This window comes from Bos grunniens, chromosome 2 (assembly GCF_055505025.1).
Source record: "Bos grunniens cultivar Pamir isolate PY7600 chromosome 2, Bosgru_T2T1.0, whole genome shotgun sequence".
NCBI lineage: Eukaryota > Metazoa > Chordata > Mammalia > Artiodactyla > Bovidae > Bos > Bos grunniens.
The window spans coordinates 981,081-1,049,115 of NC_141166.1; the positions used below are offsets into that span (position 1 = coordinate 981,081).

The window sequence follows — 68,035 nt, forward strand, 5'->3', positions numbered from 1 at the left end:
GTTCCTGTCTCTGGGCCTGTCTTCCCCCAGCAGTCGAAGAACTGTGCCTCCCCCATCAGACTGCAGACCTCTTGCAGAGGGTTTTCTCTCTCAGCCGTTGGTGCCAGGGATCAGGGCAGAAGCCCAAGGCCCTGGATCTGGGGAGGTCAGGAGATGCAAGGTCAGGGGTGCATGGGGGACCCCCACCCACGGGATCCCTGTGTGAGGCAAGGGCCTCCCCAGCCAGAACAGATAACGTTCAGGGCCATCTCTTGGGAGGCCTGAGACGGCCCTGGAGGAGGATATAGAACCTGCAGCTGTTCCCCTCCCAGCCCCCCAGGGAACCCAGATGTCAGGCTTGTCTCCCTGCCCCCTGCCCCTCCCACCACCCCGACTCTGGAATATTTCAAGACCCAGAAGAGAAAGCTGAGGCAGGGTGGGTTGGGTCTGGACTCAGGGGAGGAGAGCAGATGATTCAGGAATGGTCCTTAACGATATAGAAGGTTCTGTTCGCAGGAGGTGTTTGCCTGACCTCCAGCTTAGAGGAGAGGCCGAGGAGGCAGCAGGCGAGGTTTTATTCAGAGTAAAGGAGGCTCGGCGAGACGGTCGTTCTAGCTCTGAGTTCTGAGGGGCCTGCTGGGCCAGGGCTCCTGGCTGCGAGCTTTCCAGCGTGGCCTCATTCAATCCCTGCAAGGAGAGGGTATTCCCATTGTATAGATGGAGAAACGGAGCCTCACAGAGAGCCTGGGGCTTGCACCTGGGAAGTGGCGGGGCCGGGATCTGAAACGAGGTATCTGACCCAAACCCCCCAGGAAGCCAGGGCACCCTGAACATCCGTGTAAGGAGACAGGCTGGCCCAGAACCCCTCGAGAGGCCCCTGCCCACCCACAGGTCCACGGAGCCCGGCTTGACGTCACGCGGCATCAGGGAGTGAAGCCAGGGAAGGCTGACCTGGGAGCCTGGGGCCCCGGGCTGGCTCCCCTCCTGCCCAGACCAGCTCTGGTTCCTCCTGCCTGTGGCGGCCTCTCTGACTGCTGCAGCCCACACAGGAGGTCCTGCCCAGGTGCCCGCTGTACCAGCTGGCCTTGCCCACCCCGGGGCTGGGTGTGACTCGGGCTTCCAGTGTCCCATCCCCTCTCAGACTGGCAGCTCCCTGGGGCAGGTCTTCGCCTGTCTGCCCCATCAGAACAGGGGCTCCTGAACATGGATACCATTCCTCTCTTGTCTGGCTCCTGCACACCCTCCTCCTTGGTGTGTGTGTGGTGGGGGTCCAGCTACAGGGTGATGACTGGGGCTGGTGGTCCATGCAGTGGGGTCAGGGTGGCGGCTGGAACAGAGGGGTCTGTCTCTCCAGTGGAGATTCCTGCCTGGCTGGGTCACCCCACCCCAAAGAGGGGCTTCCAGCAGGGCTGCCAGGAAGTCCCCAGCACTGAGGTGAGACGGAGGGACGGTGGGGGTGGGGCTGGGGGGCCCAGAGGCCTGCCGCCCGCCCGCCAGGAAACAGGAGCCCGTGGCTAAATGCAGACACACAGTCATGGTGTGGAGGCCTGAGTCACTGCTCCTGGACGTCAGCTCTCATTACCCACCCCCGCCCCCCGTGCCTCCCCCTCCCCCGTCCCCGAGGCGTCACCCACACAGGCACTGGATCTACTGGCTTCAGAGGCCAGGAGGGACCCTGAAAGGTCATTAAGGGCATTCCTCTGTCTCTGCGCCTGTCTCTCCCTTCAGACCCTAGGGACAGAAGGGGCTTCAGAGATGATGCAGCATCTTCAATCCCAGACCTGCCAGGGCACCTCAGCCTCCTGGAGGAACTTTTAACAAACACAGACTCTTCCCACATGCCCAGAGATTCTGATGGGAAACTGCTCCCGTCAGCTCCCTGCTCAACCAGCCAACAGGCCAATGTTTGGAAACAACTCACGGCTCAGCAGGTAACTGCTGAACAGCTGCTCTGTGCCAGGCATTGTCTGGGTTCTGGGGTACCCGTGACAGTGATGAGCAAGGCAGAGACAGGGCCCTGCCCCATGGCTCTCGCGCTCCCCTCATTGCAAGAAGTGAAGTGTCAGTCGCTCAGTCGTGTCCCACTCTTTGTGAGCCCATGGATTGTAGCTCCGTGGCTCCTCTGTCCCTGGGATTCTCCAGGCGAGAATACTGGTGTGTGGATTGCCATTTCCTCAGGGGATCTTCCCAACCCAGGCATGGAACCTGGGCTTCCTGCGTTGCAGGTGGATTCTTTATAGTCTGAGCCCCCAGGGAAGCCCTCACTGGACAGAAGAGGAAACCGAGGCCCCGAGTGGTGAAGGACCAGTTAGGGGTGAGAGAGCTATCCTGGCATCAAGCCTGCCCTCCGCCCCCATGGCCTGATGCAGAAGCAGGAGACGAGGGGATCTGCAATGCAGGGATTGGCTCTGGGGGGACTCGCCGCAGGCACGGTGTCCACCTGCCACCCTCACCCCAGGTTCCCGATGCTCGCAGGGCTAGGGGATGAGGTGTGGCCGTCTGCTGCTGGCTGGCCAGCTGAGGCTGCCTGAGACCGGAGATGCAGGTTTGGGGTATCAACAGGGCGGCCGGTGACACTGTCACTATACACGGGTTGGAGCAGCCGAGCAACGGTGGGCCCCAGTCTGTGCAGAGCAGTGAGCCCCCACCCCACCCCTCACAGCACACACGCGCTCCTAGCTTGGATTGACTTGGCCTGACGTCTAGGGGCAGAGGGTGGCTCGGGGTCTCAGGAGTTTAAGTCACTGAAGGTCCATCATGATTTTCAGAAAGGGGGCGCTGTCTGGAAGAGGGCAAGAGTTGTCCCAGATCTCTGGCCCAAGTCTTCAAAAAGTGGTATCGGGCAGAGATCCTCTGCTCTCTATGCCTAAACCCTCGTCCTGAATGCCTAAGCCACAGAAACTGCAGGACTCTGGGCAGAGGAAGAGCCATAGCATCTGAGTCTGGGTTCAGCATCTGCTTTGTGATCTTAGACGAGTGAGTGCCCCTCTCCAATGCTCCATTTATTGTTACTGTATCTTTGCCGTGTCCAGGCACTGTGCTCAACCCTCCTCCAAGTCAGTGAGTGCTCAGGGAAACCCAAGCAGGTGAGAGGTGTCAGCCCATTTTAAAGAAACGGAGCCTCGGAGAGGCGAGGGTGCTTGCCCAGGGTCACAGAGGCCGAGGGACAAAGCCCAAAGTTCCACCCTGGTTTGCCTGGCTCCCAAGCCTGGACACCTCTCCAAGATCCTGCCTTGATGACCTGCCTTCACTCAGAGCTGGGGCAGGGGGCCGACAGGCTGGAGCAAGAACAGGGAGTTGGGGCGGGGGGAGGAACTTGGACTAGATCTTCATGTCCAGACCCCCCAGTCTGCGAAACTGCCTCTCCCACCATAGCACCCCAGGGGCAGTGGCTGTGCTTGAGGCTTCCGGGTAAAGGCCACAGACTTTAACCTGCCCCAACCGAGCGTGGGAGCGGGTGCATCAAGCTCCTCCTCCCAGCAGCCCTGTCGGGCAAGGCCAGCATCACCATTTGAGTGGACCCTTCCACTCTCTCCTCTGATCTTCCAAATCCCTCCCGTGCCCAACTCTGAGAGTGTGCAGCCCTGACCTTCGGCCCCTGCAGATGACCCCTACCTGTCCTGTTGCATCACGGGCATCCCCCTCGCAGGCCCTCTGACCAGCCCGTAGCTCAGGTGGGTGCCCCTGCCTCTGCGTGGCTCTGGCAGGTTGGGGAGCCCCCGCCCTGGCCCCTCCTGGCGGCTCTGGCCTGTACTGCTCGGCGGGCCGGGGCAGTTCCAGTCGGTTTGTCAAGGACATTCTTAATGGCCAGGGTAAACCCCGGCGGGGAGGGGCGGGGAGGACGGGGGCCAGGTGTTGATTGGTGGAATGCACACCTGTCCAGGTGCACCTGAGTTGCAAGCAAAGGAGTCTCTGTCAGAGGCGTGCTGGCTGGGGCCACAGCGGAGCAGACTGACCGAGGTGAGAGGCCGCGGGGTACAGCGCCAGGATGGACTCGGACGAAACCTGCCCGGGCCAGCGCAGGGCGGGAATGGGAGGCTGGGGACAGGGAGCCAGCACCGCCTTTTGACCCTCAGGGGCTCTCCCTCTGGACCTGGGGTTTTCTTGACTCAAGCCTCAGCTGCGGGGGCGGGGGGGCTCAGGGATGGGGGCTTAGGGGGCTCAGGGGGCTCACTGATGGACCCCACAGTGAGACGGTGACTCCACTGGGCGAGGAGGCTACCCCGAGCAGCGTTAACAGTCAAGCGTCCTGGGAAGGTGGAGTAACGGCTCCCAGAAAGCCGGGGGCCAGGCCTCGGTCAACCAGCTGCTAGACATGGAAGGGGCCACTCTAAACCCCCAGCCCCACCCCGAATGTTAACGCGTGCAGCCTCGGGGTACCCCCTCAGGAAGGAAGGCACATCAGAGCTGTGTCTGCTCCTGAAAACGTCTCCTTTCCTTCCTATTGGGGAAGCAGAGATGGGAAGGGCCCAGTGCCAGGGAGGGGAAGGGCTTTGCAGCCGCCCACCAGGGCCCGTCTACTCCCTCAGGGGCCCGATGGAGGAGCTGGTGGGGCTTCGTGAGGGCTCCTCGGGGAACCCTGTGACTCTCCAGGAGCTCTGGGGCCCATGTCCCCGCGTCCGCCGAGGCATCCGAGGTGAGAGCTGGGCTCCATACCCCTGACCCCATCACAAGGTGGGAGTCCCCTCATGACAGCACCCTGCCCAGCCCGCCTCCCCACTCTCCTTGGAGCCTGGGAGCAGCCCCTCCTTCCCCAGGTCCAGTGTTTCCTGGGTGACAGGATGGAGGGAGGGGGTCTGTCCGCCTGTCTGTGGGTCAGACGTGCTCGCGGCTGGCTCTCTGCTCTTTGGGAACACGGTCCCCAGGTCTTGGGACGACAGAGCAGTCTCTTTAGACACCGGCGTTCTCTCTGCTGTGGACCCTGCGGAGATGCTGGAGAGAGCACCACTCCGGGGCCCCCACACCCTGCCTCTCTCTTCCTCCATCAGAGCCTCAGGAAGGGGCAGGGGTGCGGGGGGCAGATGATCAGAGGCACCCTCCTGGTGGAGCCTGGTACCCACTGTGCCACCGCCTCCACTTGCCACAAATCCTGCCCTCCCTCAAGTAAGGCAGAGCCCCCTCCCAGCCTCCCGGGACTGGCCCACCTGACCCCAGCCCTACACAGCACCTTCCCTCCCTGCCTTCCTCGGCACCGGGCTCTGACCCGCTGCCCCTGCCCCAGGTGGCCTGGACTGGCTGAAGCGGAAGCTGTTCTGCGTGGGTGAGGACTGGTACTTCCTGACGGTCCTCGGGGTGCTCATGGCCTTGATCAGCTTCACCATGAGCTTCACTGTTGGGCGTGTGGTCCGAGGTAACCCCCCCACCCCCGACACGCCCGCCCGCTCAGGAGCCAGGCCTCCGAGCACGCTCTCGGGATGCCAGGGATGGAGGGGGCCGCCAGGTGCAGGGGGCAGGGAGGGCGCTGGGTCTGGTCCTGGCATGCTGGGTGACCCTGGGCACCTCCCTGGGCCTCAGACTCCATGTCTGCACAGTGACGAGAGACCAAACCGTCATTTCTCTGGGCTTTATGCCCACCCCTGCCCCTGCTCCCCCTGCCCTGGTCTCAGCCCAGTAACCCTGGGTAGGGCCCTCGTCTAGACCACAGGCACAGGACAGTCCCTCCCCATGCTTCTGCAGGCTCCCTCCACCTGAGGTCCCCCTGCAAGGGGAGCGAGGGACAGGAAGTTACTCTGGTGGCATTACAAGGACCTGCCGGGCACTAGACCACGTCTGGCTTTCTTACAATCACCCTGTAAGGGAGTTACCATCAGAGCCCATTTGACAGATGGGAAAAACAGAGGCTCAGCGATGTTGAACAGCTTGCAAAATGTCACTCAGCTAAGGAGTGGCAACGCTGAGATAGGGATCCAGGGTCCTGCTCCTCCTCCTCCTGGGGGTCTGCCGCTCACGGGACGGCCCTGGCCACCTCTCTGTGGGCGGCCTCTGGCCGTGCACTTTCCGGCCAGCAAGCAGGTGTCTGAGAGCTGTGCAGTCTGTGGACGACTCCCTGATACCCCGCTGTCCCCAGCACACAAGTGGCTGTACCGGGAGATCGGGGACAGCCACCTCCTCCGGTATCTCTCCTGGACTGTGTACCCCGTGGCCCTGGTCTCCTTCTCCTCAGGCTTCTCTCAGAGCATCACGCCCTTCTCGGGAGGTAAGCCCAGTCGCCACTCCATCTGCCTGTGTGCCTTGCCCGGCAGTGACTGCTGGCCAAAGACTCCTGTCCTGCTGGGCTCCTGCTGGGGGACAGCAGGAAGCGGTAACCTCACTTATCAGCAGAGAAGCCAGGCTTGGAAGAGTCGTGGCACTTGCCCAAAGTCACACAGTGAAAAGGACAGAGCCTGCCTCGGGTCACTGCTGACTCTGCTTTGAGGGGCTCATGGAGGCGCACGTCTCTGCCAAGCCTAGCAGCTCTGCCTCCGGTCCCGGCCAGCAGAGGGGGGTGCAGGGGTGCGTCCCGGGGGCGAGGTCTGAGAGCCCCTCCTAGTTCCCCCCATCCTGCAGTAGCATCTAGCAGGCCCAGCTGGAGGAAGGTGGATGTTCGCATCCCCTCTCTGACCCTCAGCTTTCTCATCCGCAGAAAGTGAAAAGTGTTAGTCACTCAGTCACGTTTGACTGTTTATGACCCCATGGACTGTAGCCCGCCAGGCTCCTCTGTCCATGGAATTTTCCAGGCAAGAATACTGGAGTGGGTAGCCTGTCTCTTCTCCAGGGGATCTTCCCGACCCAGGGATTGAACCCAGGTCTCCTGGTTGCAGGTGGATTCTTTACTGTCTGAGCCACCAGGGAAGCCCTCATCCGCAGAATGCATTTACAGCTCCTCACTGACAGGGCTTAGGGGACCCGACAAGACCCGAACGTGGAACTCTGTGCAGGGTAAAGGGATGAGGGCTAATCTAAAGGTGGTCCTCCCCTTGCCCCCATCCACCCACCCCACCAAGGTTCTGGGATTCCGGAGCTGAAGACCATCCTGTCAGGCGTGGTCCTGGAGGACTACCTGGACATCAAGAACTTCGGGGCCAAGGCGGTGGGCCTCACCTGTACCCTGGCCAGCGGCAGCACCATCTTCCTGGGCAAAGTGGTATGGCCGGCGTGAGCGCACCACTGCCTCCCCCCTCCCCCCCGCTGCCCTCCAGCCCCAGCTGCCTTTTCTGCATCACCCACTGAGGCCAGTGCCCACCTGAAGGTGGAGGAAGGTCAGGTCCCCAGAGTGTGACTCTGGAACCTGGGAGGTGGGGTGGAGGGGTGGGGGGCACGCCATCCCTGGATGAGCAGGGGCCCTGGGACCGAGGGATTAGAAGGGGAGGAGCAGGGTGGGGGCTCAAGGCCCGACCCGAGCCCTGTGCCCACACCTCCCTGGCAGGGCCCCTTCGTGCACCTGTCTGTGATGATCGCTGCCTACCTGGGCCGCGTGCGCGCCAAGGCCACTGGGGAGTCCGAGGTAAGGGGCTCGTGGAGACCCCCTCCGCTGGAGGAATGAGAGGGAGGGGTGGGCGCGGGCTGGCTCTCAGCCCGGGACTCTGGATCCCTCCAGAACAAGAGCAAGCGGAATGAAATGCTAGTGGCCGGGGCGGCGGTGGGCGTGGCCACGGTGTTCGCAGCGCCCTTCAGTGGTGAGGCCCCGCCCGGCCCCGGGTCCCACACCCGCCCCCGGGCTCCCCCACACCCCCCCGAGGCCCCCACACCCCCAGGGTCCACACCCGCCCCCCGAGCGCCCCCACACCCCCTGGGGGCCCCCACATCCCCCGGGGCCCCCACACCCCCGGGGACCTCCCACACCCCCCGGGCGCCCCCACACCCCCGGGGACCCCCCACACCCCCCGGGCGCCCCCACACCCCTGGGGACCCCCACGCCCCCGGGCGCCCCACACCCCCGGGGACCCCCCACACCCCCCGGGCGCCCCCACACCCCTGGGGACCCCCACACCCCCGGGCGCCCCCACACCCCCCGGGGCCCCCACAGCTTTCGGGCCCCCACAGCTCCCGGGCTCCCACGCCCGACCCCCACGGCCCCTGGCGCAGCCCGGCCACTCCGCCCGGCGCAGGGACCTGGGGGGCAGATGGGGCGGTCGCGGTCCTTCCCGCCGTCTTCCCGGGAGCGCTGACCGTCCCCAGGGTGGCGGGGCGGCGCGGGTGGGCGCCGAGACGCGCGGCGGTCCCCTGGACAGGCTTGGGCTTTAAACTCGGCCCCCCTGCGCGTCCCGGAGCGGCTGAGCCCGGCTCTCAGCCTCACTCCTCGTCTGTGAAATGGGGGCGGGCACCCTCCCCACCGCAGGGGTCAGGATAGGGGCGCCGGGTCCCGCCGCGCGTGCCCGCCCTCAGCTTCAGCTCAGAACCGGGAGCGGGTGGCCCTGCCCCGGCGGCGGCGGGAGGCCCAGCACGGCGGGCTCTCAGCCCCGCGTCGCCCCCAGGCGTCCTGTTCTGCATCGAGGTCGTGTCCTCTCACTTCTCGGTCTGGGATTACTGGAGGGGCTTCTTCGCGGCCACCTGCGGGGCCTTCATGTTCCGCCTGCTGGCAGTCTTCAACAGCGAGCAGGGTGAGCGCCTCCTAACTCTGCCCCTGCCCCCTGGCCCTGCCCCCTGCCCCCTGCCCCTCCCCCCTCCCATCTCTTCCCCTCCCTCTCCGCTTCCTCCCGTCCGCTGCCCCGCTCCTAGGCGCTTGGAAGGAACTGACCTGTGTTGGGCCTGAAGGATGGGAGCCCCCAGGGTAGAAGCGGGTGAAGCCAGTCAGGGAGGCCGGCCGGGAGAAGGCGTCTGGGGCACACCTGCTGGCCTCCTCTCCTGCCCGCTGATTCTGAGCCTTCGGCTGGGCCGGGCCCTGACCCCACTCCCCGTCTCCCCAGAGACCATCACCTCCCTCTACAAGACCAGTTTCCGGGTGGAAGTTCCCTTCGACCTGCCAGAGATCTTCTTTTTCGTGGCGCTGGGGTGAGTGGGGGCGCCGCCGGCCTGCACAGCTGCCCTGGGACCAGGACGGGCTCTGGACTCACACCCGCCCCTGCAGGGCCATCTGCGGCGTGGCGAGCTGCGCTTACCTCTTCTGCCAGCGAAAGTTTCTCGGCTTTGTCAAAACAAATCCAGTCCTCTCCAAACTGATGGCCACCAGGTGTGCCCTGGGTGGGGGCCGGGACCCGTCAGGGTGATGCCCCAGACCCTCTGTCCCTGGTCACCAGCACCCTCTGCAGGCCCCCGCAGGGTCTGCCTCCCCCTTACTCGGCCACCAGCGTCAACATTCCAGCCCTCCCTTGCTAACGGCCACCCCACTGCCTACGAAGCCCAAGACCTCACTGAGCCCTGCTCCCCCAACCTAGTCTGAGCCCTGGCGTTGCTGTTTCAGACTCAGCCCTCCTCCGCCAGGCGGGTCCCACTCCCGTCCCTCCTGCCTGGCGGACAGTGGCCTCTGTCCTGAACCCTCCTATATTCCCGCCTCCGGTCACCCAGTGGTATGGGGCAGCCCCCCGAATCAGAGACCTGCCCCTGCCCCCTCCCCCCATGCCTGCCTTAGCATCGCCCCCAGACTGACGGGCCTGCCCGTGGGTGGGGTGCGGGGAGTCGATGGCCGGCCTGGCGCTGACCCCCACCCACGCCCACAGCAAGCCTCTGTACTCAGCACTGGCGGCTTTCGTCCTTGCCTCCGTCACCTACCCGCCTGGCGCGGGCCGCTTCATGGCGTCTCGGGTAAGGGCCTGAGCTGGGGGGTGTCCACCATCTCCCTGAGTCCCCTCAACACCCAGAAGAGGAGGGCTGTGTGGCGCTTTTCATGGGAGGCCATGGCAGTTCCCTGGGGGCTCAGATGGCAAAGACTCCACCTGCAGTATGGGACACCTGGGTTCGATCCCTGGGTCAGGAAGACCCCCTGGAGGAGGGCATGGCAACCCACTCCGGTATTCATGCCTGGAGTATCCCATGGACAGAGGAGCCTGGCAGGCTGCAGTCCACGGGGTCGCAAAGAGTCGGACACGGCTGAGCGACTGAGCACATAGCAGCTCCTGCAGCGACAGAGCCGTTCCCAAAGGAGTCCCCCCAGCAGGAAGTGACAGAGGAGGGTCTGAGGCTGTGAAGGGTGGGGGCACTGCTGCCCGGCCCTTGGGTAGAACTCTGACCCCCCTCCCCTCCAGCTGTCCATGAGGGAGTATCTGGACTCCCTGCTCGACCATAACTCATGGGCGCTGCTGACCCGGAACTCGTCCCCGCCCTGGCCCGTGGAGCCCGACCCTCAGAACCTGTGGTTCGAATGGTACCACCCACAGTTCACCATCTTTGGGACCCTCGCTTTCTTCCTCGTTATGAAGGTGGGCCCCCAGGGGTATGCACAGAGCCTGGGTGGGCCGGGGTGCCTCCCCACGATATGCATGCAGCACAGGGCCTGCACCTTCCCTCAGACCCCCTGCCCTGACCTCTGCCCGCTGTGTGGTCCCTGGCAAGTTGCTTCAACTCTCTGAGCCTTGCTTTCCTCATCTTTAAAGTGGGGTCGTCACCAGGCCTACATCATAGAAGGTTGGAAGGCAAGAAACGAGAGGCTCTGGTGCAGTGCCAGGCACACAGTAGGCACGCTGCCAGCATGGAGGTCCTTCCCCGGCTCACACCTCCACTCACACCAGAGGCTGCTGACCGGTGTGCGCCTGGGCCTCCTCCTCCTCCAGGGACACTCCCCGCCCCAGCTGGTCCCTCCCCTGCCGCCTCTAACCTCCGCCCCCACGACCCCGCCCTGTTCTCCCCGCAGTTCTGGATGCTGATTCTGGCCACCACGATCCCCATGCCTGCCGGGTACTTCATGCCCATATTTATCTTCGGTGAGTCTGGGTGTCAAGAGTCTGAGGCTCAGGGTGCCGGGACAGGGCCATGGCTGCTCGTCCACCTGCCTCCCCAGTATGGTGTTGAGACTGGTCCCCAGGTGGGGAGGGTTCTGGGAAGCAGGTCAGCCTAGCCCCCATCCTCACACTAAGTCTGTGGCCAGGAGCTGCCATTGGGCGCCTCCTAGGAGAGGCCCTTTCTGTGGCCTTCCCCGAGGGCATCGTGGCCGGAGGGGTCACCAACCCCATCATGCCTGGGGGGTACGCGCTGGCAGGTGAGTGGACCAGGTTCTTACTGGGTGGGCATACATCATGGGTCTGGGCTGGACCTGGAGAACCAGCTAGCAGCTCTGCAGGGCATGGGGAGGTCAGTAGCCTCCCCTGAGCCCGACCCCTCCCTGGACCCCTCCTCTAAGCCCCCCTACTCTTTCTAGCTTCTCTCTGGGCCCTGATGCCCCCTCTCCCTTACTGCTCTCTCTGTCACCAAGCCCAGGCCCGAGGCATTTCCAACAGTAGCCAGCTGTAGCCTCTGGACAGTCCCCAGCCGAGCCCACGGCCATCCTCACAGCAGCCTTGCTGTCTCCAGCCTGAACCCGCTCCCTGGCTGTGACGCCCTCCCCGGCTTGCAGGGGCTGCTGCGTTCTCAGGGGCCGTGACGCACAGCATCTCCACTGCGCTGCTGGCCTTCGAGCTGACTGGTCAGATCGTGCACGCGCTGCCCGTGCTGATGGCAGTGCTGGCTGCCAACGCCATCGCCCAGAGCTGCCAGCCCTCCTTCTACGACGGCACGATCATCGTCAAGAAGCTGCCATACCTTCCGAGGATCCGGGGCCGAAAAATCAGGTGAGCGGCGCCCGCTCAGGTTGGACCGAGGCGACGGAGTCCGGGTGGGCTGAACCCGGTCCCAGGTGAGTGTGGGAGGGGCTGACACACGCGGCTGTCTAGTCTGCATGCCCTCCAGCTCCCCGTGTGACCTCACATGAGTGCTCGGCCTCCCGAGCCTCGGTGTCTTCCTGGTCATCAGTCTGTCTTCACAACAGGAGGACAGATGCTGGGGCTCAGAAAGGTGCCGTGTCTTGACCCAGGTCACACAGCGAGTCAGCACCAGCTCGGGGAGGTCCCACCCCTCCCCCTGCTCCTGCTCTGCGGTCCTCACTGGGGCCTTGGGAGCTAGAGGTGGGGCTGGAATACTAGAATGGGAAACAGGCTTTGAGGTCCTCCCTCGACCACACAGGGTCGAGCAGCCTCTGTCCCCAGCGAAGCAGGACCAAGAGCCTCTGAGACTCCTGGGTCCAAGGCCCAGCTCAAAGATGAGCAAGCTGCCGCCTTCTCCAGACTCGGTCTCCCCATCTGTAAAATGGGGGTGGTTACTCCAGTCATTTTCAAACTTTGAAGTTTTTTCCCCCCTTTATGCTATAAAGCTTTTCTTCAAATGAAATTCTCCAGGGATGGCTTCTGATGAAACTGGAGCTGGTCTTGGGGAGATAGAGGTTGGGGGGCTGGGAATCCAGAGCCAGGCCATAGGTGAGTCGTTCCCCAGGCTCCTCCCCAACCTGGGATGTGAGGAACTGTTCCTCCTAGGAATCCCTTAGTCCTGGCCTGCACTGGAGAACCAGCGAACTCACCCGGGCCCCCGCCTTGCCCCGGGTCTGGAGGACACACTGCTCCAGGGCCTGATGGGAGCACTCCTCTGCCTGCAGCTCTCACAGGGTGACTGTGGAGCACTTCATGAACCGAGCCATCACTGCGCTGGCCAAGGACACACCGCAGGAGGAGGTGGTCAAGGTCGTGACCTCCACAGACATGGCCGAGTATCCGCTGGTGGCGAGCACAGGTGCCCAACAGGAGCGGGGTGTGAATGGGGAAGGGGCTTCCATCTGCTCCCTCTCGCACCTGGGAGAGTCAGACTCAGCAAAGGGTGAGCAGAGCCTTGGACCTGTCAGGAACCTGAATCCAGACCCAGGCTCTGCAACTGTGTGACCTGGGGCAAGTCACTTCAGCTCTCTGAGCCTTCTTCCTCGTTGGTAAAATGGAGATAATAACCATCCCACCTTGCAGTCCTCGACATGTTTATTTATTGATCTTTTTTTGACCTTGCAGTCCTTTTCTTTTAAAGGTTCTTTTTTTTCTTTTTTTCATGTAAAGTCTTTATTGAATTTGTTACAATATTGCTTCTGGGTTTTTAAAAATTATCTATTTATTTTTGGCAAGGGCCCTAGGGCTCAAGGGCTTCAGCAGTTGCAGCACTCAGGCTCAGGGGCTGTGGCTCCTGGTCTCGGGTGCTCAGGCTCAGTGGCTGTGGTTCCTGGTCTCGGGCACTCGGGCTCAGTGGCTGTGGTTCCTGGTCCCTGGCACTCAGGCTCAGGGGCTGTGGCTCCTGGTCTCGGGTGCTCAGGCTCAGTGGCTGTGGTTCCTGGTCTCGGGCACTCGGGCTCAGTGGCTGTGGTTCCTGGTCTCGGGCGCTCAGGTTCAGTGGCTGTGGTTCCCAGTCCCTGGCACTCGGGCTCAGTGGCTATGGCTCCCAGTCTCGGGCACTCAGGTTCAGTGGCTGTGGTTCCCAGTCCCTGGCACTCAGGCTCAGGGGCTGTGGTTCCCGGTCTGGGCACTCGGGCTCAGTGGCTGTGGCTCCCGGTCTCGGGCACTCGGGCTCAGTGGCTGTGGCTCCCAGTCTCGGGCACTCGGGCTCAGTGGCTGTAGCTCTCAGGGTTAGTTGCACCACGGCATGTGGGATCTTCCCGGACCAGAGATCTGACCCCTGTCTCCTGCATTGGCAGGTGGATTCTTGTATACTGTGCCCCCAGGGAAGTCCCAGTGTTGCTTCTGTTTTTCGGGGTTTTGTTTGTTTGTTTTGGCCATGAGGCTTGTGTAACCTTCGCTCCCTGACCAGGGATTGAACCCATACCCCCCTGCATTGGGGCAAAATCTTAACCACTGGACCACCAGGGACGTCCCGACACATTTGAATGAGAGTGAGAGGGGGCTGGTAAGGCACAGTGCGAGTCCTAGAACAGGCCTGGTGTGCTTGGGGAGGAGGGTAGTGTGATGGGAGCACACCTTCCTCCCAGGAGGCTCCTCCCTCAGCCTCCCCGCCCAGCGTTCCCCAGCCGAACTACCTCCCTCAGTCCTGGCACCATCAGAAAGATCTTTTCACGGAAACATGGATGGGGGCCCTTGTTAAAAGCCTCGTAAGCTGAATCTTGAGGGAGGGCCTAGCTGGAACATCGTTTCCCTCTTGGACAAGGACAGTGTGAGTGGGAAAGATAAGCAGGGCTCAGGGAGGGGACAGCCGTGTCCACTCAGGGCCTCTGTCAGCCGTACGTCCCCTTTGTGTAAATGAGGAAAGGTGCGCACTTGGCGAGCGTAGCGTGGCTGGACGTTGGTCCCCGCTTGTCCTGTGAGCCGGTTTCTCGGGCACTGAGCAACCTGCACAGCCATACGTGCCATCCACGTCCCGAACCCAAGAAGTGTGAAGCGATTATGAGCAGCAGAACCGTAGACAGACCCCTTACGCTCTATGAACTGTAGTTGCCTCAGCTGGAAAGTAGGGAGGACAGACAAGGTGGCCTTTGGACTCATGCCCTCACTGGGAAATGAGAGGCAAAGCCCAGCCCCAGGGCACAGCTGTCCTCAGGAGGTGTCCCAGGCCTGCTCCTGCTTGAGGCCCCGCCACATGGGGCATTTCAGGGTGGGCAAGTGACCTCCTGGCCCCCTGGCATCCTTGCCCAGCTGCCCTCAGAAGCTGAGTGACCTTGGGCAAGACAACTAACCTCTCTGTGCCCCTGAGCCTGTTTCCTATTCTGTAAAATGGGCGATGGTAGTTCCTGGCTCACAGGTTGCTGCAGGTTCCTGAGAGTCATGAGAACACCCAGCACGGTTCTTGGCACATCACGGAAGCCCAGGAAACAGAAGTTCCTTTTCATAACGTGGCTCTTTCCGTCTCCCTCTCTGCCTGTCCAGAGTCCCAGACCCTGGTGGGCACCGTGCGAAGGGCACAGCTGGTGCAGGCCCTCCAAGCTGAGCCACCCTCCTGGGCTCCAGGACAGCAGGTGAGTGCTCTTGTGAGGTGTCAGGCGGGGATGGGGAGTCGGGAGGGTTTTCGCAGAGTGGCCAGCTGATCGCCTGTGGTTTGAGAGGGGCCTATCCCAGGTCCCCATAACCCTTCCCGCATCCTCAGCGGTGCCTCCAGGACATCTTGGCTGAGGGGTGCCCCGTGGAGCCAGTGACCCTGAAGCTGTCCCCGGAGACGTCCCTGCACCAGGTAATGGGCAAAATTCCGGCTGTGGGCAGACCTGGTCCTGGGACGGAGGGGAGGAACTGAGAGGGAAACTCAGCTTCGGGTCCTCGACACACAGTGTGCTCTGCTCCTCCTGCGTCTACCTCCCCGCTGTGGAAGGCGCATGCAGTCCCTGCCTCTCTACCCCTCAGTCTCAGGGCTGTTGGGACACAGACGCGGGGAGAGGGAGAGCTTAGGAAGCTGAAGACTCTGGACGGACAGAAATGGTGGTTAGAAGTTTGTCTTTCATCAAGGCACACGTGGGTTTCAATTCCAGGTCTCCCACATTCTGCCCGTGTGATCTTGGGCAAATTACTTAATCACTCTGACTGCTGGTCCCTCCCCGCTGCAAGCACAGAGCCTAGCACATGGGGCCATGGAGGGACGGAGCGGGTTGGGGGTCTAAAGGAGGCCCAACCCCTGTGTCCACGGCTGATGCTGGATGATCCTGAGTGGCGAGGCCCACTGGTCCCTTGTGTGGACTCTGGGGACCCCTGGTGGTCATAGTGGACATTGCAGGCCCAGCCCTCCAGGCTGAGAAACAGCTCAGAAGCAGCTCAGAAGCAGCGGGGCGGGCAGGGGGAGCAGGGGCAGCACCCCGGACAGAGGCTGGCCAGGGCCTTCATCTGCGCAGGACTCACAGGCTGGGAAGAAACTGAGGTGGGAGCCGGTCCTCCAGCGCTTCCTAACCCCTCTCCTGCAGGCACACAACCTCTTCGAGCTGTTGAATCTTCAGTCCCTCTTCGTGACATCTCAGGGCAGAGCTGTGGGCTTCGTGTCTTGGGTGGAGGTACCGTGGCCCCGAGGATGAAACAAAGGGCAGCAGCCAAGCTTGAGCAGCCGGGGTGGGAGCGGGGGACCAGTAACCACCACCACATGGGGAGGGGCCCGTGGGAGGGGCGGGGGGCCAGTAACCGCCACCACATGGGGAGGGGCCCGTGGGACTGCTGAGCCGGCCACTCGGCCCAGCTACGCCTACTTACCTTGTGGCCACTGGCCAGCCCCGCCATTACCTCTGGGCGTCAGTGATCCCATCTATGCAGTAGAGAGGCCCTGGCTCTAAACCTCACTCCAAAATCAGCCCTCAGGGGAGGCAGACTATACTGCAGCCTCCATCTTCAGTCTCTTCTTCACTCTCCCCCTCTCTGGTCTCTGTTCTAGTTGGAGAAAGCGATTTCCAAGCTGACAAACCCTCAGGCCCCAAAGTGAGCCAGCCTGGCAGGATGAAACAGAGCCACTCGGCTACCCCGTGAAGGAAGCAGCACAAAGACCCTGCCTGTGTCCCCACGACAGCACACCCCTCCCCTCCAGCCCAGCTCAGCTCCTCAGCGAAACAGGCAGCTGACCTATCACTGACCTACCACGGTCGCCATGTCCCATCCTCGTGGGACAAGTGCCACATGTCCTGAAGGACAAACCCCACCCTGGGAGCTCAGGATGTGAGACAGCAGAAAGCTGCCCTGTGGTGGGTACTGCAAGAAAGCATCCGATTCACAGATGAAGAGCCTGGTGTCCTCTGTCAGCAAGGGCAGGCACAGGTGCCCTCTGGGAGTTGTGTGACTCCCAACAGGAGGCTTCCAAGGCAAATAAAGCTGGTTCCCAGAGCTGCGCTCCGTGCTCATCTCAGCATCCAGGTGTCTCACCGCCTTAGCGGCTCGCCTGCGCCAACCCCGAGTGAGCTCTCGGGGGTCCCGAGATGGCTGCATGGGCATTCCAGGCCTGGACCCTGGACCCCCATTCCTTGTGCCCCCTTCCTGGCAGGGAGCTATGGGGGAGAGCGGGCTCCCACTGGGTCTTACGATGCCTGTCCTCATGGGTACACATGACCCTGTGACCCAGCTACCTCCACTCCAGCCTCAGCCTCCTCCTTGGCTGAGCCGGGGCTGACAAAGCAGGGTCCCCAGGTGGGGTTCCTCAGAGTCCACAGAGCCTTAAGTCTCCTCCATGGGGACCATCCTGGCCACCAGCAGCAGGGTGACCAGCAGTCTTTGTGTTGAGGGGTCAGGGCCCTCTCCCGTGAGCTGGGAGCCGAAGGACGTGCCATCCCCTGCAGAGACCAGGCCAAGGTCATCCATGGAGAATCCACCACTTTAATGTCTGCTGAGAACCTTCCTGGAGGTGGAGGCGGGTGTGAGGAGGGGAAGCAGGGCTCCAGGGAGTGGATCTGGAGAGTGAGGGGCCAACAAACACCCCGAGACAGAGTCCTGTGAAGAGCGCTGAGCAGCAGGGGTCAGCGCCCCGAGAAGCAGGGGTCAGCACCCCGAGGAGCCACCGCCTCTGATGGGGCCGGAGCGCAGGCAGAGGGCGGAGGGCTGAGCCTGGGGCTGAGCGGGGTCCCCACGCCCTTGCGTGGCTGTCGGCTCCTCTGGGCAGTCTGCCCGGGTGTCTGCTGAGAGTCCTCGAGCCTGCCCATGGCAGACACCCTTCAGGGAAGGCGCCCTCCTGAGCCAGGTAGAGAGGGGGAAGGGGATCACGGCTCCCACGGGGGAGGCGGGGGAGGTCCGGGAGGCACAGAGTGTCCACAGGAGTGCCGCCCCAACCCCATGCCTGCCCCGAGGGGTCACAAAACGCCCACCCAGCGCCCGGGGTCCTGATGGCTCCGGGCTGCCTGCCGGGCCACAGCGGGAGCGGCCTGGCCCTCCTCAGTTGTAGAACACCTCGTCCTCCTCCTCAGAGGGCAGGCCACCGTCCCCGGAGCGGAGGGGGCCCTGCGGTCTGGCCCCCGCCTCAGGCCCCAGGGACCCCGGGAGCCGCGGCCGGAGCTGCCATCCGGGGCTGGGGGGCTCGTCAGGGGAGGGCCAGGCGTCGGGGGAGGAGAAGGCCAGAAGACTGTCATCCTGCGAGCGGACACTCAGAAGGCTGTCCTGGAGGTAGACGCTCCCCAGGTCTGCAAAAGCAACGGGGGGTTGGGGGTGAGGATGGAGCTGGGAAGGCCCTGCCCCTTGCCCTCCCCGGGGTAGGAGGTGGGGGCCAGTGGCAGAGGACCTGCCTCGGAATCCTGCTTTATCAGCACCAAGCTGTGTGGCCTCGGTCATGTCACTGACCCTCTGAGCCTGTTTCTCCCTGGGTGATGGCGTGGTGGTGGCAGTGAGCAGCATGGTTAACAACAGACTCTGCAGCCAGCCTGCTGGCCTCAAATCCTTCTGTGCTCTGAGAACTGGGCTGACCAGTGCTCTCCCCAGGCCTCCGCCCCTCCCCTCACTCATGTCAGGAGGAGGAGCACACAGTGGGTCTGCCAGCTCCACCCAGGACCCAGGCTCCCTGAAGCCCTCAGGGGTAACGGGGTATCTACAAAGGTGACTGATGGTGCCTGAGGTTGAGGTTCAGATCCTGATGCCTTCAGCTTGTGTAATCTGAGGCTTCCCTGGAGTCTCAGCTGGAAAGAACCGCCTGCAGTGTGGGAGACCCGGGTTCCATCCCTGGGTTGAGAAGATCCCCTGGAGGAGGGCATGACAACCCACTCCAGTAATCTTGCCTAGAGAATCCCATGGACAGAGGAGCCTGGAGGGCTACAGTCCATGGGGCCACATAGAGTCGGACACGACTGAGCGATTAGCACACAGCACAGTCTGAGGCCAGTCTCCTTTTGGCCACGCCATGCAGCATGCAGGGCCTTAGTTCCCGACCAGGGGTCAAAGCCGTGTCCCCTGTAGTGAAAACGCAGAGTTTTAACCACCAGGGAAGTGTCTGAGGCAAGTCTCCCAATGCCTCAGTTTCCCCTATTTGTGAAATGGAGATAATAGCCGCCCTGCTTCTCAGAGTATCACAGGATAAATTGAAATAACACGTGTAAAGCGCCTGGCACAGCGAGCACCTGATGCACGTTGTCTGCCGCCTACTTACTGTCATCTCTCCGTCCCTCATCTGACCTATCGCCTGCCTCTCGATCTGTCATCCCCTTTATGCTCATGGCGCTCTAGGGCAATGGGCAGGGCAAGGGTCACCAGCCCCCTTTTTCAGATGAAGAAAACCTAAGGCTGAGGGTCGGGGGGCTTCTCTGAGGCCCCAGGACACAGGTAGCAGAGCAGGCCTGCACGCCGGCTCCGCGGCATCCCCCCCCGGCCCCCAGGCCGTACCCTGGAGCTGCAGGATGTCCGCGGGGCCGCTCTCCGGGCCCAGCTCTCCATCGTCCAACGAGGACCAGACGCTCAGTGTGGCCTCCGTGATGGCAAACTGCTCGGCAACCCCTGTGGGGATGGACCCAGCTCAGCAGGGGCGCAGAGGGTACGGGTGGGTGGGCACCACATGCTGGCTCTCGAGGCTGCCCATCCATGGCCCGGGGGATCGGAGTTCCCATCAATGCCCCCACGCTCAGCACTGTAATTCCCTGCTCAGACCAGTGGTAAAGACCCCGCCTGCCAATGCAGGAGACATAAGAGATGCAGGTTCAAACCCTGGGTCGGAAAGATCCCCTGGAGAAGGAAATGGCAACCCACTCGGTATTCTTGCCTGGAAAATCCCATGGACAGAGGAGCCTGACGGGCTACAGTCCATGGGGTCACAGAGAACTGGACATGACTGAAGCAACTGAGCATGCCCCGACAACACACGGGGTACCCCGGGGCCTCTCAAGACCAGACCCGGCCAGTCCGTCCCCCAGCTCCCGCCCCTGCTGACCTGCGGCAAAGCGGGCCTCCCGAAGCTCATCCGGGAGGCGGCAGTAATGCTCCTCGGCGGCGGCCGGGGGCAGCTCCCAGCCCGCCCGCTGCGCGCTCCAGCCCTTCCACTCGATGAGGTGGGCCACGCGGCCGCGGGCCATGGCCGTGGGCTTTGTGATGTGGTCCTTGATGCTCTGCACCACTCCTGTGGAGATTGAGGGCGGCTGAGTCAGCCCCAGCCCTCCCAGAACCTCCAGCCGGTCCAGTGCCCTGTACCCCATGTCCCTCCAGAGCCGTGTCCTCAGAGTCCCACCCGCAGTGCCCGTACCCTCCCCGTTCCTCACGCCCCGCCTGCCCACACCCTCCCACACCCCGAGGTCCCCTTGCACAGACCTTCCCCACCCACCTGCAGGCCCCACGTCCTCCCAGCGGTCTGCTCCCAGGCAGTGTTCCCGCCCGCCTGGCCCTTCCTCTCCAGACCTGCCACACCCCTTGCTCTCTTCTGACCAAGTTCACACCCGTTTGCTCAAGGAGATTCACTTGTGGATCCTTCAAGACCCACCAGCTGTCCCTTCCTCCAGCAGTTAACAAGCTAGGGGACAGCATCTTCTGTGCCTAGACACTGCCTGCTCTTCCCAGGGTGAGGCCTGCAGCAGGCAGAGCCGGCTTCCTGGAAGAGGTGGGCTGGAGGCAGGCTTTGAAGGCAGTTTGGGTTGGATAAAAAGAGGCAAGGCTGGAGGCTATTTCAGAGCTGAGAAGAGGATAAAGGCATAGAGGAGTCTGGGTGGTTCCGGGACCACCAGGGGGCAGCCACAGGGCAACATGGGAACAGGTGGCACAAGAGCCTGGGAAGCTCAACACGGTCCAGCCTGGGGCGGACCAGCCCTGTCCTTACGGCAACGGCTCGGTGACAGCAGGAGAGCAGCACAGGGCGGACCCACTGTTGAGGGAGAATGTCCTCAGGGAGGACTTAGGGCCAAGGGTGGGCCTTAGGGGCCACCGAAGGGGGTCAGTGAGGGACCGGACAGGGTGGGGAGATGGGGAGCAGGGCTTGGGGGGCTCTGGGGAGCAGGCTGATGGACAACATGTTGTCAAGGACGATCCCCAGTATCTCCTCGAACCCAGGCTGAGAACACAGATCTGCGGATCACTGGTCCCAGAAAGCAGGACATGAGGAAAAGCAATATTTAGGAAAGAAAGGCGACCTCCCTGGTGGTCCAGCGGCTAAGACTCCACGTTCCCAATGCAGGGGGTCCAGGTTCAATCCCCAGTAAGGGAACTAGATCTCACATGCAACAGCTGAGCTTCCTCACGACCCAACTAAGAACTGGCACAGCCAAACAGATAGATACATAATTAAAAATAATAATTCAAAAAAAGCTAATGTTAACTTGCTTTAGAAAAAGGAAGGAAGGAAGGAAGGAAGGCAGGCATCCATGAAGGAAGCTGAGACAAAAGTCTGGGAGAGTTTCTCAGGCTCCTCCATCCAAGTGACAACATCTGGGAGAGATGAAGGCAGGAAAGAAGGTGGGGGCCCCCAGGTTGGGGAGCTCTGGCAACCGGAGGACGTTTCTGGAGGGGGTGGTTCAGTGGCCCCCGAGGGGCAGGTGAGGCAGAGGGAAGGGATTTCGGGTGGAGGAAATGGGGGGCACTTCGGGGGGGCTGCGAGGGGCTGAGGATGTAGCAGCCTGTGAGCAGAGCCAGCTGAGCAGAGCCCCGAAGGCCCCGCGCCAGGGCGACCACCCCCTGCTGCTGCGGGCACCACGGGAGCACACCTGTGCTCACACCTGCACCCTCGGGAGCCTTGCCCTTGGCTGACGGGAACGGCCTCACCCAGAGAGGCCCGGAAGCTGGAGTCCTCCCGAGTGGCAGCCGACACTGACGGAAGGAGGAGCCGTGTGAAATCAGCCACGGCCTCAGAGCCGCGGGTTCTGTGGGTCAGGCTGGGAGAGAAGAGACCTACAAGCAGCCCTCCGCAGAGCCCCGCCCCGAGCCCCGCCCCTGTCCTGCCCCCCTCGCTCCCTGAGGGGTTCCTTCGAGAACAACCCCTCGGTGAATCCCCGGCACAGTGCCCCTCTCGGCTCTGCTTCTAGGGAACCCATCACAAGTTGGCTGCTTTCATGTGCTGCAGAGAGGCAGGGAGACCACCGGGGAGACACCCAGAACTTCAGGAGAACCCAGCACTGAACCCCCCGAGGGGCAGGAACCCCCAAGTCCTGCAGAGCCCCGCACGGAGCCGGGCGCTTAGAAAACTCTTGCGTCCAACAGGGCTGCAGTCCCTCCAGCTGCCATTCTGCCCTGACCTTCCCACCGCCAGTGGCCAGGGTTAGATTCCCAGGGCAGGAGGGGGCAGCCGGAGCTCACCCACGAGGGACGAGGTGGCCAGGGCTGCCACGCTGTAGTTGCTGCAGCAGGACCTGGAGTCGGGCAGGTGGCCATTGGTGGTCTGGAAGCACCTCTGTAGGAAGGGGAGAGGGTGAGCGGGGGTAGACGGGCGAGATGGCTGCCCACCCCTCCCACCCCACTACCCACCCTGCCCAGGTCCTGGGCAGTCCTGCCGACCCCCACAGGACCTTCCCCAGCCCTGTGTCCATCAGACCCCCCAGGGCTGGCAGCGCTGTGTGTCCAAGCTGGGGCTAGCCAGACTGCAGGAGGGGCGAGCGCACTCACCTGCCAAGGATCCCAACAGAAATCCATCCGTTTGTCCTGCAACAAGAGGGGGAAAAAGGAACAGGCTGGGCCAGGCACGCTGTGCCGGCAGAGGGCACAGCTCCTGCAGCCCCAGGAGGTGGTGCTCCCTGACTGAGCAGGGGTCTGCCTGCTCCTGGGGCATGCCCTCCTGTCCCCTGGCACGCAGAGAGAAGCGGGTGGGTACGGGGCGACCATGACTATGCAGGAGAGACAGCGGCGTGGGGGACCGAGCAGGCCTGGGCTCAGACTGTGACTCTGCCGCTTCTCCTGGACATCCCTGGGCTAGTCACCTCACATCGCAGAGCCTTACTCTGCGCCTCTGTAAGCTGGGACAGTGCCGTTCATCCCACAGGCTGTGGGGAAGCATAAACGCCATAATGTAGGCAAAGGGCCGGCACAACACTGAGCACGTGCTGTGTGGGTTCTCTCTGTATACATATGTACACACACACACCAGTTCTTTACCACTGAGCTTCCCAGGTGGCTCAGTGGTAAAGACTCCGCCTGCCGGTGCAGGAGATGCGGGTTCAATCACTGGGTCAGGAAGGTCCCTTGAAGGAGGGCATGGCAACCCACTCCAGTATTCTTGCCTGGGAAATCCCACGGGTGGAGGAGCCTGGCAGGCTATGGTCCATGGTGTCAAAAAGAGTCAGATACGACTTACAGATTAAACAACATAAGTACGTGCTAAGTAGCTTCAGTCATGTCTGACTCTTTGCGACCCTATGGACTGTAGCCCACCAGGCTCCACTGTCCATGGGATTCTTCAGGCAGGAGCACTGGAGTGGGTCGCCAGGCCCTTCTCCAGGGGATCTTCCAGACCCAGGAATCAAACCCGCGTCTCTTACGTCTACTTGTATTGGCAAGCAGGTTCTTTACCACTAGCGCCACTTGGCAATCGTGTGTGTGTGTGTGTGTGTGTGTGTGTGTATACACACTTGTTTATGATATACATATCATATATATATATTTGTGACATATATATCAACTTGTCCGTTCAGGCCACAGCTTCTGGGGCAAAGGTCAAAATTGTGCACCAGATTTGAGGCCCCTAGCAAGTTCGGCTTGATCTGTCTGAACTGAGGACTCATTCCTTTACTCCCCAGCCTGCAGTGCAGGCGGCCAAGGAGTCGTGGGCTCGTAACAATATCTTTTCTGCAGGACTGAGTGAATCTGGGTGGGAGGCCCTTCATGATGGGACTCTTATCTATATAGACCAGGTTCAGTGCCTGGATGCCCCGCTCCATTCAGAGCTTCATCAGCTGAATACAACCCTGGGTGGCCTGACCCTGCAGGAAGGAGCCAGGCCCAGCGGGGAGAGAATGAGGCTGAAACAGTTTCTGCTTCCAGGGCACAGCCCAGGAACCAGGGGGACGAGGCGTGACCAGTTACCTTGCCAGTGACATGGTCTGGAGCCACGATGGAGGGCAAGTCTGGGTTCAGGGGGGCCATGCCCTGGGGCATGGGGCAGTCCTTGTGGGCACTTGTGAGCAAATCTGGAAAAAAGGAAGACACGAGCCCACAGCTCTGTTGATTACGAAGCCCATTCAGGCCAGTTCAGAGAGATGGCGTTACTTTATTATTACATCATCTCATCGAAAACAGACTCAGGGGCTTCCCTGGTGATCCAGTGGTTAAGAGTCTGCCTTGCCATGCAGGGGATGTAGGTTCAATCCCTGATAACAGAACTAAGGTCCCACACACCCTGGAGTAACTAAGCTGGCGCAGTGCAGCGAAAGATCCTGCGTGCCGCAAGTAAGACCCGACACAGCCAAATAAATAAAATTTTAAAAAAAGAAAAAGAAAACAGACTCAGGCCCACAGCAGGTGAGGAGTCCAGCCAGATCCCACCAGTGGGATTTTCCCGACCTCTCCTCGTTACTCCATTTTTACTACCTGTAGTCCTCACACTCCCGCGACTCCTTGACCTCACGGAGACCTCCAATCCGTTTGTTCGCCTGTCTTTTGTAAGACACTCATGTCCCCGCTTCCCTCCAGGCCCAGCCTAGACTCCTTGGCATATCCTTAAAGGTCTCCTTTGCAGATGTCCTTGACTCGCCTCTCTTAACCCTGTTTTGGCCTAACCCTCCGCCCGCTTTGTGGGGACCCTCAGAGCTGCTGGCTGCCAGGGAAAGTCACGGGTGTCAAGTTAAATCAGTGCCCACCGGTCTACCCAGGGATCCCTCTACATGTCTCTGATTCCTGAGAGTTTGCATCCTGTGAGGCTGACCACTTGCTCCTCTTCCCTTCTCGAACTTTCACACTGACACCCCTGTGGGTTCCTGCACCCTACTGCCGGCTCCTCTCCGGCTCTCAGTGCAATCCAGGAGCCTTTGGCAGGTATCACCCATTCTCTCCGCCTCAAATCACTGCCCCGCCCGCATGCCACACCGTCCACTTTCCCTCTTGTGACAAAGGAAGAACCGTCCGCCAAGTCCAAGCCCAGCCCAAGCCCAGCCCGTCCACTGGGGTCTTGTGCCTGCCCTCCTCTGGGGCCCCGTGCTCTCTCTTCCCATGTTGTCCGAGTCTCTCTCCCCAGAGTCGGCCCACCGGTGTGGCTGCGCTGCCTCTGGGCTCAAGGGCTCTTGCCGGCATCGCCTCTCCTGTCTCCTGCTGTGTGGGGTCCCCTCACCACTGGGCTGGCCCCCAGCCCCTCCCGTCCTGGCAACCCAAGCCTCTCCACCCTTGGAAGACATTCTCCCAACCCCTGTCCCTCCGCTCCTTGCTTACGCCTCTGACCCCAACTTAGAGCTGTCTCCAGCCTCTACTCCCCGTCTTCTCCTGTTCTCCTGCACCGGTTCCAACCAGCCTTCCTTGAGACAGCCCTTGGCAAGTGGCCAGAAAGCTCAGAGGGAACCTCCGGCCGGTCCTCAGCGGCCCCCCAGCAGGCACGAGGGCGCCCCCCCTGTAGCCGCACCCTCTCCTGACCCCCCACCTCCACGGCCGCTCCTCTTCCTCCTCCTCTGCTCAACCCCGAAGCCGACCCACCGCTCATCCCGGGCCCCTTCTCACCTCCCGTCTCCCCTCTGCCAGGAGGTCTCACCCCTGCGGCTGACACCCACATTTATGCCTCCAGCCCCGACTTTGCTGGAGCTCCTGACTGAATTTCCAGCTCCCTACATGGTTGCCGACTAAGCATCTCAAGCAAACGCAGGCAAAACGGAATTTGTGAGCCATAATCCATCTTCCTTTCCTTCCCCAGCTTTAGAAAATGATGCGATGGTCCACCCAGCTGTCCCAGTGAAAAACCCAGGCACTTTCTTGGAGTCCTGCTTCCCCAACTCTTTCCACCAAGCCCAGCCATCAACCAGCATGTCCCCGGGCCCTCTCTCTGACCTCCGCCCCAGATTTAGCCCTCTCCATCAGCACAGCTGCTCTCGCTTTGCCCCGCGAGAGCTGTCACCTTCCTCCTCCCTCCCCTGCTGGGCCATCCATTCTCCACCAGCAGCACGGGACGTCACACCCCTGGTCAGGCTGTCTCCATCTGCCCGGCTCCCTCCCTTCCATCACCTTTAGGGACAGAGCCAGCCCCAGCCTCGCAGCCTGGGGGCCTCCAGCCGGCCCACTCTGACCGCAGTCCCTGGCCCGCGCCCGCGCTCACTGTCCTCGGCACTCTGCTCAGTGCTGCTCTTCAAATGGCCAGGCCTGCTCTTCATCCTTGCTGTCCCCCCCATGCCTGGAACACTCGTTCCCCAGATCCTCCGGAACCTCATCATCCAGCGCTCAGCTCAAGAGAGGCCGTCCCTGGCCACCTCCCTGTCCCCGTGTCAGCCACCAGTCACCCCCCACAGTCATCACCCCGATATTTGTGTTTATTTAAGTGTCCAGCCTCTCCCCCCACAACAAATGTAAGCGCCGCGAGAGTGGAGCCCATGGCAGCTCTGCTTGGGGCTCTGCGTCCACAGCACCTGCATTTAGTAGGTGCTCTGTAAACACCCGGGGGATGACGTCTACCGTCTGGTAAAAGTACTTACATGTGGGAGGGCCGGATCAGCCCGCCACTGACGAATCATCAGGGCCTACCACATACTAGGTTCACAGTCGCTGTTGAGGGAGTGAACACCTTGAACCAAGCAACTAGAATTGCTGGACTGAATCCTTGGTCTAACTAAGAGGAATCCTCCAATCCCCCAGGATGACAGGGAACACTCTGTCCGATTAATGTGCTACTTGCTCTTCTATTCACTGAACGGTATTAGCTGAGCAACTGCTATGCGGCACCACTGCTCTGAGTCCTCCCCAGCGACTCAGATGGCCAAGAACCTGCCCACAGTGTGGGAGACCTGGGCTCAGGAAGTCCTGAGGTCAGGAGTCCTGAGGTCAGGAAGATCCCCTGGAAAAGGGAATGGCTACCCACTCCAGTATTCTTGCCTGGAGAATTCCATGAACTGAGGAGCCTGGGGGGCTACAGTGCATGGGGTCACAAAGAGTTGGACACGGCTGAGCGACTTCACTTTTACTTTCTTTCACTGGTGTCCGGTGGTTAAAACTGCACTTCCACTGCAAGGGGCGTGGGTTTGATCCCTGGCTGGGAAACTAAGATCCCGTATGTTGTGCAGCATGATCCAAAAAAAAAAAAAAGACAGAGATGATTTCTCTGCCCTCGTGGAGCTGACATTCTAGTGAGAGAGACAGACAGTTAACCCAGAACTCACAAGCTCTGAGAGCTGCTCAGAGCTGAAATCTGGGTATCCAGAAAAGTCCAGTTATATGAAGAGCTGTAGACTGCTCATTCATTCATTCACCCATGTAGCCATTTATTCCTTCAGCCACTAAGCACCCATCTCCTGGATGTCTACACTGTGCAGGCACCTGGGGACCGAGGTGGGACCAGCTCTGTCCCTGCCCTCAGGGAGCTCACAGTTACATGCAGGAAGCCCTGCAAAGCCCCTCACTCAAACCCAAGGCTGAGCGGCAGGAACGCCAGCACCCGCCGACTGCTGTTCTCTTCACCCTCCTGTCCGGGCATGACGGCAGAGTCCTCACTGTGACCTAGAGAAGGGGCTCCGTGGTCAGCCTGGCAAGTGAGGAAACCCAGGGCAGGTGGGGGTGGGGGGAGGTCACAGCCCCAGGCACACGGCCCGGCATGGGCGGTCAGGACCTGAACCCTGCGGGTCTAATCCCAAGGCTCCTCCTCTCACAAAGCACAGGAGGAGTTGTGATGATTTTCGGTGGGGACTAGGGGCTGCATGGTAGCGCTGATGGGGCAGCTGGCCAGGAGGGGGTGTCTGGAGGTGGACGGTTTGGGTGGGCACAGAGATGGTGGGGAGGGGAGGGGTATGATGGGGAGGGGTATGGTGGGGAGGGGAGGGGTGAGGTGGGCGGGGAGGTGTTGAGGCGAGTGGGGAGGGGTTGAGGCTAGTGGGGAGGGATGGTGGGCGGAAGGGAGGGGGGAGGGGGGCGGGGAGGGATGGTGGGGAGGGGAGGGGTGAGGTGGGAGGGGAGGGGTGAGGTGGGAGGGGAGGGGAGGGGGGTGAGGAGGGAGGGGAGGCGGAGGGGAGGCGGGGGTGAGGCGGGCGGGGCTTGCGCCAAGCCACGGAGTCTGGAAGGAGCGTCTGGGGCGATGCCGGGAGGGGAGCCTCTGTAGGACGCTCGTCCCGGCCTCCACCGTCCTGCCCTGGGCACTGCTCCCATCACCCTTTCTGGCTGGGAGCCGCCTGGACAGAAGCAGACGAACGGATGGCGTGGACACAGATGCGGCTTCCTGGAGGAGGCGGAGGCCAGAGAGGGTCTGAGGCTGGAGATGGGAGGCGCCAGGCAACCCCAAAGGCAGGGCTGGGCGGAGGAGAGTGGGCAGAACTGGAGACAGAGCTCGGGGTTAACGAGGAGGGAAAGCAGGCAGCGGAGGCTGTGGGCGCCCCACCCAGCCCCCCAGGCCCCGTGGACCCCCTCTGCTTCTGTCGCCCACAGTGCCCGCCCCGCGGGCTGCGCTTCCACCAGGCAGCTCCTGAGGCTCTTCCTAGACGGTTGCCCAAGGGCGACTGGGCTGAAACTAGCCAAGAAGCGATGCTGCTCCCAGCGGAGCAGCCCTCGCCCGTGAGTGGAGGGGCGGGGCCCCAGGTACTTTATTTCGGGTGGGAAAACTCTGAGCTTCACTCTCATCCGAGTCCCCGGTGGGATCAGGCTGAAACCACCCCTGCAAGACGGCGGACATCTCTCCTGGCTGCGTCTCCTCCGCCCCGCTCTCTCCACTTCTGCACTGGTTTCCTCTGGAAGGTTCCCTTCACATTCCAGTCGCACCCAAATCCCAGTTTCAGGGTCGGCTCCCAAGGAACTGCCCTGAAGACAGCTGGCTGAGGCTCTGGTGCCAGACTGTCCAGTTCAAATCCCTTTATTCCCGTGAGCCCTGAACAAGTGACTTCACCTGTCCTAGGCTCCACTTCCGTATCTGTAAAACGGGCAACTGAGGGAGGTGGTTCTCATTCCTCAGGAATTGTCTACTAGGATCCAAAGCTGAGACCCAGGAGGCTTTCAGGGCCCCGCTTTTGAAGAAAACCACTCAAGAGGGTGGACGTGGAGTGGAGGGAGCGAACACCCTCTTCAAAGCGGCTGAAACCAGCTCTGCCACCCCAGCCGTCAACCCCCTTCTGACTCTTATTGTTCAGTCACTCAGTCGTGTCCAACTCCTTCGGACCCCATGGACTGCAACACACCAGGCTTCCTGTCCTTCACTGTCTCCCAGAGTTTGCTCAAACTCATGTCCATTGAGTCGGTGATGCCACCCAACCGTCTCATCCTCTGTCATCCCCTTCTCCTCCTGCCTTCAATCTTTCCCAGCATCAGAGTCTCTTCCAAGGAGTCAGCTCGTCACATCAGGTGGCCAAAGCATTGGAGCTTCAGCTTCAGCATCAGTCTTTCCAATGAATATTGAGGACTGATTTCCTTTAGGATGGACTGGTTTGATCTCCTTGCTGCCAAGGGACTCTCAGGAGTCTTCAACACCACAGTTTGAAAGCATCAATTCTTTGGCACTGCACATTCTTTATGGAGAATCACATAAAGAATGAAAATCACACCCATACATGACTACTGGCAAAACCATAGCTTTGACTGTACGGACCTTTGTCGGCAAAGTGATTATCTCTGCTTTTGAATATGCTGTGTAGGTTTGTCACAGTTCCTGCCCCCCCCACCACAAGGAGCAAGCGTCTTCTGACTCTACCCATTTCTCCCCACAGGCTGAATGAGGGGATGTCACGGACTCACTTGCAGAGATCTGGGAAGCCTGCAGAGGAGAGCCCACCACATCTGCCCACTTCACCCCTTCCTGCTTGGATGTCCACGACTGGGGCAGGGGCAGCCTGCCCTCCCACCTCCAGTAAGGCAAGGTTTGTGTTGTCACGGGTCAGGCAGACACAGAGAGAGGGGCCAGGTGTGAGTCTTGCTGGTGCCCCCTAAGAGGGCCGCTTGCAGGCAATGGGACCCTAGCCCCAAGAGGATGGAAGGTGGACCACTGTAGGGAGAAAAGCGAGTTGAACGGGGGATGAAGAGGTCAGAGCAGATCAGATCTCCCATGATGGGCCCACCCTCTCCCACTGCCATGGGCTTGGAGAATCTCCCGTGCTAACCTGGGAGACCCTGGCTGCCACCCACCCCCAGCCCTCCTCTGCCCCCTCACTCCAGGTGTTCCTGCCTCGGATCCTGTGAGCCGGCCGCTCTTTCCTCCACCTGGGACTCTCTCCCCATCCACACAGTTCACGCCTCACTCCGCCCAGGTCTCTGCTCAGATGCTATAACCTCAGTGAGGCCTCCCCAACTGTCTCATTTAACAGGACACCCACGCCTCTCCAGCCCCTCATCCTGTTTTACACCCATCACTCCACAAAGCGTGTGTCTGTTTCCTTGTTCATGGATTCCCCTAAAACACGCACTCTGGGAGGGCTGGGACTCTGTCTGTTTTATTTGCCACAATGGCCCTAGCACCTGCCCAGGGCCTGGCACACTGTAGGTGCTCGTTAAATATTCAATGTAAGAAGGAAGGAATGGTGCTCGCTTCGGCAGCACATATACTAAAATTGGAATGATACAGAGAAGATTAGCATGGCCCCTGCACAAGGATGACATGCAAACTCGTGAAGCATTCCATATTTTTAAGACAGCCTTCAGAATGGGAGAAAATAATAGCAAATGAAGCAAATGACAAACAACTAATCTCAAAAATATACAAGCAACTCCTACAGCTCAATTCCAGAAAAATAAATGACCCAATCAAAAAATGGGCCAAAGAACTAAATAGACATTTCTCCAAAGAAGACATACAGATGGCTAACAAACACATGAAAAGATGCTCAACATCACTCATTATCAGAGAAATGCAAGTCAAAACCACTATGAGGTACCATTTCACACCAGTCAGAATGGCTGCGATCCAAAAGTCTACAAGTAATAAATGCTGGAGAGGGTGTGGAGAAAAGGGAACCCTCTTACACTGTTGGTGGGAATGCAAACTAGTACAGCCACTATGGAGAACAGTGTGGAGATTCCTTAAAAAACTGGAAATAGAACTGCCATACAACCCAGCAATCCCACAGCTGGGCATACACACTGAGGAAACCAGAAGGGAAAGAGACACGTGTACCCCAATGTTCATCGCAGCACTGTTTATAATAGCCAGGACATGGAAGCAACCTAGATGTCCATCAGCAGATGAATGGATAAGAAAGCTGTGGTACATATACACAATGGAGTATTACTCAGCCATTAAAAAGAATTCATTTGAATCAGTCCTAATGAGGTGGATGAAACTGGAGCCTATTATACAGAGTGAAGTAAGCCAGAAGGAAAAACACCAATACAGTATACTAACGCATATATATGGAATTTAGAAAGATGGTAACAATAACCCGGTGTACGAGACAGCAAAAGAGACACTGATGTATAGAACAGTCTTATGGACTCTGTGGGAGAGGGAGAGGGTGGGATGATTTGGGAGAATGGCATTGAAACATGTAAAATATCATGTATGAAACGAGATGCCAGTCCAGGTTCGATGCACGATACTGGATGCTTGGGGCTAGTGCACTGGGACGACCCAGAGGGATGGTATGGGGAGGGAGGAGGGAGGAGGGTTCAGGATGGGGAACACATGTATACCTGTGGCGGATTCATTATGACATTTGGCAAAACTAATACAATTATGTAAAGTTTAAAAATAAAATTAAATTTAAAAAAAAAAAGAAGGAAGGAATGAACATTTGGGTGCCAACCACACAGAGGAGTCACCAGTGAGCCAGGGGTAGCCGAGGGAGACTGTTCGAGCTCCAGATAGATACAAATACAAAATGGTCTCTGCCCCATTTTTTCTCAAGTTTTTTGTGCCCGACTCCAGCATGCCGCAGGAGAATGGGACCCAAAGGAGAGAGGGGCCAGCAGAGCAAAGAGCAGACCATGACCCTTGGGTACGGCCAGCCAAGCGCCAAAGAATTGATGCTTTCAAACTGTGGTGCTGGAGAAGACACTTGAGAGTCCCTTGGAATACAAGATCAAACCAGTCAATCCTAAAGGAAATCAGTCTTGAATATTCACTGGAAGGACTGATGCTGAAGCTGAAACTCCAAATCTTTGGCCACCTGATGCAAAGAGCTGACTCATTGGAAAACACTCTGATGTTGGGAAAGATTGAAGGTGGGAGGAGAAGGGAATGACAGAGGATGAGATGGTTGGATGGCATCACTGACTTGATGGACGTGAGTTTGAGCAAGCTCTGGGAGTTGGTGAAGGACAGGGAAGCCTGGCGTGCTGCAGTCCATGGGGTCGCAAAGAGTCAGATACAACTTAGCAACAGAACAACAACAAGCCTCAGCCACAGGGGATGAGGGGAGGGTCAGATGGGACGGGAGAGGAAAGCTGTCATCCAAACTGGATGGACTGACTTGTGTCCAGAAGGGGCGAGAGGGTTCTGTGATCTGCCCAAAGGGGGTTACGGGCTGGCAGGTCGGGGCGCTTCAGTGAGACTGTCTGGGGCAGGGACCGGAGAAAAGGGGAGTGGAGTCAGGTGAGGTTCCAGCCCTGGATCCAGAGCTCAGTGACCCGGGTGCTAGGAGCAGTGGGGCAGTGCGGGGCCATGAGCATGGGGCCGTGTGCCCCGGGGCGTGCAACGCACTGTGCTCCTTACCCTCAGCTCTGGCCGTGTGACCCTGGGCAGATCTTGTGCCTCACTGGGCCTCAGACTTTCCAGTGTACAGACGCCACGTTCCAGGCCCTTCAGAGTTGGTGTTCAAACCAGGCGGAGGGCAGGGGGAAACCTTCAGTGGGTCAAGCAAGCAATTTCCTAGGTCGTATTTTAAAAGAATGAAACAGAATGGTGTAGAACAGAAAAACATCAGAACCCACTGCACAATCAGGCTAAGCCTTATTTCGTGAAGCCTCTTTTGAATTGCAAAGACACCTGTGTGTATACAGTGAGGATTTTCTGTGTGTGTGTCCTGGGTTATGACACAAAGCACATTTATTCTTACGGGCCCAGTCAAAAAAGTTTGAAAGGACCTCTGAGGGTCCTGCACCCACCAGCCGGGGCCTCCAATGTTCAGGCCAGGTGACACTGGCTACCAGCTGCCCCGGGAACTCCCGAGGGTGCAGGGCTCCCTCCAGGCCCCTGCCCGTTGCCAGAAGCTGCTTGGAAACTGGGACCACAGAGTGGAAACGAGGGGAGATGGCAAGTAATGCTGAAGCCTGGAGGAGATGGGACTCGGACAAGACTATCTGTCGACGTGGTGCAGTCCTGGACTCCTGCTCCCAGCCCCTCCCTAGCTTTCCTACCCCCCAGCTCAGGAGGGGTGCAGGCGCCTCTGCCAAAGCCGCCTTCTCCCCTCAAGGACTCTGGCCCCGTGATGGCACAGGCTGGTTGCCATGGAGACATCAGGTAATGAACCAGCCCCGAGGGAAATCACAGGCTGCTCTTCGCCCAGCTGGGACCAGAGGCCACATCACCACAGGCAACTGGAAAAACACAGCGTTTCATGCAGGCGGGGGCTGGGGGACAGCCTGCGGAGACCCCCAGCCTGCGCTCCTGGGGTGTCTTCCTCTCACCCGGGAGCCGTGGGGCACCCGCTCTTTCCCAGTGCACAGCCCACTCCCCTGAACCCAGAGTCTGAGGTCCCTTCTCTGACTGCCCTTCCACCACGGGCCAGGAGCAGAACAGGCCCCGGTCACTGTGGCAGCAGGGCCTTCTGGCCCTGCAGGGTGGAGCCATCCTCTCCTTCCGTCCCCCCCACCCCCTGCCTCCACCAGAGCTGCTCAGCACGCCAAGGATGCCCCCTGCCTTCCCACGCCGGCTCCTGAGTCCGCCCACGTCCAGCCACGCAGGCAGCTGCTCCCGATGCTTCACCCTCTTGCGGCAAAGCTCCCACACTGGTCCTCTCTGCTCGTGCCCGGGGTGAGGCCGCCACGTAACCCTCCAGACTCCTCTCTCTGCCTTCCAGGCCCTGAGCTGGGCCTTGGCGCCCCTGCCCATCAGTCAGTGCCTGCCATCTGCCCGGGTCCCACGCCCTGGGGGGCACACTGGTCCCAGGCTTCACCCTGCTCCAGCTCAGCAGCCCAGAGAGGGTGAGGCTCCTCTCGAAAACACACAGGATCTGAGACACAACCAAGCCCGAAGGCCCTTGTGACGCTTTCCCTGGGCCGTCTCGGGCCTCCCCCATGCGTCTCAGGGCCCCAGGACTGAGCGCACAGGGCGGACCGCGGCCACCGCCGGCCATGACATGCCAGGCTCCAGCCCCGCCCTGGAGATAGCATGGCAGGCACAGCCTTCCCCCCAGGGGCCTGCCCCGAGCACGAATCCCGGCCCCTCACTCCCTGGGCTGGTGTGCCTGCGCGACAAGAGCCCAACTTCTCTGAACACCCTGCTCTAGCCTCACCTCCTCCACGCAGCCTGCCTAGATCAGCCTCGGCTGCATCAGGCTGTTACCTAACCAGCAACCCTACTCAGCGTAGTCTGGTGTACAGTGATTTCCTTACACTGGTGACTGAACACTTCCTCTGCTAGGCCTTGCCATCCGTTATCTCCCATTTTATCTTAACAACAACCCGTCGGGGAATTCCCTGACAGTCCAGGGGTTAGGGCTCAGTGCTTGCACTGCTGGGGGCCCAGGTTCAATCCCTGGTCAGAGAACTGAGATCCTGCAAGCCAGGTGGCCAAAAGAGAGTCAGAGAGGGAAACAACAGCTCGACAAATCGGGCACTATTACGCCCATTTTCAAGCTGATTCAAGCTGGTTTTAGAAAAGGCAGAGGAACCAGAGATCAAATTGCCAACAACCGCTGGATCATGGAAAAAGCAAGACAGTTTCAGAAAAACATCTATTTCTGCTTTATTGACTATGCCAAAGCCTTTGACTGTGTGGATCACAATAAACTGTGGAAAATTCTTCAAGAGATGGGAATAGCAGACCACCTGACCTGCCTCTTGAGAAACCTGTATGCAGGTCAGGAAGCAACAGTTAGAACTGGACGTGGAACAACAGACTGGTTCCAAATAGGAAAAGAAGTACGTCAAGGCTGTATATTGTCACCCTGCTTATTTAACTTATATGCAGAGTACATCATGAGAAATGCTGGGCTGGAAGAAGCACAAGCTGGAATCAAGATTGCCGGGAGAAATATCAATAACCTCAGATATGCAGATGACACCACCCTTATGGCAGAAAGTGAAGAGGAACTAAACAGCCTCTTGATGAAAGTGAAAAAGGAGAGTGAAAAAGTTGGCTTTAAGCTCAACATTCAGAAAACTAAGATCATGGCATCTGGTCCCATCACTTCATGGCAAATAGATGTGGAAACAGTGGCAGACTTTATTTTTCTGGGCTCCAAAATCACTGCAGATGGTGATTGCAGCCATGAAATTAAAAGACGCTTACCCCTTGGAAGGAAAGTTATGACCAACCTAGATAGCATATTCAAAAGCAGAGACATTACTTTGCCAACAAAGGTCCATCTAGTCAAGGCTATGATTTTTCCAGTGGTCATATATGGATGTGAGAGTTGGACTGTGAAGAAAGCTGAGCGCCGAAGAATTGATGCTTTTGAACTGTGGTGTTGGAGAAGACTTTTGAGAGTCCCTTGGACTGCAAGGAGATCCAACCAGTCCATTCTGAAGGAGATCAGCCCTGGGATTTCTTTGGAAGGACTGATGCTGAAGCTGAAACTCCAGTACTTTGGCCACCTCATACGAAGAGTTGACTCATTGGAAAAGACTCTGATGCTGGGAGGGATTGGGGGCAGGAGGAGAAGGGGACGACAGAGGATGAGATGGCTGGATGGCATCACTGACTCGATGGACGTGAGTCTGAGTGAATTCCGGGAGTTGGTGATGGACAGAGAGGCCTGGCGTGCTGTGGTTCATGGGGTTGCAAAGAGTTGGACACAACTGAGCGACTGAACTGAACACCCATTTACTTCCCTGGTGGCTCAAACAGTAAACCGTCTGCCTACAATGCAGGAGACCCGGGTTCGATTCCTGGGTCAGGAATATCTCTTGGAGAAGGAAATGGCACCCCACTCCAGCATTCTTGCCTGGAGAATCTCCATGGACAGAGGAGCCTGGCAGGCTACAGTCCATGGGGTCACAAAGAGTCAAACACAACTGCACAGCTTCACTCACTCACTCACTCACTCACACCCATTTTACATATGGGGAAACTGAGGCTCAGAGAGGTTCAGGGCACCTACTCGTAAGTGGCAGAAATGAGGCTGAAGCCTGGGCCAGTCAGACCCCAGAGCGTGTGCCGTGCCTGCTGGCCAGTGCTGAGCTCCTGAGCGGCTCCTCAGGCTGTTTGTCCCAGTGTGTGTGTCCTGCCTCCCCTGGAGACAAAGCTGCAAGGACAAGGTTGCGTTTCCGCATCAGACTGTGAGCCTCTAAGGGCAGGGTCCCATCCACCCCTTCCTCAGTCCCCCCACGGTGCCGAGAGGGACTCTGCTCATGGGCCTGGGGTGCTGGGGATGGGGGGGCACAGTCAGGAGTCAGAGCACTGGGGGTAGGGGGATGGGGGGTCACAGTCAGGGGTCAGAGCACTGGAGGTGGGGATGGGGGGTCACAGTCAGGAAGGAGTCAGAGCACTGCGGGTGGGGATGGGGGGTCACAGTCAGGGGTCAGAGCGCTGCGGGTGCTGGGGGTTCTCCGGTCGGCCCCTTAGAGCTTGCAGCCCCTCCCAGGCATCATCAGATACTTGACCTTCCAGAAGGAACTCCCCAGTCTCACAACTCACAGCTCCCAGGGCACTGGACCCAGGGTGGGGCCAGGAGGGTGACGGGTGGTCTGGAGCAGTGGGCAGGGGCAGGCAGAGAGTTTCAGCCCCAGGGGCAGGAGATGGGCCCGGAGAGACCTGGAGCTGGATCAAGGCGGGCAGACACAGATCGCTCGGTACAGACCGTCGCTGCGGGTGGCAGCAAAGCCAAAGCGGACGCCGACATGGGCGTTTTCCAGAGCTGACTGCCTCAAGCACGGGCCACCTGCCCGGCACCCTTTCAAGTGGGGACCCGAGAAAGCAAAAGGCAGGGCTGCTTTGCTCAGGCTCCAAGATCAGGCAGTCCTGGATTCAAATCCTGCCTCTCTGGGTCCTGCCTGTGTGACCTCAGCCAAGACCCTTCCCATCTCTGAGCCCGACACCCCCCTTTCGGGGTTGAATGGGGTCTAACAAGGTCAGGAGAGTGAAGCCCCAGCCAGCTCAGGATAAGCACTCAAGACAACACAAAACAGCTCTGAGGAAAGGCGTTTGGTGCCTCCATCTGGGCCCAATCACTTTCCCCACGTCCTCAGCCTCTCAGGTGTGTCTTTTCCTACAAGGCGGGATGCTGCTCAAAGCCCCTGTAGCTTCCCCTGTCCCAGCCAAGAGGATCTGGATTAGCTGTCTGCACAGAAGGGTAATAATAAAAATTAAAAACTAAAGTGACAGCTAACACTTAGAGGGCTGGCTACATGCCAGGTAGCGGTCTGAGTGCTTTACATGAATTAAGTCATTTAATCCCCTCCTAGTATCCCTGGTGGTTCAGCTGGTAAAGAATCTCCTGTAATGCAGGAGACCTGGGTTCAATCCCTAGGTTGGGAAGATCACTGGAGAAGGGAATGGCAACCTACTCCAGTATTCTTGCCTGGAGAACTCCACAGACTGAAGAGCCTGGCGGGCTACAGTCCATGAGGTCAAAGAGTCGGACACGACTGAGAGGCTCTCACTTTCACTTTCAGTCCCCCTAAGACATCCATAGCAGTATTATTCCCATTTTAGAGATGAGAACACTGAGATACATACACAGGTTAAGTAACTTGCTGAGGTGGCAGAGCAGGCTGGCCGGCTCCAAAGTTCACACTCGGGCCTGGCTCGAGGGGGCTAACTGCTGCCCAGGGCTGGGCAGCGAGGCTCTCTCAGCTGTGGCCCGAAGCCTGGGCTTTGGCTGGGCAGCGGCAGTCGCCTGCGGGCTCTGGGTGTCTATGGGCAGCAGCAGGATGCAGTCTCTGGCCTGGCTTCGGGCTGCGAGTTTGGCACATGGAGTACAGGGGGCTGTTGTTAGCAATGGGGGCGGGTGTGGAGACTCCCAGGGCTTCCCAGGTGGCGCCAGTGGTAAAGAACCCGCCTGCCAATGCAGGAGACATTAAGAGATGTGGGTTCAATTCCTGGGTCAGGAAGATCCCTTGGAGGAGGGCATGGCTACCCACTCCAGTGTTCCTGCCTGGAGAATCCCGTGGACAGAGGAGCCTGGAGGGCTACAGCCAGTAGGGTTGCACAGAGTCAGACACGACTGAGTGACTTAGCACGTGGAGACTCAGAGGCTCTTGGAAGCCAGAGGCCGGGGGCTGGAGAGGAGCAGGCCAGGCCAGCCCTGGGTCCAACGGCTGGCTGTGTATTACAGAGAACAAGGGCGCAGGTTCCGAAGCCAGCATGACCACGTTCAAGCCTTGCTTCTGCTCTTTCTTAACCATGCAGCCCCAGACTCTGTTTCCCTGTCTGTAAAATGAGGGCTGTGCTAGTACAGACCCCGGACTGGCGAGTTGAGCCTGGAACATTCCCTGGTGAGCCAAGCGCACTCTGGGAGGAGCAGTGACAGCTAGAGGGGCAGGTGGCCTCCACTCAGGGGTTCAGACCCCCAGAACCAGAGTAATGGGACGATGGTTGTCCTCTGCTCAAGGGGGCTCACACTTTCTGTACCTGCATCCAACTTGCCTGCAGGCATGTTGGCACTGGGAGTGGGCAGACCCCCTCAGGAGGGTACAAGGTCAGGATACACAACGAGGAGCCCAAGCCATTGCAGGAAGGGTGGAGACCTCAGGGTGACCTCACACAGAGGGCACTGCAGAGGGTCCCAGCACCAGCTACAGGGGCGTCAGAGGACTCGAGCCCCCGCCCCAGTCCTGACAGCACCACCCTGGTCTGCGGCTAATGGGCAAGTCCCCTGGGGCCGGGCCTCCGGCACCTGGCTCAGGACGGCCGAGTGTGCGGGAGGGCCACAGGAAAGGGAACCCCAGGACCCCAACACCAGGAGCCTGCCCAGCCTTCCGGGCTTCTGCAGACACACCAAGAGCCTGCCGGTTCTAAAGAAACTTAAGTACTCTCCACTCTAAACAGTACCTTCCCCTCTGGCCAGGCTGGAGGTCTCAGAGCTGACGCTGTGCTGGGCTCACCACCTCTCGGCACCCAGCGTGTACACAGTGGCTGGCACACAGTAGGTGTCAGGCTGACGTCAGTTTAATGAATGAACCAAAGAACCTCACCCAGCCCGGCCCCCACGCACGATCCCACCCTCCTGAGACATCCTGAGCGGCTTACCCGAAGCCCAGGGGCCTGGTGAGCAGAGTGCCCAGGCGGCACCCTTTCCCCACCGCCTCCCACGGCGGGTCCCCTGGAGCCGGCCCAGCCCCTTCCCAATGCCTGGTTACCCCTCCACACCTGAGGAGGGCTGGGGTGCGTGATGAGGCGGCAGTCCCCCAAGGCCGTGCCTGGGGTCACTGGGTTTGGCTTCATACCGCAGAGTGGGAGCCAGGGTCTGTGCCCCCTCCCCTCAGCCCAGCTGCTCCAGCTGCGGGGTGAAGGGACCAGGCGCAGCCTCCCACACCTGCCCACCCCTTCCCTGCCCACCCCACCACCCCCCAGGGCAGCTCCGGGGGCTCCCTGCTCCACCCCGGGGACAGCCAGGGGTCAGGCACCGGCGGGCAGCAGAGATCCGGGTGGAGACACAGGCCGCAGCTTCCTGGGGGCCCGGCCGCCTGTCCCCACCTGTCCCCGGACCAGGCTGGGGGTGGGGTGAGGCGCCGGCAGGAGGGAAGGGGGCCTTCTTTAGACCCTGTTCATCCCACTAACCCCTGCCGTGGGTGTTCAGGCAGTCTGAAGACAGGGAGTGGGGTTCGCGGACAGCGGTGGGCCCTGCGTCTCGGGGGGCGTGGGAACGGGGGTCGGCTTGCGCCGCGAGTGCCCCGAGTCCCTCCGGAGAGGCCGGGGGCGCTCAGACGCTCCGTGTCCCCCGCCCCAGGTAGGGGTGTGCGCCGCCGGGAAGAGAGAGACCCGGCTCCCGCCGCCTGCTGGGGTGTGGATGCATGCGGGGCACCGCGTCCCCGGGGCGCCGGTGGGGTGCGGCCGCCGGGAAGGGCAGGTGGTTCCCCCACCCCCGCCCAGACCCCTCGGAGCGGCTGAGGGACTGCGCGCGACCCCGGCGCGGGGCCCCTTCCCCCGGCACGGCCCCGGCCCCCTCACCTCGCGACACGCAGGAGCCCATCACGGGGCCGCGGGGCCGGGCCGCCGGGCGCTCATGTCTCCGCGGGCGCGGGGCCCACGCGCGGCGCCGGCGCGGACGAGCGGGGAGGGGTCGGGCCCGCGGCTCCCGCCGCCGCCCGGGCGTCCGGATCGCGCCGCCCGCTAGCCTGGCACCGCCCCGGCGCGGTCAGCGCGGGCGGGGCCGAGCCCCGGCGGCCGCGCACCTGTGGCCGCGCGGCGGGGCGGTGCTGAGCGCGGAGGCGGAGCTGCGCTGGGGACCCGGGCCCTCCGGCCGCCGGGCGCGGGGTGAAAGGCAGGGACGGGCGGCGGGGGCGGGGAGGCTCCAGCGTCCGGCCAGCCGGGCGGAGCGCAGGACCGGCAGTGCACCGCTTTGCAGGGAAGAAACAGGCGGTCACACGCCTTGCCCAGGGCTCCTGCGCGGGGAGGGACCGCGACTTTTGCCCGTCAGCCCCTCACTGGGGGTCGATGGGCCAGGCCGGGGTTGTAGACCGTGGGGATGGTGAGCCGTAGGTCAGGGTCAGGGCCTGCGTTCCCCTCCGCGTGAGGGCGGGTGACCGGGGCCCCTCTAGTCACTCACAGTCACCCTCTCACATGCCCACCCGTGAATACACGTGGGTACAGTTGCACGTGTGAACATATGCTTCACCCACACGCTCACTACCGCGCACTCCCACATCCTCACACTCCATCCACACGCAGTCGTGCTCAGACACCCCAGCTCCCCAGCCCGCGGTCCCACACAGCCCTCAGGCACCGAGCGCTCACTGTCGCCTCCTTCCATCTCCATCCATCCTGACACCTCCGTGTGCGCCAGGCAGGGCAGATGGCACGGTGCCCCTTTTATGAGTGAGCAGGCCAGGTGCCCTTGTGCCCGCCCAGCAGGGCTCTGAGGGATGAAGGCAGCTGGGGTGGCTGTGTGGTGGGGCTCAGGGCCTGCAGCCAGGCAGGATCCGGGCCTGGGGTGGGCACTGCCGCCTCCTCTTTCCTCAGGCCTGGCGCCTTCTCCGGAGAAAAGTCCTGGTGGGGAGCGACCCCAGCCAGGGGTGTCCACCGCTGGTGAGAACGTGGGCTCAGCTCACACCCACTGCATTGCTTCCCTTCTCTGAGCCTCAGGGTTTTTGCTTGTTAACTGGGGTAGAAGTCTTACCTCACGGGATTGCTGCAAGGATCCGTGAGGTAATGTGTGCAAAATGACTAAGCCGTAGTAGGTACCTAGAGCTAAAAATAGCAGTGATGGTGAACACAGGTGTGCGGCATTTCCTCACGCAGTGGGAATGCTGAGGAAACTCCATTCAGCGGACGCGTGCGAAGCACCTACAAGGTGCCAGCGTGACCACAACAGACACGCTGGTCCTGGAGCCCAGCACGGCCCTTGGACTGGGCTGCTCCAGGCCGCCATGCCTTGCCTGCCTCAGACCCCCAGCCTGCCGCCGAGCCTGCTCTGGAGGGGAGCTCTGACCCGCCGTGCGCCATGTGCCCTCGCCCTTCCGCCTGCAGCCAGGCCCCTTCTGTGCTCTGCGGCCCAGGCTGGGAGGGGGGGGTCCTTTCTCTTCCTCCCCATGCTCCGGCTGGAGGGAGGGCTGTGACTCACCCTGACGCAGGACGCTGGGTCACAGCCTCGGAGGCTCCCTGCTGGTGGCCCACCGCTCTGGGGGGAGCGGGGGTGCCAGACTCACGGGGGAGGGTGCCTGGGGAGCCCACGGCACCCCTTCAGCCTGAGACAGAGGCCCGCGGGGAGGCTGGGCAGTGTGCCACCCCAGGTCGCTTGCTCCCAGCCAGAGACATGTCCAGGGTGGAGCTCTGGCCAGCCCAGCCTCAGCATTCACGCTGGTCAGCTCTCCACTGACTGCTGCTCTCCTTGTCCAGATGGACGCTCAGAGAGGGGCAGGGGCCTGCCCAAGGTCACAAAGCCAGCTGGTAGCCGAGTGAGGACTGGAACGCAGGCCTGCTGCCCGTCAGCCCAGCCCTGGCCCTCGGCTGAAACTGGGCCTCAGGGGGTGGGCCGCCCCCAGCACACCCACATTCACCTTCCCAGTCCTTGGAATTCTGCTGAAGCGGACGATTCCCCAACAGCGCCAAGATGTGTGGCTGTCCTTCCCCCGGGGCAGGCTGTCCTTTTCCGGCTCAGCCCAGAGCCCATCTGCCTGGTGACTTTCCACCCCCCACCCCCAGCCGTGCATGGGGGAGGGGGCTCCTGGTGGGAGAGGGGCCAGAGGAGCATGCCAGCTGTGCTCTCCCGACATGGTGTGGGGGGTCCAGCCAGCACCCCTCTGCGTGGCCTGCCCCGCTGCTCCTGGTGGACAGTGAACATCCACCATGCTCAGTGCCTGGCCCTGGGCGGGCGCTGGAGCATGGAGAGGAGACACTGCGGCGTTTGGTGGGAGAGAGGTCAACCAACGGGAGGTTAGGGATGAGTCGGACTCAGTCCCCGCCCAGTCCCAGGAGGGGGAACGGCGCAGTGCGGGGGAGCCACGTGCATAAGTAAGGGGCACCCCACGCCAGCGAGGGGTGGTCGGGGGAGAGCTGCTTCTGCCAAGGGTCAGGAGGACGGTGTCAAGGCAAGGGTGAGCCCGCAGTGGAAGTTTGAAGGTTAAGAGGGATGTTGGCATGCAGAGATGAAGGAGGGCTCCATGTCCACAAAGACTCGGAGGCAGGGTGCTGACGGGCCCACAGGGACTGGCATCTCTGACACCCAGGGTCCAGTGGGGGAGGATGAGACTTCAGACTGGAGGTGCCCACCTCCCAGCCTCAGACATGTCCTCAACACCGGTTTTCTCAGGAAAGACAGAGCTGGATAAGCGGAAAGAGGACAGAACCTGAGACTTCTCCGAGGCCACACATCCAGAAAGCGGTTGCAGCCAGGGCTGTCTGATTTCACTCTCCTTCATCCTGCAGATACTCCCAGAGACCTACTATGTACCCGGAGCTGTGGGGTGGTGATAGAGACACATTCCCTGGGGAGGGAGAACAGATTGGTGGGGGAGGTTGGCATTAACCTGATAACGGCCCAGGCAAATTGAGACCCACCGCCCTGGAAGGTTCTAGACAAGAGCTCTTGAGAGGGTGGAAGAGGAGGACTTGATATGGCCTCTCAGGTGGATGGAGCGTCCAGCGGAGGTGACAGTGATAAGTGCACAGATGGAAGGTGTGTGGGACCCGGCCTGGCAGAGACCGGCATGGGCAATGGTGTGGAGAAGGGAGGAAGGATCCGACTCTCAGCAGGACGAGTCTGTTTCTTCTTCTGCGAGCTGGCCTTCCAGCTCTTCTCCCGCCACGCTCAGCTGCAACGGCTGTGCGCCACTGGCCTCCCTGACCTAGCTATTTCCGCGTGTGGCTCCCCTTGCCCTGCACCGTGCCCTCCCTGCCAGGCCTGTGTGGCTGGCGCGCAGAGGGTGAGCTGGTGGGGTGGCAGAGCTGGCCAGGCCGTGGGCCCGGATCCCCAGGTGCCGGGATCTCGTCTTCATCCAGAGGGCCTTGGGAAGCCCCATCCTCCTTCTCCGTCTGCAAGCCAGCCTCCCTTCCAGTCACCCCTGGGGCGCGGGCTGGGGGTGTCGAGGCCCGGATGAGGCCCCCAGTACAGCTCCTTGTCTCTCTGGAGGCCCAGCCTGACCCAGGCGTCCTGAGGACCAGGGCTGGGGGCCTTTCTGAGACGCCTGGGCAAAAAGCCCACAGCTGACCTCAGACGGTGCCTGCTCTGCAATCCAGCGTCGGGCAGGCGGCTTCCAGCCAGAGTGGGGTGCCTAGTGAGAGCTCCGCCTCCTCCCTCATGACTGGGTGGGGCCGGAAGACGGAAAAGGGTAAGTCCGCACCGGGCTCCCAGGTGGCAGAGGAGCTGCTGCGGTGGGCGCCGGTGATACTCGGGTGAGGCCGGCCCTGGCCCAGTGAGTGAGCGTGGTTCACTGAGCTCATCTCTAAAGTGCCCGGCCCAGGCCTGGCCTACAGTAGCTGCTCCATGACAGGACCCGTTTCTCAGGGCTCCGAGGCTGGTACCCTGACTCTGCCGGCGGGAGGAGGCCCCTGCAGGGACAAAGGCGGGTTAAGGCCCCCCTGAGATGCGCCTCCGGGCCGTGTGTGTCATGCGCTATCTGACCACCAGGGGGCAGCCTGAGACAGCCTCATTCTTCACGGCTGTCATTAACCTTCCAAGGCCAATTTACCTGGAAAGTACGGGAGCTTAGCGACTCGGACTCACCCACTGCGTGAGGTTGTGCGTGGTGTGTTCTGCACGAGGGGGCCCAGCCAAGCAGAAGGACACGGAAACCCTGCCTGTGCTCTGGTCAGCAAGCCCTGGGCTCTGGCACGGGCTGGGTCTGCCCTAGTAAGGGCTGCCCTTTTTTTTTTTTTTTGGCTCTGCTGGGTCTTGGTTGTAGCATGTGACGTCTTAGTTGTGGCATGTGGAATCTAGTTCCCTGACCAGGGAGCGAACCCAGGCCCCCTGCATTGGGAGCACAGAGTCTCAGCCACTGGACCACCAGGGAGTCCCAGGGTGCCTTTTTATTAGCACAAAGTTACCCCCCTTCCATGCCTCAGAATACAAGGCTGCATTGACCAGATTTGCACACAGTCTTCATTTAGGCCAGCAACACTCCTGAGCTCACGTTACCTGGTCCTGATTCCCACTGTACAGATGTGGACACCGAGGCCTGGGAAGCCAACCAAGGCCATTTAGGAGCACAGCTGGGCCTGGAACCCTGCAGCTGGAGGAACTGCCTGCTCCACCTGGAGGCTTCAGGTGCCAGGGACTTCCTCTGGAGGTCAGGCCCTGCCTAGGGGTCCCGGAGACCAGCCTTTCAGGGAAGTGAGAGGAAAGGCCGCAAGCTGACCTCAGAGTTTTGCACTCTCAGCTCCAGGCTCGAGATTGGGGGGGCTTCCAGCTGGACTGAGATGACAGGTCGGAGTCCCTCCAGGCGACCAGGGGGACTAGACGGGGGAGGGACAGGGAATACGGCCCCAGTCTGATGGAGGAGGATCAGTTACAGCTCGGGGCACTGAGGAGGCACCAGCGGGGTGAGGTGTCTCCTGCATCAGGACAGCTGTCCCCCAGCTGTTTCAGGGGCCGTTCTCATGGGCATCAGAGGCACACCCCCAGTGTGGGAGAGCCTCCTGATTTCAGGGGGCCGTTGGTGTGGGCTTGGGGGGCAGGTGGGTATGTTTGGGTTAATAACAACAACAATGATACTCATGGCAGCTGAGGCCTTCCCGTATGCCAGCTGCTGTACTGAGACCCTCCCAGTCCTGTCCTGTTTAACTAATCCTTCCAGTAACCTTACAAGATGGGCCCGAGCTGTGGCCGTGCTGGGGCAGGCAGGAGACTCCAGGCGCGTCCCGAAGTCTGCCCCTATTCCCGCCTCTGGACATTTGCACAGACTGTGCTTTTCCCTCGATTAGTTCAGGTCCCCTGTATCCATCCCTCGAGTCTCAGCCGCAGAGACCTTCCCTGTGTCCCTCCTTATTCATGTCTTCGTCAAATATTGATCAAATCAGCATCAGCAATGTGCTGTCTGCTCAGATAATGGTATACAGTTGAGAGTAATCAGACAGGTCCCAGCTGTCTTGGAGTTTAAGAGTAGGTGTCAGCAAACTATGATCCATGGGCCAAATCTGGCCCTTGGCCATCGTTTTAAAATAAAGTTTTGTGGAAACACATCTGTGCTCATTTGTTTATGTATGGCCGTCCTGCCTGACAGCAGCACAATTGTGTTCTTGCAGCAGAAATGCCATGGCTCTCAAAGCTAAAAATATTTGCTACCTGGCCCTTTGCAGAAAAAGTTTGCTGACACTTGGTTTAGAGTCTGGCAGAGAAGGCAGATAAGAACAAGTCACTGGAATAAATAAATTGACAAATGGTGAGACGTGCGAGGAGGGGCACCGCAAGGGTCAGGAGTTGAGACGCAGGGTGAGACAGTCACCACTTCCTCCCTCCCGCCCTTGATTCTCTGAGCAGTCGGTGGGGGCAGGACATGGGCAGCACATCCACGCACTGGCCTGTGCTGTGTCTACGGCAGGCGTGGGGTCCTACTGAAATGTGCGCTGAGGGGTCACCGCCTTCTCTCTCACCTCACCAGACCTCAGCCGGTCATGACTGTCCCCCATCTCCCTGTCCCCTGGGAGGCAGGCAGAGCGAGAAGCGGGGTGGGTTTTACACCCAGGACAACAGAGGCTCGTTGCGTTTAATGACTTGGCCGAGTCTAGCTGAGGTGCAGGCAGAGATCTTGATGTCGTGGGAAAGCCCTGGACAGTATTTAGGACCCCAGGGCTCTAGCCCAGGTATCACTTGGGTAAGCCTGTTCCCCTCTGGGCCTCAGTTTGTTCATCTGTAGCTGAGAAGGTTGGAGAAAAGAGCTCTTCTCTGGATCTGCAGCAGCACGCTGGGGCTCGCCCCGTATGTCTCCAGGCCTTGGTCTGTCTCTGTAAAGTGGGCAGAGAAATGCTGAGCCCTCCCACACTCCTGAGGCTGGGCCCTGGCCAGGGAGATCACAGATGGGAAAGTGCTTTGAGCTTGCTGGAAGAAAGGGCCTCTATAAACCCAGAGGGTTCCTAGGGCGGTGGGGCCTGGCCTGAGCCGGGGGTCCCGGGGCAGCGTTCGCTGTGACCAGCAGGGGGCGCTGTGGGGAAGCGGAGACCGAACTCGCCCTGTCCGTCTGAGCGCGGACCTGCACCGCGCAGCGGGGACGCGTGAAAGGGGCCTGAGAGACCCCCGACCTCGCGATGGGGCAGCGGTGGGCACTTGAAGCGAGCGATGGGCAGCGTGGCAGGGCCGGGCAGGGGTAGTGACCCCCCGAGCCGGGGGCCCAGGAGAAACCAGGAGGTCGGCGGTCTGGGCTGGACTGCCAGGCGGAGACTGTGGAGAAGCGTCTGGGCTGTCTGGACTTGAATCCTGGCTGTGCCACCCGCAGGCAAGTTGCCTCTCTGGGCCTCGTGCTCCTCGCCTGTAAAACGGGAGTAATAATTGCACCCGCTTCACACAGCTGCTGTGAGAACGAAAGAGCTAGCCGCGGGTGACACCTGAGAGCAGGTCGTGACTTGGGCCAGCCTCTTACACGTTGCTGTTGTGACCCAGTCTGGACAGTTTGCACCTCGACCGGTGAAGCCACGAGGGGTTTGCATCCACTTAGGAGCAGAGCGGTGAGGACAGGCTGAGGACCCGCCTCCTGGAGAGGAAAGAGGCTGCCTGAGGCGGGCAGGAGCACAGAGTGGGGAGGAGGGACGTGGGGAGGCAGGAGGGTCGAGGAAAGAGCAGCTGGGGGCCCAGTGCGGCAGCCCCAGACTCGGCTCCCTGCTGAGTCACCCCTCCCAGCTCCCTCCCCAGCTGTGTGCTCCTGGGCATGCCCTTGGGCCTCTCTGAGCCTCAGTCTCCTTCTCTGTAAAATGGGGTAATAGCTTCTGCATCACAGAGCTGCAGGATTCCTTAAGACAGCCTGGCTCTGGGGTGCCCGCCTCTTCCACTGTGACCCCTCCAGTCCCATAATGGGGTGGGTCTGGCTTTGGCCCCACAGCCTCCCAGGTTGTTTATCTAGAAAACCAGCTAAAGAGGAAAACCCCCAACACAAACACAGCCCAGCTGGTCTCTGCAGCCCTGCCCAGCCCTGCCCTGCCCACTCCTGCCTTTGCGGCCCAAGAAGCAGGTGGGGTGAGTCGGGGGAGAAACAGACACTCTGGGAGTGTTTCTTCCCAGTGCAGGGAGTGGCAGTAACCAGGTCAGGGTAGAGCTGACAGAGGGGCCCCCAGGACTCAGCTGACGGGTGAGACGCTCCTGTTCCAGCTGGCAGGACAGTGGGCAGCAGAACCCACTGGGAAGCAGGTTCAACATGCAGGTCCCAGGACCCTGCTCCTGTCCTCCCACAGGCCCTACCACCCAGGTCCCAATTCCCTAGATTCGCGATGACCTCGGCCCTGGGCCGTCCGACGGAGGAGGCCCAGCAAGGCCTGCTGGGAGAGGCAGAAGCTGATCTGGGGAGAGGCTTGTGGTGGCGTGAGAGCGAGTGGCTCTGGGGCAGGGTCTGTCTGAGGACCGAGGGCTCTTCCAGCAGGCCTGGATGCCTGAGGCGGTGGCAACCATGAGATAAGGAAGTCAAAAGTGCAGGGAGGCAGAGGGGAAGGAACAGGCATGCAGAGGGACGGCAAGTCAATCCTGTTAACAATTATTAAAGTCCTCAGGATCCTGCACCTCCCTGGGTGGAGGTTCCCATACATGTTGTCCTTCTGGTCCTAAAAGCTTAGGAGCTTCCCAAGTGGCTGAGTGGTAAAGAATCCGCCTGCTCATGCGGGAGACACGGGTTCGATTCCTGGATGGGGAAGATCCCTTGGAGGAGGGCACAGAAACCCACTCCAGTACTCTTGCCTGGAGAATCCCATGGACAGAGGAGCCTGGTGGGCTACAGGCCATGGGATTGAAAGAGTCTGACACATCTTACCAACTAAACAACAACTGACCTAGGGAGCGGGGGTTATTTTAAGGACCTTCGTACGGCTGAGGAAACTCAGACATGAGTGCCGGAATCCTGCGTGCCATCTGCCCAGGAGAGCAGGGCGGCCACACTCCACGTCAGGAGGAGAAGACCGGAGGCAAGAGGCGAGGATGCATCGCTGGGGCTTCGTCCAGGGCTGATCCTTCTGGGGACCCTGAGCTTTAGAGTTGAGTGGCTGACGGGGGACAGGATGCAGGTCATGGCTGACCATCACCAGGGTCCATTCTAATCCTGGAGGGCTGGTGAGGAGGCAGGGGCGTTGTCAGGCTCTGGACACTGAGCCTGAGGAGGGGGAGACATGCCGTGGGGGATACATGCCGTGGGGACCGTAGCTACGACCCCTGCCTTCAGGGAAGCCTCAGCGTCCAGGCGGAAAGCTGTCTCCTCATCCACAGACACCTGCCCTGCTCTGAGGAAGACCCTCCCTGGGGCCCGATCTCCCAGGAACCCCCTGTGCAGACCCTGATCCTCGGCAGAGTCAGGCCAGGGGGCTCTGGGGTCCATCCTGGAGCGCTGTCACCTGGAGAGTGTGGCCACATCCCCTCTCCCGGCCACTGGGAGGCTCTGGTTCATGGTCAGGCCCTGGGGCCTAGGCTCCGGGTCACAAAGCCGGGTCCAAACCCAGAGACAAGGGATTGTCGAGGCTGAGGGTCCTGTGGAGGGGAAGACAGGCGGGGGTCAGGAGTTAACTGCAAGATGCTGGGCTCCCAGGCTTGGAAACCCCCTGGCTGGGGACTTGTCACACGGTTCTTGGTCCCAAGGTGGCGGGTTCCGTCTGCCCCTGCGGCCGTTTTCAGCTTTCATTTCTCCCTTCCGCCTCAATTCACTTCCGTTTTCAGTTCCGCTTCCAACGTCGCCCTAACCCTCTGTCCCACTGCCCCCCGGGGTCCGCAGACTCGGGTCACCGCAGGCCAGGTCCCTCTGATCGGATCTGGACCAACATGCCTCTCGTGCTCAACCCATCTGGGCTGGGTGCCTTCTGGGGGGAGGAGGGGGAGACACGGGCTGAGCGTGGGGCTGGCGTGGGGCTGGCGCGGGGCGCAGACCTCTGAGCAGCAGGAGAAGCTCTGGGAGGCCGGACCACGGAAGGGTGCCGGCCGCGGAGCGGGGCTGGACCGCGGAGGGGGAGCGGGGCCGCGGGGCCGCGGAGCGGGGCTCAGTGTGGCTGTGCGCTCGCCGGGCGCCAGCTTCTGCGGTGTTCGTGAGGACGCACACTCGGGGCTCACGGAGCGTTTCTCTTATCATCGTGGGAGAGGGGCCTCCCGTGACCTTGTCTCACCCCTCACTTCTCACCAGGGCACCCGAGGCTCGGAGAGGGCGTCGCCTGTCCCAGGTCGCCGCGCTAAGCACTGGCGGGCACGCCTCCCCGGGTGGGTCCCGCGCGGCAGGCCTCATTGTGTGCTCCCGGCAGGAAACCGCTGTGCTCAGCAGCCCGGCCCGAGAGGAGGAACGAGCCTGGCTACGTGACCCGCAGCCCTGAGGCTGAGCCGGGCCCAGGCCGGAAAGCAACCTGCGGGGGGCGGCCGGGCACGTGGGGTGGGCCCTGGGGCGGAGGCCTCCCTACCGGGAGGTGGAGTTACACGGAAATGAGCCCTCGCCGCCCTGCCCCTCAAGCCTACCTGCCAGGAGGCAGCTGGTCGGCTCGTTGCTCCCTGGAAGGGGACCTGCCTGGGGAGGAGAGGGCCGGGGGTGTCCAGCAGGGCCGGTGCGCGCCTGCGCCGCAGGGAGCTTTTCACAGGCTGCCCACCCGCTCACCAGCTCTGGTTTCCAGGGGCCTAGGGGTCTCCAGGGGGAGGACTCAGCCCTGGGCGGGGCCCTGCTGGACTGCCCAGGTGGGACCCAGAGCATGTGAGGGGTCTCCTGGCGACTCATGGGGAACTGCTGCCCCCCTCACTCTGGACGCAGGGCCGGGAGGAGGCACCAAGCCCAGCTGGCTCGTGGCCTGGCCAGTCACCACTGGGAGGGCGCTAGGAGCCAGCACGTCACCAGGAAGCGCAGCGGAGCCGCTGATGGTTCAGCAGAGGGGCGGGAGATTGTCCAGATGTGGCTTCTGAAAGGGGTAGACTGGAGGCCGCAGGTTGGGTGGCAGCGGGGGTCTGGAAAAGGGGCGGCGGGGCTTAGCAGAGGCTGAGTGAGTGGGGGTGGACGTGGGGCACCAGAGTGGGTTCCCTGGGGTCCACTCCCAGCTCCTCCTCCGAGGCTGTGTGCTGATGGCGCCTTAAGTCCCTGCACCTTGCTCTTTGCCCCTAAAAGGAAAGTGAGGTCAGAACTGGGCCAAAACAGAACCCCTCCCCCTCTCTCTCTGGATGCCCCAGCATCAGTGCCCCGGACAGAGGATGCCTAGACCAGGGCTACAGAAGCCCAAGGAAGCAGGGAACGTGCACAGGATGGAGGCAGGGCTCTGGCCTGGACAGCAGAGGGGCTGGGAGGAGGCGGTGTCCCCTGGGGCAAGGACTGAGAAGCCGAGGCCATCCTTGCGAGCAGAACCTTAGCTGGGGGTGGGGGGCCTGGGTGCCAGTCCGTGTCACTAGGGAGCCAGCCGTGCAGCTGGGACCCTTTGCTGCAGAAAATGAAAGTCGGGAAGGTGGCTGGAAGGAAACCCCTGTCTGGATGGTGAGACACCCCTCCGAGGGGGCCAGCTGCAGCCCAGGACCGCACTGCAGGTCTGTTCTCCTGCAGCTGCCACACGTCCAGGCCCCGACCCAAGCCCCTGCCTCCCTCCTCTGCCCTCTGAGAGCAACAGGAGTGGCCACGGGCCTCCCTTCTCCCAGCTCACCGCGTGTCTCCCTGGACTCTCTAAGCCCTAGCTTCCTTGACTGTCAAATGGGGCTATAATGACGCTTGCCTCAGAGAGCTGACGAGAGGAATAAATTAAACCATGCGTGGCAGATACAAATTGCCTGGCACAGCTGGCTGATGTGAAGGCTCATCGGTAAGACCCTGATGCTGGGAAAGATGGAGGGCAAGAAAAGGGGATGGCAGAGGATGAGATGGCTGGATGGCATCACCGACTCGATGGACATGAGTTTGGGTAAACTCCGGGAGTTGGTGATGGACAGGGAGGCTTGGCGTGCTGCAGTCCATGGGGTCACAAAGAGTCGGACATGACTGAGCGACTGAACAACAACAATCTGACCGCTGGTGTGACATCATATGGCCTCACATGGGCCCTGAGAGGCAGATACACTTTGCCCATCATACAGAAGAGGAAAACTGAGGCTCAGAGAGGTTGAAGAGGTTTGCTGCACAGTTCTGACCAAGCAGCTCCCAAGCCTGGTTCTTTCCATGACTATGCCTGGGACGTGGAAGGGAACAGGTGGGTGGGTGGGTTTGGAACGGGATCCACGTGCCCTCCAGCTGGTGTCAGGAGAGGGGACCGGACTCCCAGCCCCTCCTCCGTGTCTGCTGGACTGTCTCCCCACTGCTGTCCAAGGCTGGCCCTGAGACGGCTCCGGTCAGCAACGGCAAGCCTCTCTGCTGAGCCAGCGCCCCCCTGACTATTCCGGCTCTCTTGGGCCTCACTTGCATCTTTCCTGCATGAGCTGCGGCCTGTTTCCTGCTCACCTGCCTCTGGGCCAGCAGCTAGCAGCTGCCCTTGTAGAGATGCACCCCCCACCCCAAGTCCATGGGTGCGGAAGAGAGGCCACCAGCTCCCCCCGTGGGATTGCCTTGCCGGCCCAGGGCGCCTGAGGCACTACCCGCCTCCCCCCACAAGAGGATCTGCAGCTCCTTAGACTCAGAGGAGTTGCCGTCGGCCCACGTCAGAAAGCAGGCGGTGAGAAAAATCAGACGCTCAGTTGTAAGCGGGGGCCTAGAGTCCTCCTCCGCTGCCACCACTCCTGGCCCAGACCCAGCAGGGTCAGAGCGCTGGTGCCGATGGAGCTGCCGGCCACCTCTCCTGACACACCTGGCCAGGTGAGCAGGCAGCGAAGCCAAGAGCCAGCTCACCGCCTGGGTGTAAACAGCAGCCCGGTGGGAAACTGGCAGCCGCCTCCGCTGCCCTCTCCCCAGCCCTCTCCCCGGAGCCCCGCCCTGGGAGAAGAGGGTGCCCCGACTCGTTAGAGGAGTTCTGTCCGTCCCTCACCTGTACCCGTCCTGGGTGGGGTTGGGGGTGAGCGGGGGGCCCACAGAGACTCTCTATGCTCTAGGCCTGCACCTAGCCCACGTCTTCCCTGCGCTGGTGCCGGGAAGGCGCCAGGCTCTCGGGATCCCAGGCCCCCACCTCCTCCACCCCGGCCCGCCTGCCTCTGCCACTGGCTCCCCAGGCCACGGAGCAGGACAAGGGCCATCTGGGCGCTGGGTCACACCTGAAGGGGCCCCCTTGGCCCCTGCCTCCACCAGCTGAGAGCTGTGTCCTTTGGAAGGAGGGGTGCGGCTCCAAGGTTTCCAGGACGAGGAGGAAAACCAGTCTCCACGGACCACTGAGACCCAAGGCCCTGCCCTTGGCACACACGATCTGGGAGACAGGCGTTGCCACCCCCACTTCAAAAATGGGGATGCTCAGGTGAGACTGGTGGCTGCCTGGGGGATTGGACTCTCTCTCACTTGTCCGTCCCTGTCTTCCCAATGCCTGCCACGCGGCAAGAGCTCAAGTGACGCTTGTGGAGTGAATGAAGGAGGTTCAGAGAAGGCGAGCAACCCGGCCACGGACACACAGCCAGAAGGTCGCTCTTCTGAGCGTCGACCCCAGCTATTTCAAATCCCCAGCCCAGGCTGTTCCTGAGACCCACCCACCACTGTGGGGGCACCACACGGACAGAAGTGCAGGGGTTCCTCCCCAGGTGCCAGAGCCCCATCACCACACGTGCACACCCCACACGACCCTCAGTGGGGCCCAGCTGTGGAGGCCCCATCTGCCACACCACTGAGGCCCTGCAATGGGCCTTCCCTTCTGCCACCTCTGGCAGATACACATGCTTCCTCCGGGACTGGCCTCATGCCCTCCTCTGTCACCACCCTCCTCCACAACCGGGAGAGGGCAGGACAGGGCATGCCGTCTTCCACCCCCACACCCGGCACCCTCACAGCCTCCCAGGCCCCGGTAAGCGATTGCCACCACTGCTCTGCAGAAGGCCAGGGAAGGCGCCCCCATAGGGCACAGATTTAGGCCCAAGAACAGGCAGCATCCAGACCACGGTGCAGCCAGGTGGAGCTGGTACCTGGGCAGATCTGGGGCACCTGGGCTCTCTTCAGGGAAACCCTGAGATGTGGGGTCGCCACTCCCACCCCGCTTACCACATGGTCCAGCCCCAGGAAGCAGCTGAGCACGCAGACCGCAGGGGCCAGGCCCTCCTCCTGCTTGGTGAGCCCCAGACCTGCTCGGCTACCAGCTGGCATCTCAGGTCCCTGGGACTCCCTCCCCCGAGCAGGCTAAACCTGGAACGTGCCTCTTCTCCTTCTTTCCCACCAACTGAGGGCCCGCAAGGCCGGGGTGGTCAGGAGAGGCAGGGGCCCCTGGGAAGAATAGATGGCATGCGCCAGACCGTGCTTGAGACACTCCACACAGATTTTCAGTGAACCTCACAGCAACCCTGGGAGATAGTAGTTAATCTTACAGACCAACCTTCTTCCCATTTTCTAGAGAGGTAAACTGAGTTCTTGGAAGAAAAGCTATGGCCAACCTAGACAGCGTATTAAAAAGCAGAGACATTACTTTGCCAACAAAGGTCCGTATAGTCAAGGCTATGGTTTTTTCCCAGTGGTCATGTATGGATGTGAGAGTTGGACTATAAAGAAAGCTGAGCACTGAAGAATTGATGCTTTTGAACTGTAGTGTTGGAGAAGACTCTTGAGAGTCCCTTGGACAGCAAGGAGATCCAACCAGTCCATCCTAAAGGAGATCAGTCCTGAATATTCATTGGAAGGACTAATGCTGAAGCTGAAACTCCAACACTTTGGCCCCTGATGTGAAGAGCAGACTCATTAGAAAAGACCCCGATGCTGGGAAAGATTGAAGGCAGAGAAGGGCATGACAGAGGATGAAATGGTTGGATGGCATCACTGACTCGATGGACATGAGTTTGAGCAAACTCCAGGAGTTGGTGATGGACAAGGAAGCCTGGCATGCTGCAGTCCATGGGGTCGCAGAGAGTCGGCCATGACTGAGTGACTGGACTCAACCGAGACTGAGTCCAGAGGGTGAAGGCTCTCGCCCAAGGCTCCCCTCCCTGGCATACAGTAGGCATTCGCTAAGTAGTCGTGGGTGGATGCTCCCCTCCCTGGCATACAGTAGGCATTCGCTAAGTACTCGTGGGTGGATGCAGTTGGAAGGAGGAAGGTGATCTAAGAGCTTGAACAGAGGTAGATTCTGAACCCAGGCCTGACTCCAGAGGCTCTTGGCTTCTCTCTCAGCTGAACTTCTCTGCGGCCTTGGGGCCCACAGACAAGGCACAGCTGACATTTATCCAGTTACAGGTCTCCTGTGTGAGGTGGCTGGCGTTCCCAGGCTCCACGCTGAGAAAGAGAAACGCAGCCCCTACACACAGCCGGGAGCGGCCCGACCCCCCAGCCTGGGCCCCCGTGCACTCCCGTTAAGCAGAAGCAGTTTCATAGATCACCAGCATCAGACAGGGCCCCTCGAGGACCATGAGGGATCAAGACAAAAATCAAGACCACTCGATAATCAAGTCTGAACGCAGACAAAAGATGAATGTGATCCAAACCACAAAAATGACCAAACATCCCAGCTGAGTGAGTGACGACTGTTTCTTTGCTGATCACAGCTTGAGCTTCAATTCATCCCTCTTTACTTCCAGATTAAAACCATTAGGGCACCCCGCCACACAGTCACCCCCGCTTCCGGATGCATCCAGCCCAGAGTGAAACTCCACTCCCTCGAGCCCTTCCCCGAGCTCCTAACAGCAGCCGGAGCCCTCCCCAAGCCCTGCTCAGCTGCTTCTCACAGAGCCGCCCCTCAGCACCCACCCTCGTTGCCACAAGCAGTAGCCAATGTTGTTCAGCTGTGTTTCTGGGGGTCTTTGCCTGGGAGGCGCTGACAGAGGCCTAGAGAGGCTGCACAGGACCTGTTTGTTCAGCGCGTTTTGTGGTTGGCCCTGGAGCTATGGGCCAGGAAGGTGTCAGCCTCTGATGAAATGTCACGGGGTGGGATGGGGCCTGTCAGCCCCATCTGTTCCCAGGAGGCCGAGTTTCAGGCTCTGGAGCTGGAGAATGGTTAACTCCTCGGTTAACTCCTGCGGTCCCGTCCAGCGCAGCCCGAGTGTGAGCCTTGAGGCCCCCCCATCATGGGGCCGTCTGAGGAGGGGATGGGAGAAGAGGCAGGGCACCTGGGTTCAGCTCTTGCCTCTGCCCCTCATTTGCATGTGACCTGAGCCTCAGTTTATCCATCTGGACAATGGGATGGGGTGGGATAAAGGAGTCCCTCCTCAGGTAGGGTCACTTTCCCAGCTCCCTGCAATAAGCCTTCAGCGGTCAGGACAGAGACCTCCCCTTCGCCCCTTCAGCTCCTGGTTCCTGAGGGTTAACCAACCTTCCCTTCCAGGCTTGGGCCCACATCAAGGGGGACGTAGGGGCAAGAAAGGGGCTGGGGGTCCCGTATGTGTCCAGTCGCTGCTCCCCTGGCTGCACAGAGAGCATCACTGGAGCCTGCTCTGAAGGCTCAGGCCTCCTCTGCACCCCGTCACCCCGTCACCCCGTCACTCAGGTTCCCGAGCACGGGGATCCTGTCCAAGGCAAACAGATGGGAGGACGGAGCCGGAGGTGGCGCAGGAAGGGCCTCGGGGCTGAGCAGAGGGCGCCCTGGCAGCCGCGGTTGAGGGAGCCGGCTCTGTGGCTTCATTCAGCCTTGCATCCGGCTTCTCCCGTTCCGCCCCCAGCAGGAGCAGAGGAGGAGGCTGGAGCCCAGGACTGAGGCGAGCCAAGGACGGCGACCTTTCCTGAAAGAGACTGCGTGGCGCTGATGATCAAGGGTGTTTGCTTTCCCTCAAGCAAGGGGCCTCTCATCTTTATAGGCCCATCTCTGGGGGGAGGTGGGAAGAGGGGACCCATAAAGGCAGTCGGGGTGCCGTGGCCACCTCCCAGCTTCCCTCTGTCCCCCCACCCCCACCCCAACCTCCAGGCTGATTCACCGGCTCTGCTCAGCACCTTCACAGACGTGTTTGCTAGATAATTGCTACACATCCTTCAGGCCTCAGTTTAAATATCACTTCCTCTTGGAAGCCTCCCCTGCTTGAATCTCCTTGCAATGTACTCCGTGGCTCCTGCTTCCTCCTCCCAACCCAGATCCCACTGTGTTGCTACCAACTTCTCATCACCCTCCTGGAGGGTAAGGGGCAGCCTCTGTGTTGGTCACAGCTGAGTCCCCGGGGCTTGGAACGGGCCTGGCAGACTGTGAGTACCACACACATGTTTGATGGTAAATAAGCACAGGCGTGGGGATGTGGACTCCAGGGACCAGGCCTGCGAGCAAGGGACCGTGAGTTGGGAGAGCCCACAGTGGCCACATTCCGAGTAGGGCGTGGAGGGTAGGCGTGCCCGGGATGAGGCGGGAGGGGTTGTCACCTGGACGCAGCCTGCCGCCGTGCTCAGTCGCTCAGTGCTGTCCCACTCTTTGGAATCCCACAGACTGTAGCCCGCCAGGCCCCTCTGTCCATGGACTTCTCCAGGCAAGGATACTGGAGTGGGTTGCCAGGCCCTCCTCCAGGGGATCTTCCCGACTCAGGGATCAAACCCAGGTGTCCCGTGTTGCAGGCGGACTCTTTACCGTCTGAGCCGCCAGAACACAGCCTGGGCAAGGGCAGAGAAATGCCAGTGGAGGCAGAAGGGCAGAGACTTCTACACGAGGGCTCCTGGGATGTGTAATTTGGAACAACCCTCCTCTGAAGACAACCAGAGTCCTAGATCCAATTCAAAAAGATCATCTTCTTAAGACCATCGAACAATTAACAAGGATTCCGAGGACTTCCCTGGTGGTCGAGTGGTTAAGACTCCATGCTCCCAGTGCAGGGGGCCTGGGTTCAACCCCTGGTCAGGAAATGAAGACCCCACATGCCCCGTGGTACAGCCAAAAATAAATAAATTTTTAAAAAGAAAGAAAGAGAAAAGAATTCCAAAGTAAGAATCTAGCAGAAGGCAAAAATCCAGAGGGGAAAGCCCAGTCTGGAGGTCCTGTTTGCCCTGAAGGTAACTGCCAATCTGGAAGAATCAGCTTTGAAACTGAGCTCTTGTGACGGCCTCAGGGGAGGCAGGGAAAGAGGAAGAAAAAAAGGGAAACCTAGCTTTTTGCCCAAGACGGGGAGCCTGATACCCCACATCTTTAAGCAGAACATCCTCAGAATGAGGTGGACCAGAAGAAAACCCAGGCTTGAGCCCCAGCACCAGGATGACTCAGGAAACTCAAGACCTGCGTGGCGGCGGCCGTGGGTTAGCAGTGTCTCCAGGGGCTGGTAGAAACTAACGACGCGCTCATCTAGCCAGAGACGCCATCGTCTTAGGCCTCGTGTCATTTCACAGATAATTTTCAAATTATAATCTTAGTCATTTCAAATTATTTCAAATTTTCAAATACAGTGAGTTGAACACAGTCAGGGATAACTGGGTACATAAGGAAATAAGACAAAATGAGCAGCAACAGAAGGCGCTGCAAATAATCGTCATGGAAAATGCTGGAGGCGCTAACTGGCGCTAAGGCGGAACGTGCATCGCAATATATAAATGTATCCAACCAGCATCTGGCACACCTTAAACCTGCATGATGGTATATGTCAATTATATTTCAATAAATTCTTAAAACTATGGCAGACACAGACCACAGTGACTTCAGATATTGAAATTTTCAAAAATTATGGCTTCAGAATTACAGGTTCAAAGAGCCTCATGGACAAACTCATTCTAGAATTCATTTGGAAATTCAAGGGACCCAGACTAGGAAAAAAAAAAAATCTTGAAAAATAACAAATTTAGAAAACTCACACTTCCTAACCTCAAAACTTACTACAAGGCCACAGTAATCCAGACTGTGTAATACTGGCATAAGGACAGACAGTCAGACCTACGGAATAGCACTAAAAGCCCGGAAATAAACCCGCACACTATGGCCGATTGGTTTTTGACAAGGGCGCCAAGAAGGTGCAATGGGGCAATAGCTTTCTCGACAAATAAAGGTGGGACGACTGCATTTTCCCTGCGGAAGAATGGAGGTGGACTTCTGTTTGACCCCGCGTTCCACATACACCATTCCCTCAAAATGGTCCAAAGTTTTAAATCTAAGAGCTAGAATTACAAAACTCTTAGAAGTAAACAAGACTAGGGAATTCCCTGGCGTCCGCTGGTTGGGACTTTGAGCTTTCAGAGCAGGGGGCACGGGTGTGATCCCTGGTTGGGGAAGTAACGTCGCACAAGCCGCGTGACGAGGCCACAAAGAAGAAGAAGAAGACAAGTGTGAATCTGTGACCTTGGATATTCGACGATGGTTTCTTAGAAATGACGACTCAGCACAAGCAAAGCGAAAATAGAGAAACTGGACTTCATCAACATTTAAAACCTTTATACTTCAAAGGATACCATTGAAAAGGTGAAAAGACAACCCACAGGATGGGAAAAAAAAGTATCTGCAATTCAGATATCTGATAAGGGCCTACTGTTTAGAATATATAAAGAATTCTTCCCTGTTGATGTTTGACAGAAAACAACAAAATTATCCTTCAAGTAAAAATAAATAAATTTAAAAAAAAGAATTCTTACAGCACAAGAGTAAAATCGACAAACAACCCATTTAAAAAATGAGCAAGGGAAGTGAATGGGTATTTCTGCAAAGACATATGAATGGCCAACAAGTACACGATACGCAACATCATTAGTCATTGGGAAAACGTAAGTCAAAACTACCAGGAGACGCCAGTTACACCCACTGAGACGGTTACAATAAAAAAGACAGACATTAACAAGGGCTGCAAGCCTTTAGAGAATCTGGAATCTTCATACATGGCTGGTAAGAATATGAACTGGTGCAATCACTTTGGAAAAGAGTTTGGCAATTCCACAGAAAGCTAAATGTGACCCAGCCGTGCCGATCCAGCAGAAATACCCAAGAGAATAAAAAACATGTTTACACAAAACTTCTACATGAATGTTTATAGCCGCATTATTCATAATATCCAAGAAGTGGAAACAACCCAAAGGGTATAGTCATACAATGGAATATTATTCAGCCACGAAAAGGAACATAATACTGATACCACTGTGAATGACCCTTGAAAACATTATGTTAAATGAAAGATGCCAAATGCAAAACTGTGCATTCCCATTTTTTATGAAATGTCCCAAATAGGGAAAGTCGTAGAGATAGAAAGTAGTTTATGCAGTGCTTACTCACTCAGTCGTGTCCGACTCTTTGTGACCCCATGGACTGTGGCCCACCAGCCTCCTCTGTCCATGGGATTCTTCAGGCAAGAACACTGGAGTGGGTTGCCATGCCCTCCTCCAGGGGATCTTCCCAACGCAGGGACTGAACCCAGGTCTTCCGCATCCAGGCAGATTCTTCACTGTCTGAGCCACCACGGAAGTGGTACATAAATCCCAGCAATATTTTCCTTTGGCTCTGTTTCCCTAAAGCAAGGGAAATAACAGCAAAAATAAACAAATGGGACCTACGTGCTAAGTCGCTTCAGTCATGTTCGACTCTTTATGACCCTACGAACCATAGCCCACCAGGCTCCTCTGTCCATGGGATTCTCCATGCAAGAATCCTGGAGTGGGTTGCCATGCCCTCCTCCAGGGGACCTTCCCCGCCCAGGGATGGAGCCTGAGTCTTGCGTCTAACCTGCATTGGCAGCGGGCTCTCTACCACCAGTGCCCACCTGGGAAAACCAAGGGGGACATATTAACCCTATAAAAGATGGACAGGGAAAACGAAACAGTGACAAACTGTATTTTATTGGGCTCCAAAATCACTGTGGACATCCAGGAAATTAAAAGACTCTTGGTCCCTGGAAGAAAAGCAATGACAAACCTAGACAGCATATTAACAAAGCAGAGACGTTCCTTTGCCAACAAAGGTCCATCCAGTCAAAGCTATGATTTTTCCAATAATCATGTATGGATGTGAGAGTTGAACTATAAAGCTGAGCGCCAAAGAATTGATGCTTTTGAACTGTGGTGTTGGAGAAGACTCTTGAGAGTCCCTTGGACTGCAAGGAGATCCAAGCAGTCCATCCTAAAGGAAGTCAGTCCTGAGTATTCATTGGAAGGACTGATGCTGAAGCTGAAGCTCCGGTAGTTTGGCCACCTGATGTGAAGAGCTGACTTTGGAAAAGACCCTGACCCTGGGAAAGATTGAGGGCAGGAGGAGAAGGGGAGTGACAGAGGATGAGATGGCTGCATGGCATCACTGAGTCAATGGACATGAGTTTGAGCTGACTGCAGGAGACAGTGGGGGCCAGAGAAGCCTGACGTGATGCAGTCCACGAGGTCACACAGAGTCAGACATGACTGAGAGACTGGACAACAAAACATAAGAGCTTTTGCAGAGCAAGGTTTTGTTGAACATCAACAAAGCGAAAATGTCAACTTACTGAATGGGAGAAAATATTTGCAAATGATATGACAGATAAGGAGTTAATATCCAAAATATATAAACAGCTCATACAGCTCAACATCAAAAAAAGAGAAGCCTGATTTAGACAGAACTATTAGATGTTCTTCCAAAGAGGAAGTGCAGATGGCCAACCGCACGTGAAAAGATGCTCATCCTTGGGGAAATGAACGTCAAAACCGCAATGAGATGTCACCTCACTCCTTTCAGAATGATGGTCATCAAACAGAGCACAAAAAGCAAATGTTGGCGAGAATGTGGAGAGAAGGGAACCCTCACATACTGTTGGTTGGAATGTAAATTGGTGCAGCCAATGTGGAGAATGGTAGGGAGGTTTCTCAAAATGCTAAAAATAGAATTATCAGATGATCCAGCAATTCGACTCCTAGGTATATATCAAGAAAAAAATTAAACCACTAATTCGTAAAGATATATGCATCCCAATGTTCATTATAGCATTATTCACAGTACAGTTGCCAAGATTTGGAAGCAACCTAGATGCCCATCAACAGATGACTGTGTTCAAGAAGATGTGATGTGTGTATATGTGTGTGTATATGTATGCACAGTGGAATACCACTCGGCCATAAAGAAGAAAGGGACTTTGCCATTTGCAACGACACAGACGGACTCAGAGGTTCGTTGGTGCTGGTTTAGTCGCTAAGTCGTGTCCGACTCTTGCGACCCCATGGACTGTAGCCTGCGAGGCTCCTCTGTCCATAGGATTTCTCAGGCAAGAACACCAGAGTGGGCTGCCATTTCCTTCTCCAGGGGCTCTTCCTGACCCAGGGACTGAGCCCTGGCCTCCTGCACTGGCCGGTGGTCTCTCCACCCCTGAGCCAGCAGGGACGCGCTCTGCAGGATATTATGCTAAATGAAACGCGTCAGACAGAGAGGGACAATACCGTATGGTACCACCCACATATGGAGTCTGAAACATGCACAGGGCCTCCCCTGGCGGTCCAGTGGTTAAGACTCCATGCTCCCAATGCGGCTGGCAGGGGCTTCACCCCTGTTTGGGGAACTAAGATTCCATATGCTGCGTGGCTCAGCCTAAAAAAAAAAAAAAATAGTGAATATAACAAAAAAGAAAGACTCACAGATGCAGAGCAAAAACTAGCGGTTACCAGATGGGGGGAGGGCAATTTAGAAATAGGGGAGTAAAAGATACAAACTATTATGTATAAAATAAACTATAAAGATATATTGTATAACACACGGAATGTAACCAATACTTTATAGTAACTATAAACGGAGTTTAAAAATTGTGAACCATTATATTGTATACCCATATTATATAATGTTGTATATCAACTATACTTCAATTTAAAAATTTAACAATAAAAAAGAAGATGGATTAGTGGTTGCCGGGGTGGAGGATGAGGGAGACTGACAGGCACAAAGTCTCATTTGGGGGCGATGAGCGTGTCCTGGGATTGACAGTGTTGATGGCTGCACAGTCTGTGAATGTGCTAAAAACGACAAATCGTATATTTTTAAATGGTGAACTTTATAGTATGCAAATTACATCTCAGATTTTTAAAAGAGCCTCAGAGACAAGGCTAGCTAAGAACGGCTAACGTCTGTGACGCAGTAACCACCGTGTCAGACCCGTTCTAAGTGCTTCACGTACAGTAACTCACTGGTGCCTCCCAGCGCTCCCGTAGGTAGGTACTGTTACTCCTCTGTTTTACTGATAACAACTGAGATGGAGAAAGGTCTGTTGCTTAAGGTCGTCCAAGTCACTGGGCTCAGACGGGAACCCGGGGCCCGGAGAGGGTGATGACATGCCCAGCTCACACAGCAATCCGATGCAGAGTCACAACCCGATGCAGAGTCACAACCCGATGCAGAGTTAGGACTAGAGCCCGGGGCCCGCTGCCTGCTTTCCTTCAGGAGCCTTCAGAATCATGTCTTACTGGGTTACGCGTTGCGTTGCTATTAGGAGTCTATGTGCCCCTGGAAGCCCCAGGAGAGTTTTTGCAAAGAATTAAAAAAAGAATAGCTCCCGAGGCTGTAACACTTACCACAAGCCTGGCGTTACACTCAGCCCTGTGTGCCTCACCCCAGTGAAACCTCCAAACCCCTGTTTATCGTCCCTCTTCTTATTGTTGCAAAACTGGGGGCTCAGAAAGATGCTGAGACTTTCCCAAGATCACACAGCCAGTCAGTGATGAAGCACAGTATTAACCAGCCCTGTGGGATTAGCAGCCACGATTTAACCCGCGACAAGAAAAGAACGCATGAACGAAGGAATGAGCTTCCCAGGGGGCACAGTGGTAAAGAGCCCACCTGCCATGCAGGAGACACAGGAGACGTGGGTACGATCCCTGGGTTGGGAAGGTCCCCTGGAGGAGGGCATGGCAGCCCACTCCAGGATTCTTGCCTGGGAAATCCCATGGACAGAGGAGCCTGGCAGGCTGCAGTCCACGGGGCCGTCAAGTTTTGCACACAGCCGAGCACAGCACCACTGGCAGAGCGCAGGCCCAGGGTGTCGCTCGGTCGGCACCGCAGATGCCGGCGGAGGGACAGGTGGCACCGCGGATGCCGGCGGAGGGGACGGGTGGCACCGCGGATGCCGGCGGAGGGGCGGGACCGGGGAAAGCAGCGTGGGGGAAACGGGCAGGACAGCACAGCTGCTGGAGAACTCAGGAGGCACCAGAGCCAGGCACACAGGGCCCAGGAGTACAGAGAAGGGCCGGGCAGTGGGCTCGGGACCGAAGGGCTTCCTGCCAGGAATCTGGGCGGCAAGTAGCTCTGGGCAGCCTTCCAAGTTCCTCTCCCCACCCCGCCCAACACACTGGGTGCCCCAGCCTGCTGCAGAGGGCTTCCTCCTCCCGTGCCATGGTGGCCCCTCGTGGTTACAGCTCTTCCTTAGAGACTGCCAACTGGGCAGGGAGGTCCCCGTGGGGGGCTTGTGCACAACGCCCGGACTCAGCCCGTGCTCAGCCCCCTGCCCTGCCAGGCAGACAGGGGGATCCCTCCTCTCCAGGCCCAGGAGCGCCTGGCAGAGTCGCCGGGCACCCAGGCCAGTGCACGTGCCCCCAGTGTGGTGACTGCGGCGGGGGAGCCCCTGGGGTGGAGCCCTCCGCTGTGGGTCCCCAAGTCTCCCCACTGTCAGGAGCTGCCCAGAGGAGCTGTTTCTCCCTGCTGACTGGGAGATAAAGGCGCCCTGACTGCCTCCTTGTCAAAACCTCCACTCCACTGACAGCAGCTTCCCAAACGTGGGGGGCAAGCGGACGGCGGGGGAGGCTCTCTCAGGGAGAGACAGGCATGCGTCCTTGTGAGCAGGTCACACAGCCGATGAGGCTGCAGAGAGGCTTTAGCGCGGCGCTGCTCGGGCTGGACTCGGAAGCCAGCCTGCCGGGTTCCCATCCAGCTCAGGCACCAGCTAGCTGTGTTCCTTTGGCCAAGTCACTGGATATCCCTGAGCCTCGGTTTCCTCTTCTGTGAACTGGGCACTGCAGTGCTGCCTACGACATAGGACTGAGCTATGCAATGTTCTCAAAACAGCCCGTTGCTCTAGTTGAGTTCTGAATCTTATCACCCAGTGCTCAGAGCCTGGATCCCGCTGGGAGCCAAAGTTCCCAGCCTTCATGGAGCTCACAGCCAAGCAGAGGGTAAACAAACTATAAATAAGGACCTGAATAAATAAATAAGATCTTCATGATTTGGGGTAAATGCTGGTAGGGAAATACTCAAGAGGTTTACAGTGGAGAGTGCAGGAGGGTGTGGGGATGTCAACCACTCTAAGAAGAGCATGAACGAGCCGGTTCTGGAAGGATAAGAATGCAAGCAGCTATGTGATGATCTGGGGAGAATGAATTCCAAATAGAGCCGAGTGCAAGGCAGCTGCAAAGGCCCTGAGGTGGGCACTGAGATGGCACAGCTGGAAACACGAGGGGGTGGGTACTCTAGTGCAGGTCAGTCGCTCAGGCAGGCCTGACTCTCTGTGACCCCACGGACTGCAGCACCCCAGGCCTCCCTGTCCACCACCAACTCCCGGAATTGCTCAAACTCATGCCCATTGAGTTGGTGATGCCATCCAACCATCTCATCCTCTGTTGCCCACTTCTCTTCCTGCCTTCAATCTTTCCCAACATCAGGGTCTTTTCAAATAGGTCAGTTCTTCACATCAGGTGGCCAAACTCAGCTTCAGCATCAGTCCTTTCAATGAATATTCAGGACTGATCTCCTTCAGAATGGACTGGTTAGATCTCCTTGCAGTCCAAGGGACTCTCAAGAGTCTTCTCCAACACCACAGTTCAAAAGCATCAATTCTTCAGCGCTCAGCTTTCTTCACAGTCCAACTCTCACATCCATACATGACCACAGGAAAAACCATAGCTTTGACTAGATGGATCTTTGTTGGCAAAGTAACGTCTCTGCTTTTTAATATGGTGTTTAGATTGGTCATAACTTTTCTTCCAAGGAGTAAGCATCTTTTAATTTCATGGCTGCAATCACCATCTGCAGTGATTTTGGAGTCCAAAAAAATAAAGTCTGACACTGTTTCCACTGTTTCCTCATCTATTTGCCATGAAGTGATGGGACCAGATGCCATGATCTTAGTTTTCTGAATGTTGAGTTTTAAGCCAACTTTTTCACTCCCCTCTTTCACTTTCATCGAGAGGCTCTTTAGTTCTTCTTCACTTTCTGCCATAAGGGTGGTGTCATCTGCATATATGAGGTTATTGATATTTCTCCCAGCTATCTTGATTCCAGCTTGTGCTTCTTACAGCCCAGCATTTCCCATGATGTACTCTGCATAGAAGTAAATAAGCAGGGTGACAGTATACAGTCTTGACGTATTCCTTTCCCGATTTGGAACCAGTCTGTTGTTTCATGTCCAGTTCTAACTGTTGCTTCCTGACCTGCATACAGATTTCTTAGGAGGCAGGTCAGGTGGTCTGGTATTCTCATCTCTTTCAGAATTTTCCACAGTTTATTGTGATCCACACAGTCAAAGGCTTTGGCATAGTCAATAGAGCAGAAATAGATGTTTTTCTGGAATTCTGTTTCTTTTTCGATGATCCAGCGGATGTTGGCAATTTGGTTTCTGGTTACTCTGCCTTTTCTAAATCCAGCTTGAGCATCTGGAAGTTCACGGTTCACATATTGCTAAAGCCTGGCTTGGAGAATTTTGAGCATTACTTTGCTAGTGTGTGAGATGAGTGCAATTGTGTGGTAGTTTGAGCATTCTTTGGCATTGCCTTCCTTTGGGATTGGAATGAAAACTGACCTTTTCCAGTCCTGTGGCCACTGCTGAGTTTTCCAAATTGGCTGGCCTATTGAGTGCAGCACTTTCACAGCATCATCTTTCAGGATTTGAAATAGCTCAACTGGAATTCCATCACCTCCACTAGCTTTGTTTGTAGTGATGCTTCCTAAGGCCCACCTGACTTCACATTCCTGGATGTCTAGCTCTAGGTGAGTGATCACATCATCATGATTATCTGGGTCGTGAAGATCTTTTTTGTATAGTTCCTCTGTGTATTTTTGCCACCTCTTCTTAATATCTTCTGCTTCTGTTAGGTCCATACCATTTCTGTCCTTTATTGTGCCCATCTTTGCATGAAATGTTCCCTTGGTAGCTCTAATATTCTTGAAGAGATCTCTAGTCCTTCCCATTCTGTTGTTTTCCTCTATTTCTTTGCATTGATCACTGAGGAAGGCCTCTTATCTCTCCTTGCTATTCTTTGGAACTCTGCATTCAGCTGGGTGTATCTTTCTTTCCTTTTCTCCTTTGCCTTTCACTTCTCTTCTTTTCTCAGCTATTTGTAAGGCCTCCTCAGACAGCCATTTTGCCTTTTTGCATTTCTCTTGGGGATGGTCTTGATCACTGCCTCCTGTATGATGTCACGAACCTCTGTCCATAGTTCTTCAGACACTCTATCAGATCTAATCCCTTGAATCTATTTGTCACTTCCATTGTATAATCGTAAGGGATTCGATTTAGGTTATATCTGAATGGTCTACTGGTTTTCCCTACTTTCTTCAATTTAAGTCTGAATTTGGCAATAAGGAGCTCATGATCTGAGCCACAGTCAGTTCCCGGTCTTGTTTTTGCTGGTTGTATAGAGCTTCTCCATCTTTGGCTGCAAAGAATATAATCAGTCTGATTGTGGTGTTGACCATCTGGTGATGTCCATGTGTAGAGTCTTCTCTTGTGTTGCTGGAAGAGGGTGTTTGCTATGACCAGTGCATTGTCTTGGCAAAACTCTATTAGCCTTTGCCCTGCTTCATTCTGTACCCCAAGGCCAAATTTGCCTGTTACTCCAGGTGTTTCTTGACTTCCTACTTTTGCGTTCCAGTCCCCGGTGATGAAAAGCACGTCTTTTGGGTGTGAGTTCTAGAAGGTCTTGCACGTCTTCATAGAACTGTTCAGCTTCTTCTCAGTCACACGGGGTGTCCTGTAGGATGTTGAGCATCTCTGGCCTTTACCAGTAGACACCAGCGACACACACACACCCCAGCTGCACAAGCAAATGTGTCTCAGACGTCATCAGGTGTCCCATGGGGAGAGTCACAACGCCTGAGAGCCGTGGGGTTAGGGCGAGTGCAGTGAGCAGGCCCGAGGCCCGCGGCACCCAGTAAGCCGCTTTAAGAGCTGGGTGATGAGAGGTCAGAGCGGGACGAAGCTGTGGCTGCTGAGAAGCGGCTGCCTGGTGCCTGCCTCGCCCTGCCAGGATCCGGGACAGACCCAGCTCTGCACCCGCCTCCCGAGCAGTCTCTGTGCCGCTCCTGCTTCTGAGCGGCCCCTCCTGCCCTCCCGCGCTCTCAGGGTCACCCTGGGGCCACGCCCTGACCGCCTGGCCTCTGGTCTCACCCCTTTAGGTGGGCCACACCATGCAACGTGCAGGTGAGGAGTGATCTCAGACCCCCAACCAAAAGCAGACGTAAGGGGTCCTCGCCGGGCCCCTACTCAGGGGGGCACGGGCAGAAGCTG

General features: G+C 58.7%; 2 protein-coding genes, 1 long non-coding RNA gene and 1 other non-coding gene across 13 annotated transcripts; 2 read left to right on the plus strand and 2 right to left on the minus strand.

The window, feature by feature from the left end:
• The first annotated feature begins 3,896 nt into the window (after positions 1–3,896).
• LOC147377210 (chloride channel protein ClC-Ka) lies at positions 3,897–16,691 on the plus strand. Of its 6 annotated transcripts, none has more exons than XR_015136186.1 (20): positions 3,897–3,939; positions 4,509–4,615; positions 5,201–5,329; positions 6,047–6,175; positions 6,963–7,102; positions 7,385–7,462; positions 7,556–7,634; positions 8,433–8,558; positions 8,865–8,949; positions 9,026–9,127; positions 9,615–9,699; positions 10,140–10,313; positions 10,745–10,814; positions 10,979–11,089; positions 11,303–11,657; positions 12,515–12,648; positions 14,772–14,860; positions 14,989–15,072; positions 15,791–15,877; positions 16,249–16,691. XR_015136186.1 is itself a non-coding variant. In XM_086324500.1 (20 exons), the coding sequence occupies exons 2-20, from the start codon at positions 4,516–4,518 to the stop codon at positions 16,294–16,296; spliced, it is 2,064 nt and encodes a 687-aa protein (XP_086180626.1). In that variant the 5' UTR covers positions 3,897–3,939; positions 4,509–4,515; the 3' UTR covers positions 16,297–16,691. The 6 variants fall into 6 exon arrangements, 4 of the variants coding, with proteins under 4 accessions (XP_086180626.1, XP_086180643.1, XP_086180634.1 ...); XM_086324500.1 differs by having other exon boundaries at positions 11,444–11,657; XR_015136187.1 differs by lacking the exon at positions 9,026–9,127.
• A 466-nt stretch (positions 16,692–17,157) lies between these two features.
• Positions 17,158–40,236, minus strand: FAM131C (family with sequence similarity 131 member C). Of its 5 annotated transcripts, XM_086324559.1 has the most exons (8): positions 40,051–40,230; positions 36,041–36,184; positions 23,769–23,872; positions 22,356–22,391; positions 22,050–22,143; positions 19,705–19,890; positions 19,164–19,274; positions 17,158–17,974 (listed from the first exon to the last, which is right to left on the minus strand). In XM_086324559.1, exons 3-8 carry the CDS (start codon positions 23,838–23,840, stop codon positions 17,730–17,732), a joined length of 744 nt encoding a protein of 247 aa, XP_086180685.1. In that variant the 5' UTR covers positions 23,841–23,872; positions 36,041–36,184; positions 40,051–40,230; the 3' UTR covers positions 17,158–17,729. The 5 variants fall into 5 exon arrangements, with proteins under 5 accessions (XP_086180685.1, XP_086180677.1, XP_086180696.1 ...); XM_086324551.1 differs by lacking the exon at positions 36,041–36,184 and having other exon boundaries at positions 40,051–40,236; XM_086324570.1 differs by lacking the exon at positions 23,769–23,872 and having other exon boundaries at positions 40,051–40,235.
• Positions 30,362–30,468, plus strand: LOC147377212 (U6 spliceosomal RNA). Its single transcript, XR_015154006.1, has one exon. It is a non-coding gene; the product is annotated as a U6 spliceosomal RNA (small nuclear RNA).
• Positions 40,237–46,204: 5,968 nt separating the features above from the next.
• Positions 46,205–50,676, minus strand: LOC147377213 (uncharacterized). Its single transcript, XR_015149879.1, has 2 exons — positions 50,159–50,676; positions 46,205–47,000 (listed from the first exon to the last, which is right to left on the minus strand). It is a non-coding gene; the product is annotated as an uncharacterized LOC147377213 (long non-coding RNA).
• Between the last annotated feature and the right edge of the window lie 17,359 nt (positions 50,677–68,035).

Excerpts from the sequence above, each read along its gene's own strand:
- LOC147377210 (XM_086324500.1), top strand. The coding sequence starts at position 4,516 with ATGGAGGAGCTGGTGGGGCTTCGTGAGGGCTCCTCGGGGAACCCTGTG. Across the intron at positions 6,176-6,962 it reads CATCACGCCCTTCTCGGGAG|GTTCTGGGATTCCGGAGCTG; the intron begins GTAAGCCCAGTC and ends CACCCCACCAAG. Across the intron at positions 7,103-7,384 it reads CCATCTTCCTGGGCAAAGTG|GGCCCCTTCGTGCACCTGTC; the intron begins GTATGGCCGGCG and ends CCTCCCTGGCAG.
- FAM131C (XM_086324551.1), bottom strand. The coding sequence starts at position 40,072 with ATGGGCTCCTGCGTGTCGCGAG. Across the intron at positions 22,144-22,355 it reads TCTGTTGGGATCCTTGGCAG|AGGTGCTTCCAGACCACCAA; the intron begins GTGAGTGCGCTC and ends CCCTTCCTACAG. Across the intron at positions 17,975-19,163 it reads GGACATCCTGCAGCTCCAGG|ACCTGGGGAGCGTCTACCTC; the intron begins GTACGGCCTGGG and ends TTGCTTTTGCAG.